Source organism: Aplidium turbinatum, chromosome 7 (genome assembly GCF_918807975.1).
Source record: "Aplidium turbinatum chromosome 7, kaAplTurb1.1, whole genome shotgun sequence".
Classification (NCBI taxonomy): Eukaryota; Metazoa; Chordata; class Ascidiacea; order Aplousobranchia; family Polyclinidae; genus Aplidium; species Aplidium turbinatum.
The window spans coordinates 22177847-22238794 of record NC_137478.1 but is presented as its reverse complement, the minus strand read 5'-3'; the positions used below and the strand labels follow the sequence as shown (position 1 = coordinate 22238794).

Below are 60948 nucleotides of genomic sequence, written 5' to 3'. Positions count from 1 at the left end.
ACTCCAAAAGCTTTCAATTGTGGGTTTTGATATCAGACCCGTTAGGATAACAAGCCCCCAGAAAACTTTCAACTCGTTTTTATCTGTATTTTTCCAAAACTGACACCGCGACTCATAACCCAGTGCACCTGCGTCAAGCTTGGAAGCCCTATATTGATATGCATACCGGTTTGTCTCAGCAACAAGCCAATCCAGTAATGCATCAGTAAAAATTAACTGAAAGTATTCAAGGAGGTTTTCCTCATTGAAAACGACAGCTTCAGCTGTTGAACATTGCTTTCCTTTGAAAGACTGTGCAAGGGGGCTCCTTGTGGCTGGTTGCCAATTATATTGTCGTCTCCGAGCTTGCAAGCTGGTGATGGGGTTGATGCATTGGAGGTCGGGTTTGATATGCTGGTGGTTAAATTTGTTGGTGTGTCTTCCTCATCACCAATCCCCATCGCATGCAGTACCTCCACTTCCTGCTTCGCTCTTTCGTCTCTTATGACCACATCTATTGATGTTAAAAATTTGTCTTAATCATGGAGTTTCAAATATTTTTTGCATTTTATTTGTTGTTTGCATTGATTTTGGACTATTTTTTATACATTTTTTAACCAACGAACAGCAGAATCAGAACTTCGACTAAAAACTTTAACTTTAAAAAAAATAACCTTTCAGTTTTTTTAACTTACCTGGTATATAGGATGATTTGTACCCACTTTCAAACTCCATGTCACTTTCTTCATTCAGTATCAACTCCAATGCATTTGATATATCCATACTGTCAGTTTGTTCAATCAATCAATGGTGTATTTTATTGAAAATTTATTTAAAAATTTGATTGAAAAATGGTTTAATAGAAAGTTTTAAAGTGACTTAGTAAAACCCTGATTTAATAGAAAACAAACAATGTCATCATCATATGGTCATAGTTCATTCTTTAGTTCATTCTCTTTTGTTCATTTTGAATTTCTTTCACTTCTTTAGACAATTGCTTCATTACACTTTTAAGACCATACATTTTTCTTGGCAAGATAATTGAGAGGTATATGTGGCAGTAGCAGGAAGCATTAAGCAAGATTAGAATTACTTAAATTTTTCGGTTTTTAAACACAAGTTACCTAGGCATCCAGCCACCTTATTCAAATAGAATAAAATAGAATACTTCAAAATTGTTTCCATTTGTAAAAAATTCCTTTGCCTTGCTCTCTTTTCGAGTTAAGCTTGTCATTTCAAGAAGTTCCTTCACCAGATTTGCTTCAAATATTACTAGTTTATAAATATTTTATCACTTCTCAGCAAAGCAATCAAACCTTGTTTTTAACAAAATATACCTGTTGAAATGTGGCAGATCAGTGGGGTTCAATTTAAATTTATCCTTGGTTATTTGGAAACTTATTTGCGCTCTAGTGAAGATGCTGGCACAAAGTAGCGATTCTGAATTTATAATTAGGTTACCTACTTAATCTATTTTGTTATGCCATTCAATATGACATGTGTGGTCGAGGTGATGTAATAACATGAGTATAAGATAGTCACACGGTTTGTAAAAAACTTTCATCTTGGACCTACTTTTTTCTGCAGCAAAGTAAACCACTACAACAAGTATTCAAAGTATCCTTTTGCTGTAAACATAAGATAAAATCTTATCGTAAGTTCCATGAAAATTGTTTTTGTACTTTGTTTAAAGAAAGAAAACAGAAATTTTTTTGCATGCTCACTGCAATCGTTCAAATAATCTTGACATCACTAAACAGGGTTTTGAGTTTATTGATTTGCGACGCGTATCTCTCAGCGCTTTGCGATTGAAGTCACATGGACGGGTGCATTTTTACACATAATCCATTTTCTTCAACGCGTAGTGCTAAGCAAGAACAAAATTCCGTGTTAATATTATAATGTCTCAGAGCGACCCCACGAAGTCTTGAACTCACGACTACTGATCAAGAGGTGTGGATACTATTGGTGCAGCTGTCAGTGGAGTGGTGCATCACTCAAGCATCGTGAAGAGTTTCCATCTAAACATAAACAAGCATTTCGGCACTTATAGCCAACTGACAACTGCAAGATGATGTTAGCGTTTCTCATATCCTAAATACGACCATGCCACATTAAGTCGTCAAAATACATTTTAAGTTGTTCACAAGCTCTAACAGCAAAAACTTTATTTGCATAAATCAAATTTGCTAGGGCGAACAACTTAGCTTCATTCATTCAAAAGTTTCTTTTGGTTTAATAAAATAAAAGAAACACACATCAAAAACTAAGTTGCAGTCACAACATTAGAATGAATAGTTTACCTAAATAATGCCAACCACAAGCTGCTTACCTCTTCCGTAACTTTGTAGGCATTGTCGTCTGCATTAATGCAAGCATATGTGCTTCTTGCTGTGACCAAGGAATGGCTCATGTGCTTGGCCAATCTAACCGCTTTTTTCTGGTTTTTGGCCATGAGCCTGAAATAAGAATGATCTAGTTAGGCGTGCATTCTATCTGAACAGTACCATAGAAACGCATTTTGTTTCGATTAGAGCGAGAATAGTTTCCGTAAGTTCAATGAATATTCACTTGTTGTAGTAAAGGTTAAGTGTGATGTATTGAGGGTATAAGGAATGAAGACGTAGTATGGGAATGGAGAAGTCGCAAAAATGTTTTTTTTTTCATACTTCTAATGAAGCTACATCAACATTGGTCTGTGAGCTTCTGTACGAAATGAACACCCACAAAGAATATAATTGTACTTTTTTTTAAATGCTTGTAACTTACAGCGGTGACCACGCTTTTCCTCCATCGCGAGCAAGAGAAGTTGCTTAACCCTGCTTTGGACTAGGCAATATTCAGCAACTTTGAAGCATAAGGCGACGACGTCGTCGATCGTCCGGACTTTGTAGAAAACACATATGGTCCACTCATTGGCATGGTTGTCCGAAAGAATGCAATCAATGCTTGCAATCCAAACAGGATGCTTAACAAAGCGGAACCGTATGTGCTCATCGTCTGCAAAACAAGAAACACAAGATTTTAAATTTGGAAAGTGGCTTCTCTAAACATCAAGCATAAATAATGACCATGCAGGCTCCATCATGTAATTTAAAAGCCTTGGGACTTTCAAGTTATAGGACAACATACGACCACTTCTTTTATCACATGCACATGTAGTTGTTTCAATATCTTTTTCTAAGAAGTGCAATTCACAAACCTATGAAAATAAAGGCATGTAAATTGTACAGAGTGTTCAAAGGTAGGCTACATATTCTTTAAGACAATTAATATGTATGTATGTATTAATTGTATTATGCATGCCCACAATAGTATGGTAAATAGCAAAATTGGAGAAACCTTTTTTACTGCTGTTGGTAACAACAAACTTTTTTTCTCTTCGAATAGCATTGAGCCACTTTTTTTGTAGCTTTTCATTTTTGGGAAATCCAAATACACGAACCTTTGATTCATTTCTATAGTTTCCTTGACAGTTTGGTACACAACATGAGGGGTCTGCTACTATTCGGCGAGTCCGATTTGGCGAGTCCGATTCGACTAGTCCGATTCGGCGAGCTCCCTATTCGGCGAGAGCTCTTTTCGGCGAGTGCCCTATTCGGCGAGTTTTTGAAATTTTTGAAAGGAAATTATCGGGTACCGTAGCCTAATTATAATTGCCGTTTTTACATCGTTTTAACGTCGCTAAACGTTGAAATCGTGCAGAAAGGAATAAAAAGAAAATGTTTGAACTATTAAATTAAAATTCGTCATGTCAGTTCAGTTGTTTTTATTTCTGATCATCATATGAAAAACAATACATGTCAACATAGCAAAGGTAGAAGCGACAAAACGCGAACGTTAAAACATGCTTGAATTCGTCATGTCAGTTCAGTTGTTTTTCTTTCTGATCATAATATCAAAAACAATACACGTCAACATAGCAAAGGTGTAGAAAAAGGTAGAAGCGACAAAACGCGAACATTAAAATGTGCTTGTGACCGAAGTAAGTTATTGAGTTGAAAGAAATTTGGCACAGTCGCAACACTTTCAGAAAAATTTAAGATATGAAGGAAAAATAAAACAAAGAAAATGTTACAAAAAAAAAAAATAGATCATGTTTATGTCTATAACTCCGAGTGTGGCAATAAAAGCAATCCTAGTGTGATGACATAATTACGTCATCCATCTGCGTGACATTTCGCTGAATTTACGTTGCTGCTGATGAAACACGCTTTCGCCCCCACGGCCAAAAAAATAGTTAGGCGCCTATGATTTTAACTATTCAAAAGTACTAACTTATAGACATAAACATTATTTTTTTTGTAACATTTTTTTTGTTTTATTTTTCCTTTATATCTTAAATTTTTCTGAAGGTGATGCAACCTTGCCAAATTTCTTTCAACTCAATAAGTTACTTCGGTCACAAGCACGTTTTAACGTTCGCGTTTTGTCGCTTCTACCTTTTTCTACACCTTTGCTATGTTGACGTGTATTGTTTTTGATATGATGGTCAAAAATAAAAATAACTGAACTGACATGACGAATTTTAATTTAATGGTTCAAACATTTTCTTTTTATTCCTTTCTGCACGATTTCAACGTTTAGCGACGTTAAAACGATGTAAAAACGGCAATTGTAGTTAGGCTACGGTACCCGATAATTTCCTTTTAAAAATTTCAAAAACTCGCCGAATAGGGCACTCGCCGAAAAAGGCTCTCGCCGAATAGGGAACTCGCCGAATCGGACTAGTCGAATCGGACTTGCCGAATCGGACTCGCCGAAACGGGCCATTCCGCAACATGAGGCATATCTTAAGCTTAAACTTTCACTTATCGTGTATCAATAAGCTATAGACGAGAAATTAACTATTTAGCAACTAACTTTCCAATATGAATGTAAGTTTAACTGTAGAAAAAGTTATACAATGTTATTTCCTACTGCTTGCAACCACCTTGCTAATGATTATTATGACCGGTGTGCAGAAATATAGAAGCTTAATAACACATGTTTTAGCCTATTACCTTGCACAGCAACAGCCCCAATTTATCAACAGTAAATCTTTGAACCAAAGATAAACAAGTATTGCTTCTGATAGGCACACAAACGTTTTTTCTGTATTTTTGTCCCTGTAACATGCTGCTGCAAAAGTGCAGATGAACGGTAATGTAAAGATGGCTTAGCCTATATTCAGCAGTCTGCTGCTGGTCTACACACAACTTAATCAAAACCTATTTCCTTGTAATCTAATGAAAAATTTTTCAAGCAAGAGGCAGTCAATGCTTGTAATCAAGTGCTACAATAAAAGAAGAAGACTCTAAATGATGTCGAGGTCTTCTAACTGCTTCAATTTTTCTGTCAACTTGTCACAAAGGTTAAATGGAATTCGTCTTATATTTCGAGGCCTGTATAGTAGAAAATGCGGAAATAATAATAACAACAGGAAATACAGTAGTACAAAAAATGAACAGTGCAGTGTCCATCTTCAGAAAGTCATTTTATTGATCTGGGAAGTCACCACCTCTGCATTGCTGGAGGCGTTGGTGCAATTGTTGGTCCGGCGGGCCGTCTGAACCGAGTGGCTCATGTGGCGAGCCAATTGATTGGCCATCTCCGGTCTTTGACTTGTGTTCAACAGCAGCACAGCCTAACTGCGGTCATGTACTTCAGCAACCTGTAGTCTTGTGATCGTGCCTTTTAACGACGTGGCATTTTCCTTGGTGATAGGCACTGTCGAAATCCTCCCACCGCAACCCCGCTATCGCCTTCGGCCGCTGCACGTTATGCAGCCTCAGCATCAAATGGCCCAGAATATCTCCCCTGGAGAGGTCTGATCTAGGGTACATTGAATAGTGAGGACTTAGGCAAAGTTTGCACTATTACTCATACTGTAGTAATATCATTTAAGGAAATGCTTTGATTTCACCGGTACTTACTTAATGAAATGTTTGAAGCTATTCAAGCGATTGTGGGCCGTGTTGTCTTGGAGTTGACAACCCACAATTGCTTTTTGGAGAGTTCTCATATCAAGGGTGATGCCTCTAGGAGCGATGAAAATGTTAGAACAGTCTACAACCTTTATAGAGCTGCCCTGATTTCCACCACCGCTCATACCTTTCGTGTGGCTCGAGTTCCAAATAGCGACTGTCAGAACAGCGACTGTCAATAGAGCGACCACACGACAGCGATTCATTTAAAACAGCGACTGTCAATAGAGCGACTACACGACAGCGATTCATCAAAAACAAAGACTGCCACAACAGCGACTTCACTTCTTTTATTAAATCCAAGGCTTACGCGCACACGCACTCTTTCACCCCCTCCACACATACCTTCCATCCCCCACACCTCTCTACACACGTATGCACGCACAAATAGGCAAACACTGCGTAGTGAAAGATTGAAACCAAAAGGGACTTTAAAACAACATTTTATTTGGACTATCCATAGAAGTCACATGATTTAAAAAGAAATAGGCTAGTCAAGCCAAACAACAGAAAGTCGTCAAGCCTTGCAATAAAATTCAGGGTCTAGAAAAAGATTGAAACCAAAAGGGACTTTAAAACAACCAAAAGTCTTGCAATAAAAATCAAGCCACGTTTATTTCTAAATTGTGAGCAAGGGCTCGAAGGAACTGCCGCAGATCATACTGGCCTCGATTTTGCTGTACAACAGTGATTCGTGTGTTCATTGTCACGTATCTTTTCATTCGCTGAGTCAGGTCTCTGCCTTGTAGTAGCTTTGTCGCTGAGTCAGGTCTTTGCCTTGTATTGTCAAGCTGGCGCCTTACAGAACCACCCAATTTGGCCTCCAAGTCAAAACCTGCTGACTGGCATGATATAAATCCAAAAACTTCTCGCTATAGCTAAATTGAAAACTAGTTGTGTTCAAATTTGGTGCCTACAATAAATAAAATTCAAAAATATGCCACATAGGTGCCAGATGGGGCATTTTTATGGCACTTAAAGTGTTAAGTCGCTATCATAACAGTCGCTGTTTTAATGCAGTCGGCATTTATACAATCGCTGTTTGGAACGTCGCTCACTTCATTACGTCGCCGTTATGACAGTCGCTGTTTTGACAGTCGCTATCCGGCCTGGATGCCCTTTCGTGTATTCCTGAACATTTGTAATATTTGCTTAGGTTGTAGCTTTGTTGGTATAGAGAATTAATAAATTCTGAGTTATTCATATTTCAGTTCTTTTAAAAATTGAAAAGTATACAGTATTATATAAAGTCACTGTCAACTGTATATACGACATGAGAAAGTTTCGGATTGCCACTGCCAACGTAAACACATTTTATTCACCTATGTATTTATCCTCAAACCAATCTAACAGGAAAGCCAGCTCAGATGGAAGGTTCTGTTCTAGGGTTGCAAGAGCATCAACAAGTTGAGGTCTTGGAACAAATGCAATTGCTATGACGCTTTTGCACGCCAATGCAAATTCAGCATGTAAGCGGTACCTTTGCTTTAGTTCTTTGTTAAGTGATAAAAACACCCACATATCTGTGCCCTTGGAAATACAGCTTGAACCGCCTGCAAAGCAGCTATCTCGAAGTCCATGGATATGGCTAAAGGATGCAAAAGAAATGTTGGAATTGTATTACAATACATAAACTAACAATACTATGATAACACATAGAGATTCACAATCAAAATGACTTTGGCCATCACATACATGGGCTGTCGCCCACATTTTCTCGCCCACATTTTCTCGCCCAAGAATGTTTCGCCCAGATGTCATGTACCGTTTGTCCATATGTGATCAATAGCTATGGTACTGGATGAAGTAATTGTTCGATGTTCGAACATTGCATCAACATGTAGTAGGGTGGAGTGAAAAAAACTTTTTCTGTCATATTAATGAAGAGGGGTGTTAAAAAGGTGTCATAAGGTCTAATATTGACTTTAAAATGATTTTTTTGACGTGGCACCCAAAATCGAGCGTGCCACCCAGCCCCATGGGTCACGCAAAGGTCAAAATCCACAAAAACAGCGTAACTTTTTTTATAATGCTCCTAGAAAGCTGGGAGTAGGCTTAAAAGTTGCAGAACAGCTATGTTCCTATATGCTGTAAAAGAACATTTTGTTCTAAATGCATCTATTGAGCAGATATTCCAATAAAACATATTTTTTCCATTTTCGGGGGCAAATTTAGATGAAATTGCATTTATTTGATGCTTAAATACATTTTTTTACTACATTTTGTTCATTTATTTTGGGTGTTATTATGGAGTCTCCACATTTGGACAGATGGGTTTTTGGCTATTTCAATTGGATGGTTATGGTTGGTTACCTAGTTAGGCTAGTTTGTTGGTAGGTATGCCTACTATACCATACCCATTAGCATATTGTAGCGGACTTAATGAAGCAAGCGAATACTATCTTTTAATTTGATATTGTTACACATTCATCAATATTACAGAGAGTTACTTAGAAATATTGATTGATTTAGAAGAGCACATATCTAGGTATTTAAATAAAAATAGAAAATGCACAATCAATGCATAGCTAAGCCACAATTCGACTGACCTGCCACCATCCCCAGTCCACAATCGAACAATTGTTCAATCTGCAGGAAGTTTAATTTAAAGCAACAGTAGCCAGCTTCGAGGAAATACATGCATATAAAACAATTGTACAATAAAGCCATAAAAAGTGTTACAAGAATAGTAGGTCTTTAAATCATCATAATATTAGTCCATTAAGAAGCGAAATGTTTCTTGGTGTCGAAGCGTTTCATTAAACACCGAGAGTTAAGTTTTTGCCTGATCAATCCGTCCCGTCTTTCATAGCCAGCAACTGAAGACGATGCCTCGGTAACAAGTTTAATGTGCCTTTCAACAGCTTGATTATGACATGGATGTTGAAGACACAATGGAGTGGATCTTACTTCTTCAAGCTGAACATTATTCAAGTGTGTGATTGCCTGAGGTTCAGAGATGTCAGCCACGTTTAAATTGACCATTTTAAAATATTCCTTTGCTTTAAAGTTTAGTTTTGGCACCAAGAATCGCCGCACATCAACATTATCGTTGCTTGATTCGTCTTCACCATCTGATTGATCAACAAATCCACCTTCAAAATCACCCATATCCATATTTTCAATTGTGTAATTTGATAAACAACCTCTAATTGATAGAATCTTGTTAACAGCCATCCTCCTCACATTTTCATTTCCATCTGCTAGCATGCTTAACAGTATGTTTTCAGGATGAGCAAAAAATGCATTTCTTTGCACAACCTTCAGTGAAATGTCCCTGACTCTCTTGTTTTGAAATTTAACGATCCTTTGAACGAGGCCAAACAGATTTGTTGCACCACTTGTAATTCGATTCTCTCGCTTAATTTGAAACCATGTTGGGAAATATATTTTTATGCAAAATTCAGTCAATAACTGAAGTATTGCAGATGGCTTTTCGACTGAGACATAATATCGCATTATTCTGCAAGCGAGAGTCAACCACCGAGAGTGAAATATTTGCCCAATTTCCAGAAGTTCCAAATCATAGTCCACATGCCCGATATTAACCGCCCAACATATTTTGTAGGCATAATGCTGATCAGTGCTGAGATTATCAACAATTTCATTTGTGAGCAATGGAAAATTTTGGTTTAAAATGGGCTTAAACTTAATAACTGGCCAATCAGATACACTTCCATTTAACTCCTTTCCAATTTTTCCAGAAAAGGTATCCGGGCTTTTTGATGTTCCATCCAAAGCCATAAAAACATGACGTAGTGGCAACTCATTACAGTGCAATAAGCAAATTACCCATTGCAATGGCCTACCTAGCTGCTCTTCCAGTGCTCGTATCATCCCATTATATAGTCCTGTCATGGATGCAGTACCATCTGACCCTATAACAGCCAGTTTCCCTTCCAAATCAGTGTCCGCAACTGCATTATGAATAGCATTAGCAATAGTTCAGCCTCTTCCATTTTCCGGTGTAACATGGCTTAAGTAAAACTCTCCCGGCTCTCCAATTATTACATAATGTTCTTCCAGTTCTATTTTTCTATAATATTTTCCATTTTCAGCTTGTAGTATTACTTGTGTTGCATCTTTTCTTCCATCCACATACACTGCATTCACCAATTCAAAAAACTTGTCTTCTTGTACTCTTACTTCTTCTCTATACTTTGTGCGTTGACGTCGTAGCTTACTACGATCAACAGTTTGTGAAATATCTGTTTCAGTGATAAGACCCAGATCCTTCATCACACCATTTGCAACAGCAGCACCAGCTCTATCTGATAATTCATAACGTTCACACATCAATGCCAAATTTGGCCAGGTTTTCCTGTTCTGATCTGAGTGATTGAAGCATTGAGCGTCAGCAATTGAAGCGATTGAAACAGTATCGTCTGTACATGAAGAATCGGTATCAGAAAAGCATAATGGTTCAGTTGCCAAACTCACATTATTCTCTGAACTTGCGGATGGAGTGGATGAACTTGCGGATGGAGCGGAGTGTGTTGCGACAGCTATTCTTCTGTGCAATCTGTTGTGGAAGTTTACATCAGAAGGAGTCAGTGGTTGAACAATTGGCCGACACGTTTGAACTCTTGGACCTTTTTGGTCTTCATAAAACTTGAAATCTTGCTCAACCATGCGTAATCTGTGCTCTTCCTCTAGAAGCCTGCGTTGTTTTACATTATGGCAAAATACATCAAATAGCTTGTCAATATCTTTGACAAATTCAGTCTCCTTATTCTTGAATGTTGCCCCCCGTTTTTTCTTGTCGTACCGATCCAATGAACTGAACGTTTTAATCATTTCGAAGATTTTATCTGCAATTGTTGTTCGATGAATTGGATAAACATTGCACCAAATCCAGTATTGAACAAGCTCCTTAGCAACAGTTTCAGATGCCACACGTTTCAAATAGAACTGTTCATCTAATACACGGCAGATAATATCTCGCTTAGTTGGCAGCATACCACTTAATCCATCAAAAAATCCGCTGATGCTGGTGAATTCTTCTCCACTATGCAATATCTTTGTTACATGCCCCTTTTTCCTGGTCAACATTGTGCAATCGTAATGCTTTAATAGTATGTCTATAATGTCTCAATCTATGAATGAAAAATATATTAAATAAGTACTGAACACATGAGTGTTCAGTGTCAAACCATGAAATAACTAATTAGATTGACACTAAACAGTGAACACTCATTTATTAACACTATACATTCTAATACACTTCTCCCCAAGTCCGATTTCTCTTCCCAATCTCGGATACCAAGTCATTAGAGCCTGACTAGTGAGCTGTGTGACAAGCTCTGACAAGTAACAGTCGTTTCCTATGTATTCATGTAGGATTGTAGGTGTGGATAAAGAAGCAATTTCGCCTGTGACGGTAAATTTGCCCCTGAAAATTGAAAAAATCCGTTTTTTTTGGAATATCTGCCCAATAGATGCATTTAGAACAAAATGTTCTTTTAGAGCATATAGGTTCATATCTGTTCTGCAACTTTTAAGCCTACTCCCAGCATTCTAGGAGCATTATAAAAAAAGTTACGCTGTTTTTGTGGATTTTGACCTTTGCGTGACCCATGGGGCTGGGTGGCACGCTCAATTTTGGGTGCCACGACAAAAAATTAATTTTAAATTTTGAATTTCTTTCACTTCTTTAGACAATTGCTTCATTACACTTTTAAGACCATACATTTTTCTTGGCAAGATAATTGAGAGGTATATGTGGCAGTAGCAGGAAGCATTAAGCAAGATTAGAATTACTTAAATTTTTCGGTTTTTAAACACAAGTTACCTAGGCATCCAGCCACCTTATTCAAATAGAATAAAATAGAATACTTCGAAATTGTTTCCATTTGTACAAAATTCCTTTGCCTTGGTCTCCTTTCGAGTTAAGCTTGTCATTTCAAGAAATTCCTTCACCAGATTTGCTTCAAATATTACTAGTTTATAAATATTTTATCACTTCTCAGCAAAGCAATCAAACCTTGTTTTTAACAAAATAGACTTGTTGAAATGTGGCAGATCAGTGGGGTTCAATTTAAATTTATCCTTGCTTATTTGGAAACTTATTTGCGCTCTAGTGAAGATGCTGGCACAAAGTAGCGATTCTGAATCTATAATTAGGTTACCTACTTAATCTATTTTGTTATGCCATTCAATATGACATGTGTGGTCGAGGTGATGTAATAACATGAGTATAAGATAGTCACACGGTTTGTAAAAAACTTTCATCTTGGACCTACTTTTTTCTGCAGCAAAGTAAACCACTACAACAAGTATTCAAAGTATCCTTTTGCTGTAAACATAAGATAAAATTTTATCGTAAGTTCCATGAAAATTGTTTTTGTACTTTGTTTAAAGAAAAAAAACAGAAAATTTTTTGCATGCTCACTGCAATCGTTCAAATAATCTTGACATCACTAAACAGGGTATTGAGTATTGATTTGCTACGTGTTTCTCTCAGCGCTTTGCGATTGAAGTCGCATGGACGGGTGCATTTTTACACATAATCCATTTTCTTCAATGCATAGTGCTAAGCAAGAACAAAATTCCGTGTTAATATTATAACGTCTCAGAGCGACCCCACGAAGTCTTGAACTCACGACTACTGATCAAGAGGGGGGATACTATTGGTGTAGCTGTCAGTGGAGTGGTGCATCACTCAAGCATCGTGAAGAGTTTCCATCTAAACATAAACAAGCATTTCGGCACTTATAGCCAATTGACAACTGCAAGATGATGTTAGCGTTTCTCATATCCTAAATACGACCATGCCACATTAAGTCGTCAAAATACATTTTAAGTTGTTCACAAGCTCTAACAGCAAAAACTTTATTTGCATAAATCAAATTTGCTAGGGCGAACAACTTAGCTTCATTCATTCAAAAGTTTCTTTTGGTTTAATAAAATAAAAGAAACACACATCAAAAACTAAGTTGCAGTCACAACATTAGAATGAATAGTTTACCTAAATAATGCCAACCACAAGCTGCTTACCTCTTCCGTAACTTTGTAGGCATTGTCGTCTGCATTAATGCAAGCATATGTGTTTCTTGCTGTGACCAAGGAATGGCTCATGTGCTTGGCCAATCTAACCGCTTTTTTCTGGTTTTTGGCCATGAGCCTGAAATAAGAATGATCTAGTTAGGCGTGCATTTTATCTGAACAGTACCATAGAAACGCATTTTGTTTCGATTAGAGCGAGAATAGTTTCCGTAAGTTCAATATTCACTTGTTGTAGTAAAGGTTAAGTGTGATGTATTGAGGGTATAAGGAATGAAGACGTAGTATGGGTTAGTAGTAAGGGAATGGAGAAGTCGCAAAAATGTTTTTTTTTTTTTTCATACTTCTAATGAAGCTACATCAACATTGGTCTGTGAGTTTCTGTACGAAATGAACACCCACAAAGAATATAATTGTACTTTTTTTTAAATGCTTGTAACTTACAGCGGTGACCACGCTTTTCCTCCATCGCGTGCAAGAGAAGTTGCTTAACCCTGCTTTGAACCAGGCAATATTCAGCAACATTGAAGCATAAGACGACGTCGTCAATCGTCCGGACTTTGTGGAAAACACATATGGTCCACTCATTGGCATGGTTGTCCGAAAGGATGCAATCAATGCTTGCAATCCAAACAGGATGCTTAACGAAGCGGAACCATATGTGCTCGTCGTCTGCAAAACAAGAAACACAAGATTTTAAATTTGGAAAGTGGCTTCTCTAAACATCAAGCATAAATAATGACCATGCAGGCTTCATCATGCAATTTAAAAGCCTATGGGACTTTCAAGTTATAGGACAACATACGACCACTTCTTTTATCACATGCACATGTAGTTGTTTCAATATCTTTTTCTAGGAAGTGCAATTCACAAACCTATGAAAATAAAGGCATGTAAATTGTGCAGAGTGTTCAAAGGTAGGCTACATATTCTTTAAGACAATTAATATGTACAGCTACCGCAAAATGACTTGAGACCTACCTTATTTTTAAAGAAAAACACAGGTTTATTTGTTATAAACGCTTTTATTAAAAATAGTCACTTTTGTTAATATTTTGTCATATTGCCCTTGTTTTTGATAACCATTTGCAAGCGTTTGGGCATAGAGTCGCTTAAATTTCTAAAATAATTCGGTGCCAATTCCAGGCACCACACTTTTTTCAGTTCTTCTTCAAGAGTATCCAGGTTAAGAGTTTTATTTTTCGGCCATTGTTCTCTTCATTTTGTGCCAGCAATTTTCGATGGGATTTAAATCTGGGATGTTGCCAGGCCATTCAAAAACATTTATCTGCCGCTGTTCAAGGAATCTTGTTACTTTTTTGGCTTTGTGGCAGGGTGCACTTTCATGCATGAACACCTCGGAGCCATGAATGTGGAAGAAATTGAGCATATGCTCCTCCAAAACTTGCATATACAGATAAGCGTTCATTTTTTTGTTTTTTGAAAGAAAGTACAGGCCTCCTCTTCCCTTCTCTCCACAAAAACTTCCCCACAGCATGACTGACTGTGGATATTTAACAGTCAGAACCGTATATCAAGGATCAAAACGATCAGATGACCTTGGACGCCGCACCGTAGTAGACCCCATCTTACCATCTTAAAGACCTGGAAGTTGCTCTCATCAGAGAAGATTACTTTTCTCCATTGTTCAGTGGTCCAATGGGCATATTTCTTGGCAAATGCTAGCCGTTGTTTTTTCATCCGCTCATTGATAAGAGGCTTTTTGGCAGCTTTACGGCTCGGAAAATCCAAGTCCTTTTGGAGGCGGTGCTGAACTGTCCGGATTTTTACATGCTGCAGCAGATCTGGATGAAGATCTTGCAGGCCTAATGCTGTCAAATGAGGGTTCTTTTGTAGTTCTCGTTTCATGATGGTGTCAGTTTGTTTAAATGTTTTTTTTCTTCTTCCTCCACCAAACTTTTGCTTGGGAACTGTTCTGCATGAAAGATTTTTGGCTGCAGCCAAGAGCCTCATAATGATTGCTTTTCCTCTTCCACTTCGCTTGCATATGACTTTTATTGGCACATTTTCCTGCCTCCATGCAAGAATGCGAGCCTTCTCTTCATTACCAGTGTACTTTCCAGGCATGACAAGTTTACTACAAAAATATTTACTCACCTCTGAAAACTTTTACTTTGGATTCTGTTATGCTTTCAAATTAACTATGATTCTCCCAGAACTTCCTCTGAATTCTCATCACTATTTTATTCTAATAAAATGCCCAAGGCAATTCTACAGTAACATTTTCTTGCTAATAGCCCATTGTGTACGTATTATACATCATAATTATAATTGATTTAAGTGAAACAATTGCCTTTATGCAATACGCAATGGTTTAATACTTATTGCAATTAAAAACGTGTGAAAATGATCGAGGTCTCAAGTCATTTTGAGGTAGCTGTATGTATGTATTAATTGTATTATGCATGCCCACAATAGTATGGTAAATAGCGAAATTGGAGAAACCTACCTTACTGCTGTTGGTAACAACAAACTTTTTTTTTACTTCGAACAGCATTGAGCCACTTTTTTGTAGCTTTTCATTTTTGGGAAATCCAAATACACGAACCTTTGGTCCATTTCTATAGTTTCCTTGACAGTTTGGTACACAACATGAGGCATATCTTAAGCTTAAACTTTCACTTATCGTGTATCAATAAGCTATAGACGAGAAATTAACTATTTAGCAACTAACTTTCCAATATGAATGTAAGTTTAACTGTAGAAAAAGTTATACAATGTTATTTCCTACTGCTTGCAACCACCTTGCTAATGATTATTATGACCGGTGTGCAGAAATATAGAAGCTTAATAACACATGTTTTAGCCTATTACCTTGCACAGCAACAGCCCCAATTTATCAACAGTGAATCTATGAACAAAAGATAAACAAGTATTGTTTCTGATAGGCACACAAACGTTTTTTCTGTATTTTTGTCCCTGTAACATGCTGCTGCAAAAGTGCAGATGAACGGTAATGTAAAGATGGCTTAGCCTATATTCAGCAGTCTGCTACTGGTCTACACACTACTTAATCAAACCCTATTTCCTTGTAATCTAATGAAACATTTTTCAAGCAAAAGGCAGTCAATGCTTGTAATCAAGTGCTACAATAAAAGAAGAAGACTCTAAATGATGTCGAGGTCTTTTAACTGCTTCAATTTTTCTGTCAACTTGTCACAAAGGTTAAATGGAATTCGTCAATATTTCGAGGCCTGTATAGTAGGAAATGCGGAAATACAGTAGTACAAAAAATGAACAGTACAGTGTCCATCTTCAGAAGGTCACTTCATTGATCTGGGAAGTCACCACCTCTGCATTGCTGGAGGCGTTGGTGCAATTGTTGGTCCGGCGGGCCGTCTGAACCGAGTGGCTCATGTGGCGAGCCAATTGATTGGCCATCTCTGGTCTTTGACTTGTGTTCAACAGCAGCACAGCCTAACTGCGGTCATGTACTTCAGCAACCTGTAGTCTTGTGGTCGTGACTTTTAACGACATGGCATTTTCCTTGGTGATAGCCGATAGGCACTGTCGAAATCCTCCCACCGCAACCCCGCTATCGCCTTCGGCCGCTGCACGTTATGCAGCCTCAGCATCAAATTGCCCAGAATATCTCCCCTGGAGAGGTCTGATCTAGGGTACATTGAATAGTGAGGACTTAGGCAAAGTTTGCACTATTACTCATACTGTAGTAATATCATTTAAGGAAATGCTTTGATTTCACTGGTAATTTCTTAATGAAATGTTTGAAGCTATTCAAGCGATTGTGGGCCGTGTTGTCTTGGAGTTGACAACCCACAATTGCTTTTTGGAGAGTTCTCATATCAAGGGTGATGCCTCTAGGGGCGATGAAAATGTTAGAGCGGTCTCTTACAACCTTTATAGAGCTGGGTTGATTTCTACCACCGCTCATACCTTCCGTGTATTCCTGAACATTTGTAATATTTGCTTAGGTTGTAGCTTTGTTGGTATAGAGAATTAATGAATCCTGAGTCTTTCATATTTGAGTTCTTTTAAAAATTGGAAAGTATACAGTATTATATAAAGTCACTGTCAACTGTATATACGACATGAGAAAGTTTCGGATTGCCACTGCCAACGTAAACACATTTTATTCACCTATGTATTTATCCTCAAACCAATCTAACAGGAAAGCCAGCTCAGATGGAAGGTTCTGTTCCAGGGTTGCAAGAGCATCAACAATTTGAGGTCTTGGAACAAATGCAATTGCTATGACGCTTTTGCATGCCAATGCAAATTCAGCATCTGAGCGGTACCTTTGCTTTAGTTTTTGTTAAGTGATAGAATCACCCAAATATCTGTGCCCTTGGAAATACCGCTTGAACCGCCTGCGAAGCAGCTATCTCGGAGTACATGGATAATTGGATATGGCTAAAGGATGCAAAAAAAAATGTTAGAATTGTACTATAATACATAAACTAATAATACTATGATAACACATTGAGATTCACAGTCAAAATGACTTTGGCCATCGCCCACATAGGCCGTCGCCCACATTGTCTCGCCCAAGAATGTTTCGCCCAGATGTCATGTACCGTTTGTCCATATGTGATCAATAGCTATGGTACTGGATGAAGTAATTGTTCGATGTTCGAACATTGCATCAACATGTCGTTATACTGGTGTAACAATATTGTTGTTTTTATTGTCAGAAAGAGTGTTTGTGGAAACTCAGACTTGGCAGCAGAAAGTGATTGAGGGGATCTATGTATAGTACCACAAGTTAACTTTTTCTTGTTCACAAATATATCAACAAAAAAAGATTCAAAACTTATTGACCAGATGATCAAGCCGTTCCACATCAGGGTTTTTTTGAGGTTCTGCCAAACATGATATACCATGAGAAATTGAGAATCAGCTTTTTGTTTAGAGATTTTGATGTGGTACTTCCCTTTGATGGTCTTTTGTTCATTTTGAATTTCTTTCACTTCTTTAGACAATTGCTTCATTACACTTTTAAGACCATACATTTTTCTTGGCAAGATAATTGAGAGGTATATGTGGCAGTAGCAGGAAGCATTAAGCAAGATTAGAATTACTTAAATTTTTCGGTTTTTAAACACAAGTTACCTAGGCATCCAGCCACCTTATTCAAATAGAATAAAATAGAATACTTCGAAATTGTTTCCATTTGTACAAAATTCCTTTGCCTTGGTCTCCTTTCGAGTTAAGCTTGTCATTTCAAGAAATTCCTTCACCAGATTTGCTTCAAATATTACTAGTTTATAAATATTTTATCACTTCTCAGCAAAGCAATCAAACCTTGTTTTTAACAAAATAGACTTGTTGAAATGTGGCAGATCAGTGGGGTTCAATTTAATTTTATCCTTGGTTATTTGGAAACTTATTTGCGCTCTAGTGATGATGCTGGCACAAAGTAGCGATTCTGAATCTATAATTAGGTTACTTTAAAAATCTATTTTGTTATGCTGGTCAATATGACATATGTGGTCGAGGTGATGTAATGACATGAGTATAAGATAGTCACACGGTTTGTAAAAACTTTCATCATGGACCTACTTTTTTATGCAGCAAAGTAAACTACTACAACAAGTTTTCAAAGTATCCTTTTGCTGTAAACATAAGATAAAATTTTATCGTAAGTTCCACGAAAATTGTTCTTGTTTGTTTAATGAGAAAAAACAGAATTTTTTTTTGCATGCTCACTGCAATCGTTCAAGTAATCTTGACGTCACTAAACAGGGTATTGAGTTTATTGATTTGCTACGCGTTTCTCTCAGCGCTTTGCGATTGAAGTTGCATGACCGGTGCGTTTTTACACATAATCCATTTTCTTCAATGCATACTGCTAAGCAAGAACAAAATTCAGTGTTAATTTTATAATGTCTCAAAGCGACCCCACGAAGTCTTGAACTCACGACTACTGATCAAGAAGTGGGGATTCTATTGGCGCAGCTGTCAGTGGAGTGGTGCATCACTCAAGCATAGTGAAGAGTTTCCATCTAAACATAAATTAGCATTTCGGCACTTATAGCCAATTGACAACTGCAAAAGGATGTTAGCGTTTCTCATATCCTAAATACGACCATGCCACATTAAGTCCTCAAAATATATTTTAAGTTGTTCACAAGCTCTACAGTCGTGGCCAAAAGTTTAAAACCACCATTCAAAATTCCGGATCAGACAACAAATAGCATATTTACTCAGAAATAAACTCATGAACTTGGTATATTATGTGAATACTGCACATAGTGAACGATTTTGCACATAAATCACGTGCGTTTAACACAGAATTTTTAGAAAAGTCAATATTTATTTGGTCCGCCATTAGATTTGATTACATCCTCCAAACGTTTTGGTATGCTCTCCACTAGACTTCGGTAGTATTCAGCTGATATTTCAAGTACCCAGACTTCTTTGATTGCTTTTGCCAGTTCCTTAGCACTACTTGGCTGTTTCTCTGAAACTTTGTCCTTCAAAATAGTCCACAGATTTTCGATTGGGTTCAAATCAGGACTGTTTCCAGGTCAGTCCAGGACTTGGATTTTCTTCGACTTGATCAACTGAGTTACAATCTTGGAGCGATGGCATGGTGCTCCATATTGCATGAAAATCGTGCAATTATGAACAGCCATGTGTATTTCCAACTTGTTTTTCAACAAATCAAGGTATTTTAGGCCATTCATGGTCGTTCCTGGTGGTAGGAAAAACAATCCAGCCGTTCCGTTTACCGATATTCCCCCCAAATCATGACACTTGTGGGGTGTTTCATTGTTTGTACGGTGTACTGTTCATGAAATCGTTTTCCAGTGGGTCTACGGACATACCGCTTCTGTGTAGTGAACTGCTGTATGGATGATTCATCCGAAAAAAGCACCTTTTGCCACTGTTCAATTGTCCATTTTGCGTGTTTCTTGGCAAAGGCCAAACGCTTAACTTTCATAGCCGGTTTGAGTCAAGGTTTTTTTGCCGGTTTATGGGCTTTCAAGTCAAAATCATCCACCAAACGTTGACTTACAGTTCTGCGACTGACGTCAGCACCTTTAGCAAGCAGCACTGACCGTATCTTGCTTGCAGAACTCATTGGAGATCGAACAGCTATCCTCCTCATGACATGGTCGTCCCTTGGCATGGTTTTTCGTGGTCAACCAGACCTTTTGTTATCTGAATAAGGCCCTGTTTTCTGAAATTTCACGACTACATCATGCACTGCAGTTTTGCTACACCTTACTCGTTCACTAATTAATCATTCAGAATATTCTTCCTTGTGAAGAACCACGATTTAAGCACGCTCAACATCAGAAAGTGAAGATTTTCGACCCATTTTCGTGGGTTTTCAAACACTCAAAAACAAGCTGAATTCAGTCATAAACAGAAGATTACTGCTTGATGGGCAATTTAAAAGTGACTGCAATAACCAAGAAGAAGAATCGTGTAATATGATGCAATGAATTTGGTTTATGATGCAATAACTGGGTTCAGCAGTAAAAATGCTAATTTCTGCATGGTGGTCCTTAACTTTTGGCCACGACTGTAACAGCAGAAACTTTATTTGCATAAATTAAATTCGCTAGGGCAAACAACTTAGCTTCATTCATTCAAAAGTTTTTTTTGGTTTAATAAAAGAAACACACATCAAAAACTAAGTTTTAGTCACAACATTAGAATGAATAGTTTACCTAAAAAATGCTGACAAGAAGATGCTTACCTCTTCCATAACTTTGTCAGCATTGTCATCTGCATTAATGCAGGCATATGTGTTTCTTGCCATGACCAAGGAATGGCTCATGTGCTTGGCCAATCTAACGGCCATTTCTGGTTTTTGGCCATGAGCCTGAAGTAAGAATGATCTAGTTAGGCGTGCATTTCATCTGAACAGTACCATGCAAACGCATTTTATTTCAATTAAAGAGGGAATAGTTTCAGTAAGTTCAATATTCACTTGTTGAAGTAAAGGTTAAGTGTGATGTGTTGGGGGTATAAGGAATGAAGAAGTAGTATGGGTTAGTACCGTAGTAGGGGAATGGAGAAGTCGTAAAAATTTTTTTTTTCATACTTCTAATGAAGCTACATCAACAATGGTCTGTTAGCTTCTGTACGAAATGAACATTCACAAAGAATGTAATTGTACTTTTTTTTTAAATGCTTGTAACTTACAGCGGTGACCACGCTTTTCCTCCATCACGTGCAAGAGAAGTTGCTTAACCCTGCCTTGGACCTGCCTTTAACGCTGCCTTGGGCCCCTGACAGCTTGTAAGCTGGAGGGAGAACGAGGCAGCACCTGCTGCAAGTGATGAGGAACTCGGCACGCGAACGATGAAACGTTTGCAAGTGTCGCTGATAAGCTTGCACATTTCGGTTGAGATGCCCTCCTGCAAGAAGTAAAAGGACAGAGAAGGGGGTAGAGATTGAGGAGTGTGAGGCGAATGGGTAATACGGATTGAAGTCTATTCGACCTCAAATATAGTGGAGCTGACGCGTGGCATGTGACAGGTAAGCCACTGTGTGGTGTGGGATCACGGATCGGACACTCGTCGCCATGACGAAGCAACGAGTTCGTGAAAGCAACAGAGTCTACCGGTGAGGCTTCACCATCTGGGTTGAGTGGGACTGGGCGCCCACTCACAGGAACCTGCTTCCTCGTCGGCCAGCCTAAACTAGTGGACTCAGCAGACAGGGAGGTAAAATCAACACCGGCCAGGTTATCTTGAAAAGTTTTTCAACCTGTGCGACTTAAAGGGCATGACATATTCAGTAGAATTATAAATGTATGAAAAAAAACAATTCACAATGATGCAACAATACTGAGTGTTATTATGATCTAAATATCAGTACAGATTAATTTAAAGATAGTTTGATTGTGAATAATGCTTTAAGAGCAATTGATTAAATTTGCAATTGTGACGTCACTGAAATAATATTTAAGCCAGCTAGCAGTGTGACCATGGCGACCTTTACTACAGGCCATGCAAACGTGCGGGCTGGAGTCGAAACTGGAGGCGAACGTATTTTTTTGTTTTTTTGCATATAACGTTTATCAAAGTTGGATATTAAGTTGCAGTAGGAACATATCTTTGTAATTCAGTTTCCCAAGCAACGAAATAATACTATTGAACAACTATTCAATAACTTTACAGTACTTTTTCCCCAATAAGACCAACAGATGCATAACAAAGCATTGGGATAAAGTAAATATTAGAACCACTCTTATTCATTGGCAAGATTCGTGCTATTAGTTTTCACAATAGACTGTATATTCGTAACACAGTATAATACTCAGCAATGACACTCTAATAAATCAGTAGCACACACATACGATTATGTGAAGGCGGCATAGGGGCGGATCCAAGATTTGACTAAGGGAGAAGGGAAGGTTATGTGACTTATAAATCAAGGAAAACAAAATTGGAATTTCGACTTAACGACAATTTTAATTATAAAAACAAGAAAATCTTAATTAAAAATTGCAAAATGTGCTGGATGTCCAATTGTCCAAATAAAAAGGTCTTCACCCCCTCCCTCCTGGATCCGTTACTGGGGCCGAACCGCTACGAAACTACAGTAGTTTCAAGCAAGTAAAACCTCCAATACTATGGTGTACAAAGCACTACGAAAATAGTTTCCAGCAGGTAACCATAAACAAAAGTGTGGTTAACAAAGCTCAGCAAAAACTTTTTCAGACTAAAATGGTCGAAACGGTGTTTGAATCACTATGCAGTATGCAAAACATACTGAGAAAATCAAAACAAAATACACCAAGCGTTCAAAATGCACAGTAACAGTTGGAGACAAGAATAATGTCACACATAAACTAATACACAAGATGATAAAATAAAAACTTCCAACACTGAAATAAAATGAAACATCTTAACAACCAAGGGAACGTTCAAATATTACGTAACGCCTTCGAGGGGGAGGGGGGGGTTTATGCAAAGCGTTACGTTAGCGTCACATTGGGGGGGAGGGGGTTCAAGCAAAACGTTACGTAACGCTTTCGAGTACGGAATGGTAGTTTTTTGTGCTGAATTCGTACTGAAAAAGCGTTACATGGGGGAGGGGGGGGATTGAAAAAAGCGTTACGTTGGCGTTACATGGGGGAGGGGGGGTCAAAAATTCGGAAAAAAAGCGTTACGTAATATTTCAACGTTCCCCAATGGCAGTAGAAATAGTACAAAACTGCAGTAGGCCTACCGTACATTCAATGTACAAAACAGGTAAATATTTTCAATTAACTCAATTTCAAAATTTTTTGCCTGACTTCTTTGGTAGACGTTGGAGAATACAAGCAACAATAGTTTTTAAATAGTATATTGGCTAAAGTGATAGCGTAACGTTTTTTCACATCAAATTGGTACTGTTCTGCAATAACTGTCAATACATCACACAAGGATTTTCTGCAACATTGATCTACTATTTCATGGAACAAAATATAGCCATAAATAGTCCACTGGCACACAGAGTCACCTGGAATGCACAGACCACCACGGTTTAGGTTATCAACAAAACTACCATACTTTTCATAATAAAAGTGACTATCTTCAGTTGGGTCATCATCCTTTCGGATTATATACCCAGCAATGTAGATCAACCCCATAATGGAGTCGATTGAAAGTGATTTTTCCATTTTTGGCAAATGGTCCAAAATGCAGCACAGTTGCTCACTAAGGACAAAGTTACACTTGGAACAAGAGTGTCCGCTTTCTAATTGAAACAAATGTTCAGCTGTGCTTTCATTTAGTCTCAGCAACAACTTTGTTTTTGAAATAGCCACTTTTTCCAGAATCTGTTGAACCGTGATGAAATATGTTCCACCCGAGCCTTGGCGAAGCTTACCAAATTCTTTCTCAATGGGATCAGAAGAAAAACAGCCCAATAAAATATATTCAAATTCTTCCATTTGCAACAAATATTTGCTTAATTCCACGAGGCCACCACAAGTTTGCATGAGACCTGCTGAGGTATCTCGAGTTAAAGTTTTAATACGCTTAGATCCCCCTGGTTTAAGGTTTTCGGCAAACAAACTCATTTCTGTCAGCTTGTGCAAGTTTTCATGTTGTGGCGATGTTATGGCAGCTCTCAGTCCATCACGCATCCGCTGTTCCGTCAACAAACAATGGACATTAACAATCTTCCAAAATTCTAAGATTTTTTCCAAAAAAATAATAGTGGCATCAGCAATTTCTATATCTGGATGAGATTTTAAAGCAGAGACTGTTTCATCGCAAAATACTTGCAGACATGTTGACACTTTTTGTCTTTCAATTGGTTTCGGGCTTATTGCTTCATATGACAATTTTGACATTTTTACAGTTTGTTTGCTCTCAAGAAGATACAACTTTTTTATATCAGCCCATCTTGCAGTTTGTTTCTTTCCATTGATGGAAAATTCTATTTCCTGAGTTGCTTCTGTGATCCAATTGTTTCTGACGTTTTTTAATAAGTGAACATAATCAAATAAAAGAAACATATTATCTTTGGTACGCCATGGCTCGTTGCTGCTGGTATCGAACATTTTAAAGAAAGCTTGATTGACTCTATTGCCATCACAAATTATTGAAACAACTCTGGCTCCAGCCGTTTTAAGTTCAGCAAGTAACAAATTGGTTTGTTCATACAGAAAAGTGGCTGTCAGTCCTTTCACAGGTAACATCTTGCAGAGAAATTTTGGTCCACCATACAAGCATACCACCATAAAACTTAACACAGTATTGGCTAACTTTTTTGGATTATTAACCGCTTTTCCAAAAACTGTACCTCCATGATATTGCAACATAGACTTCACATAAATTTCATCTAAGATTAAAACACAAGTTTTCTGCCTATCTGTTAAACTAGAAAAGACAGCAGTGAATAAGGAAAAGTCTTTTAAATTTTTAACAGCCGATGTTAATGAAGTCAAAGTTCGTATACTAGGAAGCTGAAAATCTTGACGCAATCTGTGGTATGTGGTTCGAGAGAGTGCAAAATACTCAAATCCACGAACTAAGATTTCATTTGAGTATTTCCTTTCTCCAACACTTTTTGCACCCATTGAAGCAATTTGTTCCTGTATGATATGTTCTTTTGTGGATTGCTCAAGATTGTGCAAGTAACGAATAGCTTCATCAATTTGGGAGAATTGAGTAAAGCTACATATTCGGTTGTGAGAAAGAGTGGATACGGTGCACTTGATTCCATGATGAAAAGCTTCAAACGACAAGTTTTCATTAATCTTTAAAACATAAGTAAATATGCCTGTTCCCGGTAATAACTGTGTGGACTGTATAAATATTTTACTGTCTAAAACGTTAACGAGCAATTCAAATCCACTAAAACTGTGAGTTTTGATAGTACTTTTCAAATTCATAAAATCTTTGATAGTGTCTGCTCTTATGAAAGCACCAAGCTCATCAGCAAGTTTGTTACGTGCTTCTGCAGCAGCTTTGACTGTTGATCTTAGTGGTGGAGGTTGCGTGGGTAGCAAACTTTGTTCAACGCAAGTGAAAACGGAAGGTGGATCTCTTGGTCGAACCTTACCATAACTTTGCATTGTTGCATAGTTTTTGGGCCAATGCCTCACACACACTACTGTATCTTTCTTGTCCGGTATGTTATCGCGTGGTATAATCTGCAGCCATCTTTGCCGCTCAATAGGATCTGAAGGCAATCGAAAAATTTTCTCCCGATTTTCATCATCATAATTTCCATTACAGCCGGTAACACAACACTTTCGACCCATTAATAATGCTAAGCTAAAACATACGGCATATCGATTTTTTAATTCATTGTCGCTTGAAAATAGAGATCAGCAATCTAGATTCTACACTTACAGTAGACCCTCCTCCAGTACTTTAAGGCAAACGAAAAACTATTTCTTTTCACTATTAACACAAATTTTTTGACATTTTTTAACTAATCTAAATTATACATATAATAAGCTTAAAGTATAAAAAAATTACAGCGTCAACTAGGCTGATTCGAATATGTAGAGTAGACGACAAATGGTAGTAGAAATTACCATAGCTAATTTTATTTATGGTACAACTTAATTAACTTACAACATTTGGCAGCAACGTATAAATTTCTTGATTTTTTGGAAACCAACACAAGTTGTTTCAAAACTAATTCTTTTGTCAAGACGATCTCACTTTTATTTCTCACCATATTTGCACCTAATTTTAACATCCCTCTCACTTGCCTAGAATACATGAAACCTAAAACTAGGCTCTTATACTCTAGCGACACTATCCAGACTATCTAAGAAATGTCGCTTTGAAATATCTTCTGCGAGCTTTCTAATTAGTAGCTGTGGCTACACAAAGCTAGCTGTCACAAAATCAACATAAATTGTTGGATTTTGTAAATTTTAGTTAGTGGCGCTACATCCCTGGTTAGGCTGAGTAATAAGGCTACGGTATGTTAAAGTGTCTACCACATTGAAGACACCTGACTCATTGCAAAGCAGTATATTTGGCTAGACTTTCTTACATTAAATAAAACTTTAACATTTTGTTCTTACAATAGCTTCATACTTTCGATAAAAAGCTTAACAGCATTCAAACCTTCCACTACCGTACTCTCTAGTTCTTGCATCCAGAGTTGCCACAAAAGCATTTTATTGTAAGTTACCTAAAATTTAAGATCCTGCTTCACAAAGTTTTAAAAATTTATATTCCGTTAGCAAATTGTTACATTTAGATACATTTTTTTCTCAAACCGCAATTTTTTAGTTGTGCTTGCATTAAAAGTGTACTGAAACTGATTAAAGATGCAAAAGGTCATAAGCCTTTCTTGTGTACATTATTCATCTGGCAACGCAGCAAAATCCGTTGTCAAGGCATTGTTGTTTTTGTATGCCTGCGCACAATGGCGGATGAATGTTTCGAAAACATTTCGAAAAACGTAAAATAACTAACAATCATTGCAAAATAATTGATTGTTATTACAAAAAAAGACAAACTTTACGATATTATGTGATTTTGATTTCCTAAAATAATCTAAAAACGTAAAAACACGTTCGCCTCCAGTTTCGACTCCAGCCCGCACGTTTGCATGGCCTGTAGTAAAGGTCGCCATGAGTGTGACCCAACGAATTATTGTATGGGTAATAAGGACTAGTACAGAAACAAAATTAAAACGCCAAGAGGAATGCTTCTATTGATGGAAAAACAAGTTAAGAGGCTGTAGTTACAAGCTCAAAATTCAAAAACACTGATTTAAAAGATAATTCGAAACAACGACGGCGGACAGCCGGACATGCAACTGATAGAATGTTGAAAACTGTCAGAGTTCTATTAAATTTTTCAATGATACAAAAATGGTTATGTTTAAACTATTGTTAAAAGGGTTTCAAGAAGGAGATGGTTTTATTCAGGTGATGGTTCAAGGAAGAATTTTTACATAAAATAAGACACAGCCCTACTGGTCAATTAATGATGCGCAATATCCAAATAGACGTAAATTAAGGGGCAATATTAAAGCAAAGAAGGTAAAAAATTTAGGCTAGGAATTTGGTTTAATATTTTTAATGAGACACAAATAATTACAGTTTTGAATTGTTACCTTTCTTCCTTCTTAAATTGGCCAAAAAAAATTTATATTCTTCGGGGTAAAGATGGGGTCTCAAGACCGGGCTGGAATTGCGAATCCCGGTGGTTGATTAAGTTGGGAAAGGTTAACTAGGGTAGAGGTTGGGTTACTAGAATCTTCTGCGTTGAGTGCGTTAATCTAAAGTTTTCTGGGTTGAATCCTTATTCTTTAAATTTTTCCAATTGGTTCAATACTGAGACCTTTTGCACTGGCAGCCAACAATTTTTATTTTCAAATCTGTAAAATTTTCTTGAACTGCTAGGAGGATCGGTTCCACGTTATACTGTATATGACTCCAGGCATTTAACATCTCTTTGTAGAAATGAAGCGACTGTGACAAAATCATTCATGCATGACTGTTCGTACCAGTTTTTTAATAACTTTTTTTCTGTTACTTGGAGACACTTCTTAATATATTTTTTGAACTTCTTACCCCCCAAAAACCCCTTGACAGCAACTTTCACCATGTTTCTAGTATCATTTGGCAATAAATTAACAAAAATCAGTCATGCGTGACTGCGTAATCTGGGTACTTAAACGGTCATAACTCTGGTACTGATTGTCCAATTTTAATAATTTTTTTTTTAATTTTTCAGCTGCAGAATAGGGTGGAGTGAAAACACTTTTGATAAAATTTTTATTAGCTTGGGGTTGGAAAACTTGTCAATTACTACCAAAAACAGTTGTGCAAAATTAGAATGTAATCTGACGACATCTTGATCTGCCACCAGCCACTTAAAAATTTACTATTTCCTTCTACATTAGGGTGGATCAATTTAGGAGGGTGTAAAACTTTTTTCCTCATTTTGCTTAGCTTGGGTAGCCAAAACTTGTCATTGGGTATATAGAACAATGTGCTAAAAGTATATTTCGATCGAACAAATTTTTGATGTACAACCAGGCCCTTATCGACTAAAAACGCAAAAATACATGTAAAAGTGTTCGAATTTGACGTTAGCCTAGAGATTTATTGCAATGCAATGGACATAATAATATGCATCAAACTTCCTCGCTTTAGATGAAATAGTCATGTTTCGATTCGATCTTGGGCATTTCTTGTAGTGATTCACCATGCGTGAGAGTATAAATCCATCTCGCAAATTAACCGCTAAAGCTTCCGTCACCAACTTGACCCACCTTTCCACCACCTGTGTGTGACACGGAAATCGAGGGAATAAAAGTTCAGGAGTGTCCTTAGCTGTAATCATGTCTCACAGTTCTTTGTCCCCATGTTTCTTGTTACAGGAGGCTCGGTAAAATTGAGAGCCTGCCAGTCAACCATATCGTAGGATTCGTTGGCGTCAAACTTTAAGGGCGGAATTAGGGATGGGCAATTCAGAATACCGAATCCAGAAGGATTCGGATCCTAAACTATCCGAATCCAAAACGGCAATAAAACCGGGTAATAAGATTCGGTTTTAAAGGTATACATAAGTCTTGTGCGAGCTGTCAGCTGGAGACAGTGAACTGAAAAAAAGTGTGGTTTACTCCCTTTTTTCTTTGCACTGACACCATCCGCAGTTCCGCACTTTCAAAAACATTGTGCACGCGTTGTGCGCGCACGGCTCATGCAACTCTACGCCACTCGCTCGCACGAGCAACCAAAGAAACTAAGCGCGCAATTTTCTTCACGCTTTGTACACAATATGCACAATCGTGCAATGCTTTTTTTCAATCCACGTGCGTATGCGACTCTGCGATAGTTTGACTGGTGGGTGTAACAACATTGAGCAGATGCCCCTTGCTAAAGGAGTTGGCTCTGAAACACCTCAGCATCTTTCGAGCGATTCTTTTCGATTGCGGCTTGACGGAAACTAAGCTGCGCTCCCGTTCAGCGTTGCCAGATGGGGAAATAGAATATCAAATTAAAAAATTCTGGTGAAATTTAGAGGTCTTTCTTGCCAAGCTTTTTGACCTTGGAACCAGATAACTTTTTGGTGAAGTCTGGTGAAATTTTTCCTACTCAATTTTTTTCAAGAAAGTTTTTTCAATTTTTTTAAACTTTTTAGCAAATAATCCCTGCTCGTATAGAAAACGTTTTGCAAGAGGTCTGCATATGGATGATGGCAGTGTCTTAAGTCTTAAAAACTATTTGTATTTATGCAAAATTGCTTTACTTAGGGTCAGGGCCATAGCCAGACCGCAGAGCAAGGGGGGGGGGGAATTTTTTTTAGGGGGGGCCAACAATTTTTTTTGGGCAAAATCATTATAATTGCTGTTGATCGAGAATGTTGCTCGATGATGTTGCTATAGCTGTTGCTCGAGAATGTTGGGATTTTGCCAGGGGGGGGGGCGAAAATTTTTCCGCGCAGGGGGCGATGCCCCCCCTGGCCCTCGGCTGGCTATGGGCTTGTTTAGGGTGGCAACACTGCTCCCATTTGGCTGGAAGTCATTTAGAATGCCTTAATGTGTTGCATTGCAACAAACATTTACTTTGATTGTGTAGCTTTTGTGTCTGAAATTTTTTACTTTTTGTGTTGCTGGAGCCTGGAAGTTGATAAGATTCAGTATTCTGGATTCGATTCTGGATTCGGTTTAGTATTCCGGAATAATTCTAGAATAGTGAATTATTCTGAATTGCCCATCCCTAGGCGGAATGCAGAATCGTCGCACTGTTCTCTATTCGCGATGGCTTGATCGAGCTTTTTGAATTCGCTTAAGTCCAAGCTCACGGATTATCACTACCAATGGCAAATGTAAAGTGGCAAATAAGAAGCACGCCCTTGCAGGGAAGCAGGAATGCAGCTGGCTCTGGAACGCCCCAAGCGCAGATGGCCAATTGTCAGCACCAGAGAACTTGCATCTGTCATGAAACAAGTTAAAAGTGGGAAAGCACAAGGGCCCGATAATATCCTTCCAGAATTCGTAAGGCACTGTAGTCCCAAATGTTTGGCATGGTTGAAAAGCTTCTATTCTGCTTGCCTGACCCTCAAGGCCATACCTAAAATCTGGCGAAAAGCAACTGTAGTGGCACTACTTAAACCAAACAAGCCAGCTGATGATCCCAAGAGCTATCGTCCAATATCACTACTCTGTGTCCCATATAAGATCCTGGTACGACTCCTGCTAACTAGACTCGAGCCAGTTGTTGATCCCCAGCTACCAAAAGAACAAGCTGGATTTCGGCACGGACGCTGTATGACTCATCAAGCAGTCAAGCTGACGGAGGATATAGAAAAAAGTTTTGAGAAGGGCAACAACGCAGGAGGAATCTTGGTAGACCTCACTGCTGCCTATGATACTGTGTGAAACCAAGGGCTAACCCTAAAGCTCCTCCGTATGTTCCCAGACAAAAAGGTAGTGCGATTTCTCGCCAACATTCTGGCAAATCGGACCTTTTTGCTGAAGACGAGTGAAGGGCAGTGCAGCCGGCCCAGCCGCTTAAGAAACGGTGTTCCGCAAGGATCATGCTTATCACCTCTACTATATCTAACATCTACATCAGTGACATGCCAGAGACTATGTCACGCCAGTACGGCTATGCTGATGATCTGGCACTACTTCATTCTGACAAGTACTGGCATGTGGTAGAGGAAGCACTTACAGATGACATGGCTTAAGGAAGTTTTCTTAGAAAGGCACTAGATCTAAAGGTGGATGGGAAGAGGAAACGCGGTCGTCCAAGAAGAACGTGGAAACAACAAGTGAAGGATGAATTTAAAAAAGTCGGACTGAAGGAGGAAGATGCAAGGGACAGGGTGAAATGGAGAAAAGGGATTAAAACAATTGCTGCGCGGAAACAATCGGCCACCCCCACTAGTGGAGAACAAACCGACGATGGATTATGATGATGATGGCCCAAATCGCAGACTACCTGAAGCTTTGGATGCTGAAACTGAGCCTGGCAAATATCACTGTCACACCTTTTCACCTTTGCAACATGGAATCTACGCGCCAATTGTCAGTCTCAACGGAAACCCACTCCCACACAACCCATGTCCCACCAACCTAGAAGTGAATCTCGACCCACAATTAATCTACAAACTCCATGCTAAGCTATCAGCACGCAACAACTTTCTGAGATGCTTAGCTGTAACATCCTGGGGTTCTAGTACATCTGCACTCCGTACAAGTGCTCTTGCTCTTGTTTACAGCACCTCGGAACCGCAGCGCACACACTAGCAAAATTGACACTGCCCTCAACACCACCATGAGAATAATCACTGGTTGCCTGCTTCCAACTCCCACCGACTTTTTGCCGGTGCTATCCGGCATTGCCCCAGGTAGACTGCGTAGGGAAAATCACGTACGTAGTCTAGTTTTACAAGTTATGACTATTGAGCACCTCCTCAACCAGATTGTCCTAAATTCGCACCCTCAAAAGCCCCAGGGCTTGAAATCTCGACGCCCCTTTTCTCGACATGCTGTAGATATCTGCAAGTTCAACTTCCACATTACCGAAGTCTGGAACCGTGAATGGAGAGAAGTTGCGAGACCAACCCAATTCACAGTCCCTCCCAATACCAACACTCCACCCGGAGCAGAACTACCTCGGAAGGAATGGGTGAAGCTCAATCGCTTGCTGACTGGGGTGGGCGGTTTCCATGGCAACATGTTTCAATGGGGCCACCACGACTCACCATCTTGTGCATGTGCCTCAAGAAGCTCAGACTGCATAACACATTATCTACTAATGTCCTGTATATCGACCCAAAGACAGATGTATGGAGTGTGGACCTCACAACCCTCGATGAACACACAATCCATTGGCTGCTGTGCCTGGATGTAACAACGTGATCTGCGGCGGTCTCAAACGCAAGAAGAAGAATCTTCTCAAACTTTTTGGGAAGATGCTCCATACACGAAACAAGAGCTTTTCCATGAGGACCGGAAAATTCACGTGGTCCAGCTGTTAGTCCATCCAGATGTGTAAATACATGTCTCATGCAAATACACGATACTGTTCTCCAGAGAAATGGATACTTCGCATACTCAGAAAAAATTACGTTGGCCATGATCACAGATGAGAGGCAAATAATCCGTGAGCTTGGGCTCAACTGAATTCAGAAAGCTCGATCAAGACATCGCGAACAGAGAACATTGCGACGATTCTGCATTCCGCCCTTAAAGTTTGACGCCAACGAATCCTACGATATGGTTGACTGGCCGGTTCTCAATCTCACCGAGCCTCCTATGACAAGAAATATAAGGGACCAAAAACTACGAGACACATGCCTCGAAATACGTTTTTGTTGACGGCTGACAAACGTGTCCGGTCTGAGCAGCTATCTCGGCGGACACATGAGTTTTAGCGTCGATCGTCATGCTTAATCAGTTTATCTTGATAATTCTTCGCCATTTGAGAAGACCAACGACGTGCGTTTGAAGAGTCAAAGCGCCGTGTAGCTGCTATGCCGCATATCTGATTAACTTCTACCGAACGAGGTTGTGTAGCTTCTTGCGTCACAATGCTCTGGACACGAGTCGGAAAACTTCTACTTTAACGCTACTATTTTCTGCTGTGCAATGTTTCACTCGGATTTTTTCTTTAGGTTTATTTTTGCGTGTCATGTGAGCGAAAAATTTTCCCTGGACCTTTTTTTTACTTACTGTAATACCAAAACTTAACAAAGTCTGAACCTTAAAACATTAGTCGGTATTAAAACATTAATACGGTATTAATCAGATAAAATGTTCATGACCTCCATGTTCTTTTTATTTTTTTCTTTTCCTTTTCTTCATTGTTGGCAAAAACGCAGCTATTGAATATTATAATTTGACCTAGCTTGAGCAAGTAACGGCAAACAGTTGAAAATTCAAACAAAATTTACTAATACCAGATCACCTTTTCCAGTTAGTTTTTCCAAGTATTATTGCGTTATGAAATATTTAATTTAGCAAGGATTTTGGAGATTGACTAGGCACTGGAAGTAATAATTTAAATTTGAAAGTAGGAAGTAAATTAATTTAGGGTACTTATTGCAAAATTACTCAGTGCAAAATTCCGTCAAGCAGTAGTATAGAAACAAATGAATTGAGTTAAAATGATACCTGAAGAAATGCATTTGTTGGAATGAATAGCATTTGGAAGAGCAAGGATATAAAATTAGAAACAAAAAAGAAACTGATCAAAACTATTATATTCCCAATTGCAACTTACGGATGCAAAACATGGACAATGAACAAAACAGACAGAAGAAAGATTGATGCATTTGAATTGTGGTGTTGGAGAAGGTTACTGCGTGTTCCTTGGACAGCCAAAGTAACAAATGAGAAAATTCTCGAACAAATTAAACCGGACATATCCCTACAAGCTAGAATCGTCAAGCAGAAACTTTCATATTTTGGCCACATAATGAGAAGCAAATCAATGGAAAAAGACATCATGCTTGGTTTGGTCAGCGGAGGAAAAGGAAGGAGGCACCCAAAAACAAGATGGCTTGACACAATTGTAAATGACAGTGGTATGGGAGTGTATGAATTGAAGGAGGCTGCGTGGGATCGAGAGATGTGGAGAAAGATGACGTATAGAGTGACCGAGAGTGGTAAACGACTAAACGGATGAAGAATATACCTGATTAAAAGTATGCAGCAAAAAGACAATTAAGATTGGCACAGATAATGGATAAATTCACGTAGAAGTAGCCTAATTTAGTCGGTTTAAGATACCAATCAATGTCGGAAAACGAAATGTAAAACAAGAGAAAAAAGTACTAGTTCGGAAGGTGAAAATTTCAAAAATACTATTATTACGTCACAAACTATAAAACCTAGAAAAAAAATTAGCAGTCAGTGTTGACCTATAGCTGATCACTCCAATATTGTGCAGAACTACAAATTAATAGGATGACAAGATAAAATTAAACAAAAAATGGAGTGGTAACGTACAATGAACTGTCCAAATCTGATCTTTTTTTTTTTAATTTCATTTGTTTAGTTTCCAATAAATGAACCTCTTTGGTGTCGATAGTTGAGCTTGGGTTTGAATTGGTCTTGATTGGGTAAAAAAATAATGGCTCGATTGAGAAAATGTAAAGGATGCCAAAATGAGCCCTTTTGACTTACTTTGTTTTGTCTTCAAAACTTGGTGGTTTGTCTGGCAGCAGTGATTTAACTTCGTAAATGCAAAAAAAAGGCTGCTGACTTGTTAGCTAGCCTAACTCAAGGTTTCTTCAAATAGTATTCTCTCTGCAACTTCCTGATTGATTTTGAAAATTTTGGTTTTGATATGACGGCAATTAAATTTTCTTCTTGGTTCTTCTAAAATTAGCTTTTCTTCAGGCTTTAAATTTTTTATGAGTCCATTTTTTGATTTGGGCCTGAAGAGAAAAAATTTGATGCTTACTCTGAAAAGCGCAGGAAAAAAAGGCAAAAGTTGAACTAAAACACATAAATAAGTTGAACTAAAACAGGAATGGATGTACTCGGAACATTTTATGATATGGAAGTAATTTTTACCAACAAACTTCCAGAAATCGTTTTCAGATGCCCGAGCCTTGAGAAAGGCCTTCATTGTCAATATTTGCATTTCAACTGCACCACTTTCCAAAGAAAATACTTTACTGATTTGACGAGAAATCGTGGACACGTTTAAATCCGACGGGTATCACACGTATTCAACAATTTCTACAGTCTTTTTAAAACCCCTCATTCTAACTTCAAATTCATGTGAAACACAGTGGTTCTCCATTAACCAAATTGAATAAATACGAATAACATTAGAAACGACTAAAGTTGAGTGTATGAGCTTTTTTACATTTTGCAAGCCACAGGTTAACAGCATTATCCAAAGCTCTATGCTGCATTGTGCGATAACAGGTTGCAGTAGCAACACCCATGGAGGTCGTTGCGTAGATCAAAATCCACAAATTTGTGTTTTTCTGCGATGCATTGAGAAATTCCTTTGAAAATTGTGACGTGCAACTACCTGATTCATTACTTTCCCAAATGTTATGATGACACTCTTCTTTGCTTTAACCTATGTTATCTACTCTTTTTGTCTTCAACGTCACAAAAAAGAGGTAACCACTTTCACGATTGGTCGAAGGGATCACGTGACAACGAAATTACATTGCAAATGTGCAAAAGTCATGTTTCTACCCTTTTAATGCGCTCGGAAACAGGTTTTTCTTAAGCAAACAATCTTTTTACTTTGGTCTCTTTCGATATCCGATGTAAAAAAACCTAGCAAAAATAGCTTTTAATATTTGCAACTGTGCTTTTGATATCTCTACGGCAGTGGTCTCCGACCTTGCATAGAAGCTACCCCATTTTGTTTTCCGATACGGAGAAAAAGATTTCAAGTAGTGCTGAAACTAAATAATACTAGTAAGTATGCACAATTACAGAGAAATGTGGCTACACAAAAGTATTCCAAAATGATTGTTCTTAAGAAGTTTCAATTAACACATGAACATGTGAACACATGATTTCACGAACACAAAATTGTCTGTGCAAAAATCTATTTTGCTTTTGGTGCATTGTCCTGATGCCGCACCATCGTCCATCGGTACATATTCCAGCACATTTTTCTCAGGATTTAGAATTATCGTTAAAGAATTTATCAAGACTTTTGAATATATCTGACCTCAAGTATACAACTGCAGTGATTTGCAAAACAGAAGTTCTTCTAATGGGTCATTCTACTATAATACAGTCACACTGTGTAACCTATCCTCTCAGAATTTCTTATTTTTTAATATGTTAGAGCTACTGGGAAAAGATGAAGATTGGCATTTACGCTGTCAAAATCCATCAAGCGGTTTTCAAGATATCGACAGTTACATTTATGCCACTAGAAACGCTGTTTTCGCATCACAAAAACAAAAACGGCTTGTAATTCTTATTTTATAAGATACAGAAATAATGAAAATATGTATTCTTATAGTTTTTGAGGCAAGGAATTCAAATATGTTATTACATTTGTGAAAAAAGCAAAGGGAAACACTTTATTTTATTGAACAAAAGTTTTGGGGTGCTTCATTTCAATGCCCCATATCTCAAATCTGCAAAAAGATTTTTTCCCCCAACTAATGCTAAACTGTCAAGAAAAGCTACCGGCTTCATGTGCAAAAGTATGATAAATACGTTTTGTTTCAAACTTCTGCAATTGACAAAAATGTTTCATTGCTTTATTCACAATATTTTCAATCAATAGACTTGAAGTAATACATGATCACATTTTATTCTATTTGAATTAAGGCACTAATGATGCTCTACAGTATCTACTTCATCTCATATTAAACAGAGCATGGCCTTCTTTTCTGAAGACCTGAATCAATTGCAATGCAAGAAGAATTAGCTCACTATTTGAAACAAAACTATCCATTCATTCAACCCATAGAGTATGTACTTTTCAGATGGGTGTGCTGGGCAATACAAAAAATTTCAATCAATAGACTTGAAGTGTAATACATGATCACATTTGATTTTATTCTATTTGAATAAGGCACTAATGATGCTCTACAGTAGCAGAGCGAAATGCATATGCCATAAATAGGGCTCTGCTGATTTTATGGGTACTTCAAAATACACTTCTACACAGTACACACTAGTTAGTGATGCTATCTATGATTTGATATGTAGATTGAATGTAGAGCATACACAAAACAGCAATATATCAGGATTAAAAAGTGCCAGTAATAAGTCAAGGAGATACCAAAATAATGAGTGCAAGATTTTGCAGGGTTGATCGGTTTAAACTGGGGCGGTTTAAACTGCCCGGTTAAAATCTTCTTTAAACTGGACAGTTTTGACCACCTATTATACTGGTCAAAACCCCTTTAGTGTATGAATCAAGTTGCTTTTCAATTGAATTAAAAATATTACCCTCCATGTTTAGTAATGATGTTCAACTATATTTTGTTTTGATCAACAATAACCGAAAAGCTGGATTTGGAACAAAAAATATTCAATTTCTCTGTTTATTTTTGATATTTTAATTATTGATATTTCAATTGCGTGGTTATTTTAATTATCGAGAAAGTTCAAATTCTAAAAATAAGTTTCTGATGAACCAAAAAATGCTTGGTAGAACGATGAACCATTTGCACAGCCAACTGAAGTACAAGAATTTATTCCAACATTTTTTTTTATGAAAAACATTTGCCATCAATTTTGCCATAAAATTTTCGCAACATTTGCCCTCCCGTTGCGTAGCACATAAGACGTAGCACGACATGTAATTAAGGTAGTAGTCTTAACGCTGTTTGGTGTCTTGTTTTTGGCGGTGCTGAAACAAGAGAAAAATCCAAGATAATTATTCTTCTTCTTCGTTTGAACCTTGTTCTTTGCCACTTCATGGGTCGAGGGGCTCTGCTTTTTACCACCCTTGGGCAGTGGCGGCGACGCGGTTTAAATGTTTGGGCAGGTGTCGAGCAGCCATTGAATTGATTCGTCATCCAGTTCACGCAGTCCACGCACACCATTTGGCGCATGGTAGATGGCGCAGTTACAGATGGTGTGGTCTGCGGTTTGTTCCTCCATGCCACACTCACAGATCGCGGATGGAGCCATCCCCCATTTGTGCATGTTGAAGCGAAATAGTCCGACGCCAGTACGGAGGCGGTTGAGCCGCACCCAGGCCTTCCTGGGCAAATGCATTCCGGTTGGATGGTGGCTGGTGTCGGAGATGAAACTTTGGAGTCTTGAAGAGTTCTTCTTCCACTCCGAGCTCCATTGGTGGTCCGCCCAGGTTGCCGCACTGATGGATTGGTCTTCAGCACTTTTCATCAGGAGTTGTGCGGCACGTACAAATGGGTGTCTCGATTTCAGTCGCCGAGGTTTCTCGTTCACAGACTTGTAGAGACTTGAGTAGAGTAAGTGGTTGGGGTTCGTAGCTCGACGAGAGAGAGACAGGATGGCTTCTTCACGACGAAGCTCAGCTGGTTGGATGCCTGCAAGGACAGGGAGATTTTCCGATGGTGTAGGTCGCAGGCATCCTGTCACGATACGCAGGGCGTCGTTTATGGCAGTGTCGATTTGATGGCAGTGGGCACTGCGGCTCCAGACAGGTGCACAGTATTCTGCTGGAGCGTGAACTAGCGCGATGGTGGCAATGCGCAGGGTATCAACTCCGGCTCCCCAGCCAGAGCCGGCCAGACGCCTTAGCAAAGCTGTGCGTGTTGAGATCTTTTTGCGTAGTGACTCCAAATGTTGACGGTAAGTGAGCGACCTGTCCAGGACTACCCCTAGATATTTAGGGTTTGGGCAGAAGGGCAGGGTTTTTCCATTGGTGCTGATCTTGAGCTCACGCTTTGCTTCCCGGTTGTTTAAGTGGAAGGCTGTCGTCACTGTTTTGGTTTCGCTGAGCTTCAGTCTCCATCTCTGGAGGTATGCCGAAAGTGTCGACATGTCCTGGTTTAGAGTCCCTTCTAATGTTTCCCAATGATTCGACAAGTGTAGAACGGCCAAATCATCGGCATAGGCATACTTTGCGGATACCGTGATTGGCAAGTCGTGGGTGTAGATGTTAAACAGAAGGGGGGCCAGGACAGATCCCTGAGGGACGCCATTTTTAAGGCGTCGTAACCTGCTTGGTTTACCACTTCCGGTGGTGAGAGTAAAGCTTCTGCTGTAAACGAGCTCCATGATCATGCGGACCATGTGCCTGTCCGGGAGCAGGCGGAGCAGTTTGCAGGTGAGGCCTTGGTGCCATACAGTGTCGTATGCAGCTGTGAGGTCGAGAAACACAGCACCAGCCTTCTTCTTTGCCTCAAAGCAGTCTTCGATGTCTTGAGTCAAGAGAGTGACTTGGTCCACAGTAGATCTTCCATGTCGAAAACCAGCTTGCTCCCGGGGCAAGAGTGGGTCTATAATTGGTTCGACTCGAGTGTAGATAAGACGTTCGAAGATGTTAAAAGGGATGCAGAGAAGAGATATAGGGCGATAGCTCTTCGGATCCTCTTGTGGCTTATGAGGCTTAGGGATCGCGACTACTTTGGCTCGTCTCCAAATTTTGGGGATCTTGAGTTGGCATAAGCAGGAAGACAGGAATTTTCGCAGCCAAGACTTCATGGCGGTGCCAGCATGGAGTACAAGTTCGGGGCAGATGTTATCGGGACCAGGGGCCTTACGGGTCTTAGTAGATTGTAGGGCAGCGGTGAACTCATCCGACGTAAACTCATCAGAGATGCTTTCCTCGTCTGGTGTTGGGATTTTCCAGAGATCAGACGTTTCCCTCTTTACAAGTTTGGAGAACTTGCGATCGCCTATTTTGTAGGTCCCATTTTTCATCAGTTCTGATGCGATGTTATTGGCAGTAACGGGGCATTGGCGGGAGGGGCGTGCTGAACGACCTGTAAGGTTATTGACAGTACTCCATGCTATTCGGCTAGAGTGTGTAAAGTCGATAGTGTTGACGGTGTTTTTCCATCTCTCAAGCCTCCTTGAGTCTAGCCGATCGAGCAGTTTTGTTGCGGCTGAGGTAGAGGCAGCACCTGGTGAGGCACGAACATAAGAGCGGTATAAATTTTCGCACTCTGAATCCCAGCACGGCGTGTAGTTCTTTCGGCGGCCGCGAGGGATAGCTTGTTTAGCTGCGGATTTGATAGCATGGCAGAAGTCTTGGTAGGCCTCATCCACGTTGGCGGTAGAAGGTGATGGTAGTTCCGCCACATTTTGATTGGTTATGAGGCTGTAGCGATTCCAATTGGCCTTTCTAAAGTTCCATCGCTTCACTGGGGCACTTGGGATGGGAGAGACAAGCTTAGGAGCAGTGATGAGCGAAGGTCGGTGTTGGGAACGTGGGAACTTCTCCAGCACACGTCTGTCAGGAAGAGAGCTGTCTGTGTCCATGCTTGCAAAGGCCAGGTCAGGGTTGGTGCCCGTTCCCCAGCGTCCGGACCAGAAGCTGGCTGGATCTTTTGGGTTGTAGAGGAGGGCGAGGTTGTTGTTCGCAGCCCAAGTAGCCAGGCTTTCTCCGTCGCTGTTGATGTATTTGTAACCCCAGTCGGTGTGCTGGCAGTTAAAGTCACCAGCATAGATACTGGGTGAGGGGAATGCGGGTATAGATGATGGGTTCAGGCGTGAGGATGGTGGCTTGTATACATTGATGATGTTGTAATTTTCAATGCTCACACAAACCCATTCTATTTCTTCATTGACTGAGGAGTTTGCAAGCGTCCAGTTCAAGCTCTCATGGACGAACGTGGCGAGGCCATGTTTCCTGCTTTGGGTTGACCCAGCTAGTGAATAGTGTGGAATTACTAGCTTGTCTGCAGAAGTGCAGTGGGTCTCCTGGAGGAGGATGACAAGAGCTCGGTTCTTATGAGCGAGCTGCTCGATCACATCAATCTTGCTGGATGTGATGCCCTCAGCGTTCAGCTGTAAGATGGTGGGACGACGGTACTTGTCGACAGTGGGACTGCCGCGCTCTGAAAAGAGCGGTTCTCGTGGGGTCTTGTGCTGAGCGCTCCGGGTCGAGGTTCGGTTTTGACAGTCTTCGTTTCGCATTTTTATAATGCTACTTACAGGGGGGACCGCGTGAAGGTGACTGTTCTTCCCCCCCAAGATAATTATAATCTTTCACTACGAATTTTACAGGCAGCCATCTGTGACTGCCTGACAGGTCGGTATTGGCGGCCATTAATGAAAGTTCAGGCGGCCATGGCCGCCAGCTACTTTGAGGCCTGCATATCAAAATGGTCACAACTGCTTTTATATTTCCTAAATAGCCCATAGTCCAGGTAACCGACCATTCACTACATAAAAATATTTTCTGGGTTTTGACCGCTTTAAACCTAGTTTTCACCGGTTAAAATCAGGTTTAAACCGCTTAGTGGTCAAAACCAGTTTTGACCACTTAGAGATCAACCCTGATTTGATAGTTTGACAAAGATTTCTCGCGAATTAGTATAGTGGCAGCCAACCCTCAAACAAAGAGAGGGCACTCAATGATGATGAATAGAAAATTACAGCTTCCACTAAGATAGAAACGCAAACTCTGCATCAGTAATTTGATAAACACGTCCAGTTTTGCTGATGCTCGGTGCAGTAACTTTTGATATAAGTTTTGTCTTAGGAACATATAAAATATCATAATGTTTTGGCCATTGAAACGTTTGACGTGGCCCACTGGGATGCATGAACTTGACTAAAAGTTCTTGATCAGCTGCTGTATCATTCAAGATAATACCAATCCACCATGCCCGGTCGTATTTCACTGCAACATACTCCTCAACATTGAAGTTTTCAGTTTGCTGATGGCTATCATCAAATTTGAAACAACCTGCAAACAAATGATCCTCTGCTGTGAATTTAAACCTGATGCTTGCAATACATTATAAGGAAAACAAATGATAGCTTCTGGTGCCTGGTATTGTGTGGCCTTGAATGTATCTTTTATTTGAAGCCAGTCGAATATCAATGAGCTTTTCTTTGGATAAAAAATAAAAACTGATTGAAGGCATAGCTGATTTGCAATAACTGTAAGCAATTTCGCTGTCAGAATTTGATTTTGGCATGGTTGAGCTAAACTTTTGTGGAAAAGTTTTCGCTTAATTGCCCCACCAAGTCCATCACAAGAAGTCTTGTCATGACTTGCAACGAAGAAATTCCAATTTGAACATTCAAAGACCTGTTGATGATAGGTCAGACTTGAAAAAATTTTGAAATTTTTTGTATTGCCCAGCACACCCATCTGAAAAGTACATACTCTATGGGTTGAATGAATGGATAGTTTTGTTTCAAATAGTGAGCTAATTCTTCTTGCATTGCAATTGATTCAGGTCTTCAGAAAAGAAGGCCATGCTCTGTTTAATATGAGATGAAGTAGATACTGTAGAGCATCATATTAGTGCCTTAATTCAAATAGAATAAAATGTGATCATGTATTACACTTCAAGTCTATTGATTGAAAACATTGTGAATATAGAAATGAAACATTTATGTCAATTGCAGAAGTTTACAAAAAAACGTATTTATCATACTTTTGCACATGAAGCAGGTAGCTTTTCTTGACAGTTTAGCATTGGTTGGGGGAATGTTTTTTTTGCAGATTTGAGATATGGGGCATTGAAATGAAGCACCCCAAAACTTTTGTTCAATAAAATAAAGTGTTTCCCTTTGCTTTTTTCACAAATGTAATAACATATTTGAATTCCTTGCCTCAAAAACTATAAGAATACATATTTTCATTATTTCTGTATCTTATAAAATAAGATTTATAAGCCGTTTTTGTGATGTGAAAACAGCGCCTCTAGTGGCAAAAATGTAACTTTAGATATCTTGAAAACCGCTTGATAGATTTTGACAGCGTAAATGCCAATCTTCATCTTTTCCCAGTAGCTCTAGCATATTAAAAAATGAAGAAATTATGAGAGGATGGGTTACAAAATTTCGACTGTATTATAATAGAATGACCCTAATACTTGTCCTCCGTTGATATATCAAATAAATACAGAAAGTCGAGGCAGGCCGGCAACATCGGTAGACTCATCTAATTGAATTGCATACCATGGAGAAGCATTTACTTGAATTACAATGTGGTCAAGAACGTCATTAGACATATCTTTAATCCTACGTTTTACTAATATGTAGCTGATAGTGAAATTGAATCCAATTTTTTGTTCTCTTTTTCTCCAATCACGATTGTGGAGTGTGAATGGGTATTGGTGTTTGCTTACATGGCGAGGGAATGGCCAGACTGAACGAGTGCATGTTAAAAATCCAAAATTGCTTTGAAAATAAAAAATAATTCCTTCTCTTTGTGCTACTAATTTGTATCCAGGAAAGCTTTGTTTTGGGAAAATCATGAAAGATATTTTTGCCAACTCACATTGTCAGCATTTAGCATTGCACAGCACATAAAATTACTAATAAGCAGAAGTATGATACAATACTTATTTAGACCTTATTGGCCACCTTATTTCAGAAGAAGAGGTGTTTCCTTGAGAAAAGTAGACAAACTAGACAACAACAGCAACTCACAGACAACAACACTCAGAAAGTCCACTCTGTCAGATTTGGTGACCGGGCCTGAGAAACTTCGAAGAACTACTCTAAGAAACTTAAAACATTAAGCATCAAAGCTCAAAAATAAACATCTAAACATCTAAACATCAAATTTTTTTGTTGAAATGTTGTGAAGATGTGAACAAAGGGTGGATCTTTAAAAAAAAAGGGATAAAATAAAATGCTGCGAGTGCATTGAACAATGCACATCAACTTACATCTAGCTCGTGATAGCGCTGAAGATGTTGAGAAACTTTATAAAAATTGGGCTTGTTAGATACATCGCAAAAGTGTTTGCTTTATTTTATGATGTTGAAATTCAACCTCTTGGTCCTTCTCATATTGGTCTTGTAATCTTGCGTGGAACACAGCAAGATGTTGTTTTATCAATGCTATTTTTTATGTGTATGAGACAATTGTTTGGTTGCATTTTTATCCTCCCGAGTGGGAAAGTGTCTTGCATGCTGTAATACAGGTGCGTTGGACAACTTCTGCACCCATCGTAGAGTAAACTGTATGACTATTTCCAATTGCAGGTACAACTAATGTGACTTGAATTAAGTGCTCCCCATCACTCCTGATGGATTACTGGGTAGAGGCAATTGTCATAAAGTTCCTTGCCCAAGAAAACAACAACCTGGTGCTGGCAGGTTTTGGTAATTTGAAACAAATAGAGGCAATTGTCATAAAATTCCTTGCCCAAGGAAACAACAACCTGGTGCTGGCAGGTTTTGTTAATGTGAAACATTTGTTGGGAAATCGCATAATGTTAAACTTTTTCTAGTTCATTTATTTTCTTTTTTTTAGTTCATTTATTTGATCAGCTTTCAAGTTTTCTCTGCATTTCTATGATGAATACCCCAATGTGCTGTCTGAGGTTACTAGTATATTTAACTCACCAACTTGCTTGATCATCAATTTGCATTTATCTGGAATTGCATCATAATCTTCTTATACAGAAATCCAATCTCTAAAATTATCATCAAAATAATACAAGTGATGATCATTAAATGATATTGAAAATATGTTTTCCAAACTAATTTTGAGATTTATTACTTGGTATACCTCTGCCTTTTTTAGGTCATCATACGTTACAAGAAAAATAATTTTTTGATGTTTCCAAATGTATTCAATACAAGTATAAACCTGAAAAAGTATAGCTATAATTATTTATACAAATATTAGCACTCAGAAGCCAAACAACATCAACCACTACTACAGCAAACAAAAATAAAACAATGCAGGAAAACCAGGTAAATATACTAAAGTATCTGCCAACCTACACTCATCCAGATTTGAACTGTTAAATTGTAGCGATTCTATATTTCAAACGAATGCACAACAAATCATTTACTTTATACAAGTCAAGAGGGTGATAGTTTAACTCCTCCTAACTTTTATAACACAGAAAACATTTGAGTGTTGCACAATATAGCTATGAAGATGATCAGAAAATGTATTATTTAGCATTACTTCAGCCAAAAACCTGTAAATTGAAATAACTCTAAAAAATGTCAGTTCATCTCTATCAACATCTACTTCTAAAACACATATGCCATGTATGTGATAGAATCGTTCATCGAAGTTCAAAGACATGCATGTGTATAAACATCCAGATGACATTGCTTCATACACACTTACATAAGTTGAGACAGGCAAGAAATCAACTTCAGTTAATAAAGAATGCTTGGGTTCTGAAGGTAAACAAGTAGAACCATGTTGTTCCTAGCATTTCAATTTCTGAACTCTAGATAATGTTAACAAAGCAACGTTTTTACAATTACCAGTTCTTTTAACAACCTTTTTTATTTTTTGATGAAATGCTTCAAAGTGCATAAACCACAATTTTCTCACTGGACCAAGTTTCAAGATTTGTTGAGGATAGTGAATTAGAAAATGCATTTTTGGTTTGATGTTAGATTTAAAGGGTGCTAAATAGTTAATAGAATTCTTTAATTTCCGCCTCTAAAAAACTCATCCATTCTACATGAACCACAGGAGCAAAAATTATGTCAGCAATCAAACATAATTTCAAGTATATTTTCCAAACTACATTGGTAGAAGGAATGAAATTGCTTACTACAAATGGCAGAGTACGAAATAAGCACCACATATCACTGGCTGTGCAACATGTGGTGGGAAATGGAGACCAATTTCTGTGGCATGCTTGTTTTATCACTGTTCATATTCAAAAGCTTGAAACTTTCTCAAAAACTGCATTTTTGTCAAAATAGCATCACTATGAAAACATTCCACCATACATTTAAAGAAAGTGACCAGTATACCTTTTAAAACATCATGTTGAATATCTGATGGATAAGACAGCACTGGATTGAATGAAATCACGGAGCTAAATGGTGCACTGGCCTGTACACCATATGCAGTTCAATCAATGTGCGATCTTCAGCAACAACATTATTATGTAGCTGGTGCTGATTAACTGTACGCATTGTAAACTGTAATTCATCAAACTTCAGAGATATGTCTTCATATGTACATATGCAAAACCTGCATATTCTGCCAGAACTAAACCATCTTCTAAAACCACTCATATCATAAATTCCAAGATTATCACATGTTATGCAGCTTATTCTACCTCTGAAATGGTATGTATTGCAATCTATAGTGACAGTCATACCTGTTGTTTCTAAAATTTTAATATCATTTTCAATCGGTTTGAAAATATCAACATATCCATATTTCTTAACAAGGCGTGATGAAATGACAGCTAGTAGATGTATATTTTGAAGGTTACATAAGTATTTGCATTCAACATTTCCTACAGCGAAATACAAACACGTAAACTTGTTCACTGTCCGAGCACTACCAATTGGATTACAAACTTCCAATTCATCACAATAAAGTATGAGTCGCAAGAGGTTTCTGTTACTTCTGAAAAATGCATTTTCTGCAAAGTGTGTGCCATCGGCATAATAAAATAACAGAGAAACATCATCAACATCTTGACGATGTTTATCTTTTTCTATACTAGCCAAAACATCTGCATGTGATAAATAATGTTTTAAAGTTTTCAGGATGGTACATATTGAAATTCTTCACATTAACTACTTCTAGCAGTGCAGTTAATCGGAATTGATGCAGGTTAAACTAAACCGATAGATTTACAAAAAGTGGTAAAAGCCGATTCTTTTTTAAATTGTTCCAAAGGTTTTCAACATCCAGCATGTTTTCAGTAAGATATGTTCCAGTAGTTTCTTCACAAATGTCTTTAAATACTTGTAACATATATACAAAATCATCCATGATCTCTTTTACTATTGCCACTGGTAATACATGTTTTTCTCTGATTCTTAAGTACACCAGAGCAAACTCATCAGCAACTTTTTCTTTTACAGTCTTTGCATTGTCAGGATCACTGATGTTATCTATATCGTACTCAGGTGTATTAGAATTTTGAACATCCGTCATTACATCATCTGTACCATTAGGATGATAGCGAAAATATGCACTTTGAAAGACTGATATGTTCTAAACTGTTTTTGACAACCCATCATAGTTGATATGCTTTGCTGATTACTATCAGATCGTATCGTTTTAGATGCCTGCACAATGCACATGTCTTGCTACACAGATGTCTTTACACATGACAAAATGGCTCAAGCAATCCTGTGCTTGTTTACTTTTAACAATCCAGTCTTTGCATGCACTAACTACAAAAGCCCACATATACCTACTGAAACTATTTGAAACTGCGCTTTTGATTTCTCCGGGACAGTGGTCTCCAACCTTCTATAGAAGTGACCTCAATTTAAATCAAAATTGAATTAGCATTTACATACGACCCCACTTTGTTTTCCGATATGGAGAAAAATATTTCAAGTATTGATAAAACTAAATAATACTAGTAAGTTTCCTTTCAGACATTTCCTCACTTGTGGTCACTTGCTGGCGCTGCAGAGTGCAAACTTAAACGTTTTGCGTAATCGGTTCATCTTACTTATTCCTTCATCTGATTGGTTCGTGTACGGAACGCGCGAACCACGCCAGTGTTTCCAAATAATTTCTAGTCTTTTATTAAAATTTGTTTGAGAAATTATAGGGGCAATACAGGAACAAAAAGTTTCTACAACTTCCCACATAGGCTAAGCACAAAATAAACACAATACATTTCAGACTAGTTTGCAACACTAGTTTTTATTCCGGATTCCATTCTTGTTCTAAATCTAACATAAATAGGTCCAATTCCACTCCGGTGCGAAATTTTGCTTAAAATTAAAATTCCATTCCGGGCCGAAAAATATCGATTTGTCAAGGTATAATAAGTAGAAAAAGTAAAAAGTGCGTTGTTGGTAAAAGAATCTCTCGGAAGGGTTTCGTAGGGTTCTCTTCGAAACAAGTTCCGAAAAAAAACCTAGGCTTAGGGTTCTTTTGGCAAGCAAGAGGTTCTTTTTTCAACAAAGAACCCTTTTTGTTAAAAAAACCATAAACAAACTTTTTTCATTTATAGTGTATCCCACAAAAACGAAAAATAAAGTGTGTTACAAGTCAAATGAGCTAACGACACTCCATAATATTATTTGCTTGATGGCGTTTTATCAATTTTGATCGTTTTCGACAGTGAGTTGGAAAACATTTTGAAAAGAATTCTTTTTAATTTGTTGATGCAAACATTGAAAACTGCACTGTTTTGAGACGTATATTGGATAAAATCTACATTTTAAGTTCCAGATTTTGCTTGCTCACGAAAACTTTGTTTCTTCAAGTTAGAGTTGAGCTTTCCCAGAGAGGTAGAATTTAACATTTGAAAGATCATTTAACACAAAAAAAACTAGTGCTTCTATTGGAAAACAAGTCACAAACACCTTTCAATAAAAAAGCAATCGGGTTTGGTAACTACAAAAATTTATTGGTAGAGCTTTCGCCGCCGTAAAGGCGGCTTCATCAGTACTCTATAAAAGCACAAATAAAAAGCATTAAAAACGAATTGTAAAAAATTATAAAGTACAAGGTAACACTTCAAAAGGTAACGTTTGAACCATAAATAAATGATAATTTAAATTAAATGTAAACAAATTCTAGAGTTGAAATAATTTTAAGTTGACTTGAAGCTTTCCGTTAACAATTTAAACGCTGTTGTAATACCAATTTTCCTTCTGTTTAAAAATTTATAATTAGAACAAATTCGACGAATGCGTATGGCAAGGGAATATGGAATGTTGTTGATGACGTGTTTGGGGTGGCAGGATGTAGGCAAAAGGTAAAGATGGGCATCAGTTGGTTTACTGTAGAGTTCAGTTTGAATTTTGTTATTGATTATGTGTACTGTGGTGTCAAGGAAGTTAATTTTTTCATGAGAAGATTCATATGTGAATTTGATGGTGGGATGAAAATTGTTTGAAGTTTTAATGAAATTGGTTAAAGCTTCTTCTCCTTCTGTCCATATCATAAAGATGTCATCAATGTATCTGAAATATTTGAAGGGTTGATTGATAAGAAGTCCTAAAAGTTGTTGTTCCAAATTAGCCATGAAGCAGTTCGCATATTTTGGAGCCATTTTAGTTCCCATGGCAGTGCCGTTAATCTGCAAGTAATGTTGATTGTCGAATTGAAAAGAATTATTTTTTGAGATGCAGTCAATAGAGCTTGTTCAGTGTGTTTAATTAATACTTCAGATGAGTTGTTTTTTTTTCCAACTTTTTTTTCCAAAATTTTTTTCCAACTTTGTTAGACTCTGAAGTAGCCCACAGTTGTTTAAAACACTCACATTAGGCGACTGGTGATCAGTGACAATTCCAATTTAGTTTTGTTGATCCCTTGTCTGGTGCAATGTCCAACTTTAAATATATTATCAAAATAACTTCCTGCTGTGACGGTCCAAGTCGTCGCCTTCCCGCAGGATCTTTGAGATGGGGATGATGGCGCGAACATTGTGATCAGAGCTTGCAAATTAAAATAAACTTTGATTTCTTTGTCGATAAATCTTCGAAGCAACTTTAGAACTTGATCATGAAAATTTCCCAATCAGCCATTTCTTGCTGCAGCTCAATCGAAGCTGATGCTTTCTCCAAACTCAGAAGACACGGACAGAAACAAACTTTAAAACATTTGTCTGATCAAACCAAGCAGAATGATGACAAAATTGAAAGCTGAACCAACTATTTCTTGCTGTAATTGAATCAAAGCTACTTCTTTCTCTTCAACGACTACTACAAACACCTTTGTTGTATTTGTATTTTGTTTTTTTTACGGGGCTTTTAACATCCCTGTATGACGACAAAATACGTAAACAGTATGATTTTATTGTTAATCAAATCAGCCAAAGTTTAGACAGTTTTTTAAATGGATGCAAGTAATCGTGGTGTGTAAAGATTGTGGAAAATAAGTGCTTACAGTTGAAGATAATGAGTTTTTAGTGTTGAGGTTTTACTTGGTTTACTGCTCATTAAATTCCAAAAACGTGCTATAACTGTTGTTTTTTCCAACTTTGTTAGACTCTGAAGTAGCCCACAGTTATTTAAAACACTCACATTAGGCGACTGGTGATCAGTGACAATTCCAATTTAGTTTTGTTGATCCCTTGTCTGGTGCAATGTCCAACTTTAAATATATTGTAGAAGGTATTTCGATTAAACTTATTTACTGGATTTTAAAAAGTGTAGGCTATTCTTGCAACTTTTCCCGAAAACCCAGAAGATATCTGCTTTGATTAATAACCTTGCAAACGTGAACCTACTATAGCTTAAATGATTTTTTGTTAAGACTTTCTGTGAAGTATGATAAAACTTATGGGGTGTGTCTTTATAGTGTCACTGATTTGTCCAAATATCCGCACATTTTTGTCCAAATCCGCATTTTTTTCCATAGCGGTGGAGAGGGCTTATGGTTGATACTGCAAAAAAAAAAACCTGCCTCTGATTGACCAGTTTCTCTCGTCATATCCGACTAGCTTACTGATTGTCAATTGGCTCACATTTATATTGCTTTAAGTTTACGTATCTTGTCGCAAAAACGGATAGCCTAAATATTTATCCGCTCAAGCTGTATTTCGTTTTGTGACCAGTACTACTGTTGTGGTTGATGCAATTCCTCTCCATAAAAACCATTCTTGGCATAACCATTCCAGCTCGGTGTACTGTACTCATATGTTTTTGTTCGTTTTTGGAATTTATTACCATGCCACCCATGGACCTGCACTTTTCCCACTCAGACAAGTGTTTACTGTTTATGCACGTTTTATACTGCTTTTACCGGTTATTGGCATTGTGTATAGTTGGTCGGTTACAGTGCTTTTATTTGCGTTATAGCAAAAAATATAATGATGACAATCTAACTGTTATGTTTTGCTTTTTTAGCGAAATATGAACATAAGGTGATACAGATGATCGTTGTGGATATGCTCTAATGTTAGGCCTGCATTGCTCGCAGCCTTTTAATTATCCTTTTGCATTTAAGTTTGATCAAAATAGTGACATCTTAAAATGACTTGGAAACGGTAGCCTGACTAGTGACTAATGGGTGAGGTAGGAACGGTTTTGCCTAGTGGTTGAAAATCTGCATGCCCAGTTGCCTACATAGCTTGCCAAAAACTTGTAATCTCTAGTCTGTGGAACCGATGCCCTTTCTAGTGACGTGCCGAGGTTCTTCGATCACTCACTTAGCAGCTGCAACATTATCACTTTTTGCAAAAACTAGCGTTTTCAACCGCAGTAAACGAGCTAACAACTTAAGCAAGTCCGCCCTGTTAGCTCAGTGGTTACGCGCCCAGCTCAATATCACGCTGCGCTGGTTCGACTCTCGGTGTGTGCGCTTGAGCAACGCATTTCAGAACTGCTTTCCATTCAGCGGCACCAAGTGAATGGAATAATTCCCCGGCAACACTTCAACAATTGGAAAACTTCACTCTGCTAATCTCGGTAACCGGCCCTGCGTCAAGAGCCTCTATAACCAGTCAAGGCTTTGACAGCCCGATGTTTTTTGTTTGTCGTATCCAGGCTTACACCCGGTGGTTGAAGATTTAGATTAAATGGACGGGAAGGCAAGGAAGCCAATCTTCGTGTCCACCTTCAGGCATGCCTTTAAGTGTCCTGCCACAAGACACAGCGGTGTCGAACCGGCGCCCTTTCGATTGCCTTTCCAGGGTTCTCACCACTCGGCTATGCAGCCGACGTGTCTGCATGTCTGATGATAAAGATTCAAAACCAACCAAGTCAAATCGAGGTGAAAAAAACTCAGATCAAGCTTTCCGTGAGATGAAGGCTGATCAGGTAGCGGTTGGCCACTTGTAATTTTTCGTCGCATGTTATGAAATGCCAACACTACATAGTTACGCGAATGCACTAACAAATTCACTTACTACAATAAACGCTTTCAGCTAAGCCCTTTTGTTCGTTTAACTCGTCTACCTGCAAAAATGCTACTTAGCTGGCAAATAACTGACAACAAGGCTGTATCTCTTATTCTGATTATTATTTATAACGTTACAGACAGTTTCTAAATGGGCTATAATGGCCATCATACAGTGCTACACCGTGAAGCCAGGCACTGCACAATGTGCACATCTACGAAATATCACACTCAATAAACCAGCCAGCAAATTAGTCCTGTTTTACACTGACACAAAGTCTGCAGACGTTAAATCAATGTAAAAAGTCTGGTTTGCTGGCTAGGAAACAAACGATGAGTCAATAACGCAATGTTTTATCGACGTTGGGTTTAGAAAGTGCAGGTCTGATAAAGTAGATCGAAAATAACAACAGAGCAGACATTGTTCCGAGTATAACAGAAACACAGCAATAAAAATCACTCTAATGTCGTTTGTAGACAGATGTTTAAACACATTTTGAAAGTTGGCACAATTTCACAAAACGTATTTCAAAGGGTGGTGGAAGTAGGGGATTGCTCACTGAAAAAAAGGTGGACAACTGGTGTTATAATAAATTTTGGTGAAACTACAGCGTGGGGTCTGCCATAAGTCGCCTACCCAGGTAGGCTACAGCGTAAGCCGTATATGACACGTCTATGGACGCACAAAGTACAGTATGTATCGCTAGAATAAAAGTAGGTTGGCCATGCAGTAGCCTTATGTTTTACATCATTCACAATTAAGCGAACTTAAATTTGCAACTTCATTGCTTGACAGCGTAAAATTAGACAAAGTGTGAAAATTGGCAGCAAATTTATTCGTGCTTGGAAGTGTAGTATGACGTTCAGTCAGACACCGAAATCGTCAACTTATAGGAATTTTTTGTGTGGGGAGCGAAAAACCAATGTCGAGTCAGGTAAAACGTCGAGTTATTCGGGACAGGTTCTGTTGTACTTTTCACATAGGCTAAGTACTAGACTTGATACAAATTAAGATTGACAAGAAAATGGCAGATTTCATAAGGCAGTATAACACATCCGAGGCTAATCAAATATCGTATGACACCATTTCATGCTTTTCTTTGCCCTTCCCCAATTTGATGTCTTTAGACAACTCATGTGACCAGGGCCGGATTTAGCTGATGGGCCCCCCCCCCGTGCAAAAAGATTTTTTGCGCCTACGGCGCGAAAACCATCTCTACGTCTACAGTAGCATCAGTACTGCACAGCATTTTGCAGAAACTTTGAAGGAAAAAAATAACACAAAATCACATTTTTTTCCACATAGGGAGGCCTTTAAAAGTCGGGGGACCCGGGGCAACTGCCCCCTCTGCCCCCCCCTAAATCCGGGCCTGAATGTGACGCAATATGACGGCTCTGCTAACATGTGGCATCATATAATATTTGAACAGACCACGACAAAGTTTCTACACTAGTACAGCACAGCTGAATCTCAACGTTGGGTCAAATTCTAACTAGCCTCTACGTCATGAGTAATACATATACAACAATAGTATATTGAATCAGGGAGCTGTTTTCAAGAAGATAGCCCCCCTTGAAATTTTAGATAAATATCTGGTGATCATTGTCGGGTTACGGTATGCAACAACTATATATTATGCATATCACACAAACTCTTCCTTTCTTGCAAACTAGCCCCCTGTTGATCCATGTATCAGATGCATAGACCGCGTTCTGTTATAAAAACTTGAGGTAACACACTAGTTCAAAAACGACGTAATCTCAAGATAGTGAACACAGACGATGGAATGCTGGCCAGACGCAGGTTACGGGAATGACTGTTAGTTGGAGATAAATTGAAGAAAATCAACAGATGTCAAAAGTGCATTGATATTTTCAGAATCATCACCACCTAAAAAAGCAGAAAATATTTATTGTAGTTTTGAATAGTTTTAATACGGTAGTAGTTGGAACTCATTTTGTCATTAAGTTTTAATTTTGACATCAATTAATCAATTTTTATGTAAGTTTTGCCTGAATAAATGATATTCAACACAAGCAGATACGTGCAAGCCGCAACACAACCTATTTCATGGTATAAAAACCTTTTCGGTTGTCATAGCCAGCATCTGGCCCTTGTCAACTACCTGAAAGAGTATTTGCATTCCACTGAAAAGAAATACTGTTCGTGACAAAACGGACAAAGCCACAACACGCCATGTGTAACGGATACGGGGCTCTCTCGGCGTACAACTAACCAATCGTTGTGAGCAGTAGCCTATTCCATAACAGTAAACACAACTCACCATGCTGAATTATTTCTTTTTTTCTCATTTTCTTGGCGCTAGGCCCACAGTACTCTGCAAGTTCATCTGAAACACACGTAAGAATAAAGACTGAGAAGCAAGGTAACATATAAAACCAAAGTAACTCATATGGCCAGACCACCAAAGCGACAGCATGACAACATCCAGGCATGGATCGAACTCAATTTGACGACACTGGGCGAGCTACTAAAAACCGTGAATCATGGAAACAGATAACCCATGTTGATGCGCAATCTGCTGCAAGGGAACGTTCAAATATTACGTAACGCCTTCGAGGGGGAGGGGGGGTTTATGCAAAGCGTTACGTTAGCGTCACATCGGGGGGGAGGGGGTTCAAGCAAAACGTTACGTAACGCTTTCGAGTACGGAATGGAAGTTTTTTGTGCTGAATTCGTAGTGAAAAAGCGTTACATGGGGGAGGGGGGGATTGAAAAAAGCGTTACGTTGGCGTTACATGGGGAAGGGGGGGGGTCAAAAATTCGGAAAAAAAGCGTTACGTAATATTTGAACGTTCCCCAAGCGGAGATGGAGATTGAATAATGAAATAGAAATAAAACTCATATTAATATCAGGGCTAAACATGAATACTAACAACCGACAGCTTAAAAACCTTCAGATCATGCAAGTATCAATTGTTGCATTCAATAAGGCGTCGATGTAAATAACCCTTATCGCGGTAAGCCATTATTATTTCCTGGTCGTCTTCTTCTTCTTCATCCGTTCAGTCGTTTACGACTCTCGGTCACTCTATACGTCATCTTTCTCCACATTTCTCGATCCCACGCAGCTTCCTTCAATTCATGCACTCCCATACCACTGTCATTTACAATTGTGTCAAGCCATCTTGTTTTTGGGCGCCCCCTTCCTCTTCCTCCGCTGACCAAACCAAGCATGATTCTTTTTCCATTGATTTGCTTCTCATTATGTGGCCAAAATATGAAAGTTTCTGCCTGACGATTCTAGCTTCTAGGGATATGTCCGGTTTAATTTGTTCAAGAATTTTCTCATTTGTTACTTTGGCTGTCCAAGGAACACGCAGTAACCTTCTCCAACACCACAATTCAAATGCGTCAATCTTTCTCCTGTCTGTTTTGTTCATTGTCCATGTTTCGCATCCGTAAGTTGCAATTGGGAATATAATAGTTTTGATCAGCTACTTTTTTGTTTCTAATTTTATATCCTTGCTCTTCCAAATGGTCGTCTAATATTGAATTAATGTAGATCTGTGAAAACATTTTTATCTTATACATAACTCACATCGTAAGGTAGGTCCGGTCACCACCACAAACTGGTCGGGCTCCAACGCACGAGAAAGTGTTGCCAGATTGTCGCTTGTTTTAACCTGAGAAGAGACAAAAATTGACTCGCATTGAACCTTCACAGTTCACACAACACACTTTTCAACATTCAGATTGGTGATTGAAGAGTTGAAATAAGTGAAACCTGAGGCATGAAAGCCAATCTTTGTATCCATTTTCGAGCATATCGTCAAGCTCAATGCCAAGGCACAGCCGCGTACTATTGTAAACTCGAAGGGAAACGAACTGGCAACATTTCAATCGTCAGCCGGGCATTCTTATCTCTCAGTAATCTTAACTTGAAGCATAGAAACAAGTTGCACCTTTTTAAATTTATCATAAAGACACATTGAAACAGGGTTTTCCATCTTCATCTTCCCAGCGCTGAACCGTGAAGTCAAATTTCCCACCGTGACCACGCCTTTGATTTCGCTGTAGCGAACAATAACAGCAATGATTAAAGAAGGAGGGAAAGAGTAGCCTAATACTGCATCACAACCAGAAGCTAATTACTGAAGAATGTGGCCATTGCAATATAATGCCGCTGATGTAGCCTACTTAAAAAACAACTATGGCTGACGTTTGATGGTATACATTACAACGACTACAGATGTTAAGAACGCGAGAATTCAATGAAACAAAATAATGTACGTCTACATAAAAAGGCCACTTTTTACAGCAGTTGGAGGACTTGGCATAAGAATGAAAGTAAACAGCATCAAGGATAACTTTGCAGACTGTTCTACAAACATCAGGTAGATTGTAAAAATAATTGTATTGTCTCGGTAAGGAAGCATGGTAGTGCAATGCAAAAGTAGCCGGCCTTTCACGGGCATGGACGAATGCCTCGTTAAAAATCCAAAAAATGCTGTGTCAGCACTTTATCTTAGTCATATTTCCGCTTAAGCATGGTGGCAGAAAACTTGGTTCGAGTGAATGAAAAACAACACTTAGATTAGCCTAAAAGATGACTGTAAATAAGACTCCAGTTACCACATGTCGTCAGAGACTTACCCTTCCTCTGTCACCACTGGCATTTGATCAAAGCCATGTTCAATCATGCAAGACAGCGCTTTACTGCAAGGGGTGGTCGGAAGGACAGACAAGGGGGCAACAAGGTTAAGGTCACTGACCAGCTTGTCTGACCACCTGAAATGCCATAAACAAAAAGATTTATTAACAAATGAAGCTTCATTTCTTTATAATCAACATTTAAATTGCGCCTTCAAATCATGAAACTTCAAACGTAGGCTACCCTATACCATTCCAACTATTGGCTAATTACTCTCAAATCAATTTCCTGAACAATTGAACTCTGAGTTAGATCTAAACAATCTTTTTTCTTCCTGCCATGCATGTTTTAGGGGCTATTTCTCATCCCGTATTATTTCTCGATCACCGGGTGAAATCAGACGTAAAAGTAAATTCCTAACAAACGGTGTTTTTCAACGGCTATTGTCGTGAATCGCCAGAAACGTTGTTACCAGACAATCGATATAGTGTCAAATCAAATACTTTCAGTTTCAGAAACGTCCCTTTGAAGCTTGTTAGCTAGAAATCGATATCTTTCAATCAGTTCAGTTTATTTTTTGTTTTGTTGGCGAAAAAGAAAAACACAATAAACACAAATAATTCGCACAACAAGAATGGCAGCGAAAGACCAAAAGGTCACCAAAGTCAGCTGCCACCCAAACATTTAAACAAAATCACCCAAACATTTAAAACTAAACAATCAACCCCACACAAACATTTAAGCCACCCAAACATTTAACAATTTAAGCCACCCAAGCCACCCACAATTTAAAGCCCACAAAGCCAACCACAAAGCCACCCACCACAATTTAAACAATTTAAGCCACCCAAACATTTAAACTAAACAATCAAACCCAACCACTATGAAAAATGAACTTTCTGGTCAATGTAAACTACTTTCGACCCACCAATGATGGTCCGATTCTTTGGCAGGAAGCATACCCCGTTCGATCATCCATTCCTCCTTCAGATGCTTTGTCCTTGAAGAAAAGGCATGTAATGATAACACACTCCACAACAATGATGTTATTCCAACATTGAGTAAACGCATAACTTTGGAACCAAAACTAAAGGACGGACGATATAATGCATTTCATCAACAAACACAAAAGCACACGTAAATACGTCCATGTGGATCATGAATAGTTTAAGCCGTTGTAAAGCAATATTTCGATCCCGATTTGAAGAAGAATAACAATATTAGCATGTCGCCTTAACCTTACGGAAGTGACCTAAAAGTGAAAAGTCTAAAGCCTGCAGAACAACATATGACAACCCGGCAGAGTGTCAAACACAGGTTTTAAATACATTGATTAACGAAGCTGTAATGTTCTGCAATGTGACAATGACGTTACAAAGCATACTTTTCAATTTGTGAATTCGATCGACCAGCACATGAAAAGAAAGGTCTCTAAGAAAAAAAGTATCGTTTTCTCGCATTAAAGCAACATGAAAATTGCAACTTAATGATAGCCAGGATGTACCAGTGTAACCACTACATACATGTAATTTCGAATAGAATCTGGGAGAATCACCACGCATTTTTGACCTTCTCCAAGTTCCTTGGCAGCTTCTATTGCAATGTATGCTGCCGCGCCACTGCTACCACCTAGAGAACAGTTTGTTGATTCAAGCGTGTCAATTTTTTTAAATTTAAATATGAGCGCAAACTACATGTGTGTCGAAAAATAAAAGTATTACGGCTTTATTTATGTTGCCTTAACTCAGCTTAACTTAATGGACCAGTCAGACCTCAACGCCTATCATCAAGGCGCCCATTCCATCGATATGCTACACAACTTGTGGATAAGAACTTCAGCTGCATAGAAACATGGGCCTAGGAATGGAACGAGCTGCCACATATCCCTCCCCAGTTTTTAGTTATACCAGCACTCTCCATCCCTCCTGGAGCAGACCTCTCAAGAAAGGCATGGGTCACATTGAACAGGATCAGATGTGACGTTGGCTGCACTGGAGCTAATATGTTTAGGTGGGGGTTGCATAATTCGCCGATATGTGTCTGCGGAGCGGTAGAACAAACAATGCAACACATACTCCACGAATGTTCCATCTTACGGCCCCCAAGTGGAATCACTGGTATTCGACAACTGGACCCAACTACCGTATCTTGGCTGCACGAGGAGGCATTGCCAATCTAAGCTACTACACGTCAAACGAGAGAACAGAACAGAACTCAGCAGATACGAACAAAGCTATTCTATGCTGTATATTGTCGCGTCATTCTCGAACCAAAGCACATACGCGACGCATGCTTTCTACAAGCTCCTGGACGGCAGCTTGAACAAAAAACAACATGGTGCACCACTTCGTGATAAACTATCGGTTTGCATAAAAGAAAGCTTGTTCAGGACTCAGTGCTGCAATTTTCGGTAAAAAAATTATTGATTTTTACGATGAAAAACACTGCTAAAGTGTCCAGAAATTAACAAACCGCATAGCAAGCCTTCTGATCTTATCAACTTTCTGGCCATCAGGAGAGATTCTTTGTCGTTGGACTTGTACCATTTGTCGACGACAGATCTGAAACATGAAATTATTTCTGTACAGTAATAATTTTTTTATTGTTTAAACGTTAAGAAATATAAGTAAAGCAAAATGAATTTGTTGTGGTACATTGATGATATGTTTAGCGACCAGTACGAATCATAATTACTGAGTAGCCTAAGCAATTAAACGAAGAACGACATCAAATGAACGTTCATACCGATCAAACACAGTTGGAACGAAATCATAGCCGATTCCTTCAACTTCGTAATACGTCGTATCTGTTTCGTTCAATTCAACTGGCAACGCTAAGTCGGAGCCCTCGGGATCAACGGATATGATCTGATGTCAAAAAGTGGTACAAGAACTTTTATTTTAGCAATTTGTTTTATCAAAGCTGGATTCAAAGCAACTTAGTTTTCAAATAACAGATTTAAGGAACATTTAACTTGTGAAGTTTTACAAGAGTCTCAAGTAACAAACCAATCCTTTTGCTACATTTACTCAACGTCTTCTTCTGGCTTTATTCCCACTTCAAGTGGGGTTATCGGTGCAGATTAGAGTCCTCCACATCAATCTGTCAGCATCATCTTCTTTCTTCACTCCCACTATTTCCATATCTTCTGTCACACAATCTCTCCATCTTCTTTTCAGCTGTCCATCTTCTTTCCTCGCCTTCTTTTACCAACTTTCAATTGTCTTCTTCTTCTTCCGACATAATCTTCGTCTCTCCTTATGACGTGACCCAACCATTTAAGACGTGTCTCTCAGCTTATTTTCTAGCTGTCCGACTTGCATTCGTTCTCTGATGATTTATTTTCTTACTCTGTCTTGCTTTGTCAACCCCAGAGACCATCGCAACATTTTCATTTCAGTCTACAGATGTTGAATCAATGCAAAAAAGGTTAATCTGCAGTCTGGGTCTAGCGGTGACTAAGAGTGCATTTGACATGATAGCACGAGGTTAACGTGAAATCAGACGAAATGTAACTCAAATGAAATTTCACGTTGTGCTAAATTATTTTTTACCAGGATTTAACGTAAGGTTGTGGCTATGCTGTTCATATCTTTAAAGCAGATAATGAACGAAAATGTCCCGACATTAAGGAAAATGCATGAACAACAGTGCGAAATAGTCAACTGCTCATGCAACCACAGCAGCTGTTACTTCAGAAACTAAACATCAACTTATGCTGAAGCAAATACAATAGTGGCAAACAGGCACGGATGCGCTGCATGACATCCGCTTACACTTTGTGATCTGCATAACGCCTTGCAGCTAGATATGTGTATAAATATCGTACGCTTGTACACTGACTCTGAAGCTTTAAGGTAATGTTGTCACATTCAAGAAAAAAATACAACTGAAACCATCGCAGTACTTAGTTTTGGAAAATTGTCCAGCAAGCAAAACCAGGTTTTTACGTTGATTCGACGTGATGAGGCGTAGTATTGATGTAAACATGAGAAACACTTGGATGTGCTTTTGTTTTTTAACAATGTGGTGTATTGCATGTTTGAGGCACAAAACTTGAGATTTTAACTGTTCGACAAACTCACCTTACAATTGGGACACTTCTCTTTTAGTTTTCTTCCAATTCCAGTCACCGTACCACCTGTCCCTGCCCCAGCCACGATCATATCCAGTTGACCTAGCAAGAAAACGGTACACTGTCTCACGTATTAGTATCACTGTGTGAACAAAAAAGGAAAATACTATGTGACTATGTAAAAATCTCTAGGTGTTCAAAAAATCTTTTAAAACAATAGTTGTACGCATTGACTATGACTACAGTCGCGCAACACAACGAAATCTAAACGAACACAAAACCAACGTGGAAAAGCCAAACCCACCGTCGCATTGTTCCAAAATTTCTTCGGCCGTTGTGTCATAATGCGCCAGAGGATTTCCTGGGTTTCGATACTATGCAGTAAATACAATTACAAGAGATGCAAAAAATTAGCATAGAAAGCACATATTTAAATTTACACATCAAAGTTAAGAAACAAAACACGTCTGTTTATTGAACTGAGCGCAGGTAACATTTATCAAGAAAGATAGCCCGATCATTCATGTCTTTGTCGAGTGATTTTTCTCATAAACTCAGGATATGC

At 38.6% G+C, this 60948-nt stretch overlaps 1 protein-coding gene and 2 long non-coding RNA genes across 3 annotated transcripts in view; all 3 read right to left on the bottom strand.

Moving 5' to 3' along the window:
* Positions 1-1864: 1864 nt before the first annotated feature.
* On the bottom strand, positions 1865-6260 carry LOC145774868 (uncharacterized). Its single transcript, XR_014290072.1, has 4 exons — positions 5895-6260; positions 2749-2979; positions 2312-2438; positions 1865-2000 (listed from the first exon to the last, which is right to left on the bottom strand). It is a non-coding gene; the product is annotated as an uncharacterized LOC145774868 (long non-coding RNA).
* Positions 6261-12549: 6289 nt separating this feature from the next.
* LOC145774045 (uncharacterized) lies at positions 12550-13653 on the bottom strand. Its single transcript, XR_014289999.1, has 3 exons — positions 13392-13653; positions 12942-13068; positions 12550-12630 (listed from the first exon to the last, which is right to left on the bottom strand). It is a non-coding gene; the product is annotated as an uncharacterized LOC145774045 (long non-coding RNA).
* Positions 13654-51805: 38152 nt separating this feature from the next.
* Positions 51806-60948, bottom strand: part of LOC145774104 (cystathionine beta-synthase-like protein) — a 15634-nt gene continuing 6491 nt past the window's right edge. Inside the window, exons 7-17 of the mRNA XM_082585254.1 lie at positions 60688-60757; positions 60394-60485; positions 59054-59175; positions 58781-58869; positions 57832-57937; positions 57237-57308; positions 56311-56445; positions 55620-55728; positions 55256-55340; positions 53978-54043; positions 51806-53583 (exon numbers count right to left, since the gene is read on the bottom strand). Coding sequence (XP_082441380.1) covers positions 53513-53583; positions 53978-54043; positions 55256-55340; positions 55620-55728; positions 56311-56445; positions 57237-57308; positions 57832-57937; positions 58781-58869; positions 59054-59175; positions 60394-60485; positions 60688-60757 — 1017 coding nt within the window. The 3' untranslated portion in view covers positions 51806-53512. The remainder of the gene's footprint in view (positions 53584-53977; positions 54044-55255; positions 55341-55619; positions 55729-56310; positions 56446-57236; positions 57309-57831; positions 57938-58780; positions 58870-59053; positions 59176-60393; positions 60486-60687; positions 60758-60948) is intronic.